The 72089-nt window shown below is 45.1% G+C and overlaps 1 non-coding gene across 1 annotated transcript; it reads left to right on the forward strand.

Moving 5' to 3' along the window:
* Positions 1 to 35775: 35775 nt before the first annotated feature.
* LOC132830000 (U6 spliceosomal RNA) lies at positions 35776 to 35883 on the forward strand. Its single transcript, XR_009646300.1, has one exon. It is a non-coding gene; the product is annotated as a U6 spliceosomal RNA (small nuclear RNA).
* The last annotated feature ends 36206 nt before the right edge of the window (positions 35884 to 72089 follow it).

The following is a 72089-nucleotide window of genomic DNA, read 5'->3' on the forward strand; positions in this document are numbered from 1 at the left end:
CACACAAAAGAAAGAGGAATTCAGAATAACTTAACTATTGGAAAACTTAACTGAATAATAGATACAGCAAGCATTACTAAGTAACTGTTTCAATATAGTAACATCCTAGAAACACACCCCTTGGCAAAAAGGCAAATTCAGACACAGATTCTCACATGCAGTTCTTCAATCCAGGAGGAAAACACGCTAAAAGAAAATTCCGAGAGAATAGCAGCTAAAAGACATTCACTGAAGCTTCCAACTCTTTTGAGACTCCAAAGGCTTCTGACATTACTGAAAAAAAAACAAAACTCAGAAATCAGGATCCGGGAGAATTGCCCACACCCATTTAAGCCATTAAAAGGGCCCCAAGGCCTCACTAGTTGTTTAGGAGAAAGTGAGGACTGCAGATGCTGGAGATCAGAGCTGAAAATGTGTTGCTGGAAAAGCGCAGCAGGTCGGGCAGCATCCAAGGAACAGGAGAGTTGACGTTTCGGGCATGAGCCCTTCTTTTCCTGAAAGGAGTCGACTCTCCTGCTCCTTGGATGCTGCCTGACCTGCTGCGCTTTTCCAGCAACAAATTTTCAGCTCACTAGTTGTTTACACAAGTCAGCTTCAGTGGTCAGTTTGTCATCTCTAGATTAGAGTGGTGCTGGAAAAGCACAGCAGGTCAGGCAGCAACCGAGGAGCAGGACAATCGACATTTCTGGCAAAAGCTCTTCATCAGGAATCTGATGAAGAGCTTTTGCCCGAAACATTGATTGACCTGCTCCTCAGATGCTGCCTGACCTGCTGTGCTTTTCCAGCACCACTCTAATCTAGACACTGATCTCCAGCATCTGCAGTACCCGCTTCTGCCTAGTTTGTCATCTCTGCTTTACGACCTTAAAAAAAAACCCGGGGCAAAATAACCTTTTAAAGTGACACTATCATTACACAGGAGTGTTCTGTTAAGTGACTTGTGCAGTTTTAGCAAAACCTCTCTATTTTTACACTTTGAAAAAAAAGTTAACATTCCACTTGCCTTCTCTGCTGAATGCAGACGCTAGCTTTTTGTGATTCGTACACAAGGACTCCAATCCCTCTGTGCTGCAGACTGCCCACAATTAAATAATGTTCAGATAATAATTAATAATTTGACACTCGAGACACAACCTTGCAGTCAATTCAGCACCTTAGCACATGATTTAACTTGCACATGGGAGTCTTCAAGGCAGGCTAAACACGATCACCAGGAACAGACTTTGTATGGTAGTGCCCATTGAATTTCCTCAGCATCATATTTTTGTGGCTTCTCTTCCCCCTCGAGACATATCAGACTCCCGCACAGAAGAGATTTCCTTCAGGAGCAGCTCTTGTTATTGAGTGAGTGATCCCCAGCGACCTTTAATCATAATGAATCTCACTGATACACAGCAGCTCATTTCTCCTGTAAGTCAGGGTGAATTCACTCAGAAAGAGATGGAGCTTGATTCATGGGGCTGAAAGACATCTCCAAGAAAACCCGTTAAGACAGGCTGACCGATAACAGAATTGCAGCGAGCTTTGATTTTTAAAATCTGTTAGCTGCAGAATTAACCCCTTCACAGCAAAACCATTTGCGACGTTTCCCCAATGCGTCTTTCAGATTTGAGACGGTGAATCACAGCAGCAGAAAAGAATAAAAATGTGTGTTGTGCTCCAGAAAATTGTTTACAAAATATACAAAGGATGCCTCAACAAAGTACAATGTTCAAAATGGAAGGCAAACAATCCTGAAGTGTGAAGAAAACCTGTCCAGATCTATCTTTTTCTGTGAAATACATATTTTCCACTCTTTTCCATTCAATATTAAATTCAGATCACCACTCCCTCTTCCTCAGACAGCAGGACCTTCAAAGTCTCTAGTCAATAGACATGAAGCTGGAAAGCACACAGGTTAGACAGCATCTGAGGAACAGGAAGGTCAATGTTTCAGGCCTGAAACGTTGACTTTCCTGCCCCTGGGATGCTGTCTGACCTGCTATGCTTTTCCAGCTTCAAATCTATTGACTCTGGCTTCTAACATCTGCAGTCCTTACCTTCTTTAATGTCTCCCGCTATCTATTTATTGTTCTTTACAATGCATTTCTTTCTTTGATTCTTGTTCCATTTTCCTCTCCATCACAGCTCGTAACACCTAATCACTCATGCTTTCCACCCGATCTCCTCTTTCATCCTTTACCTTCCTCCAGTCTTGTCTAAAGCTGCTACATCTCCAGTCTGACAATAGGCCATCAGCCTGAAAGGGTGAAGAAACCTTAACCAGTCCCAGACCGCTTTCCGTATTGAGGAAAGAGCATAAACCTGGCAGCCTTGACTGCATGTCTGATAAGTCATTTACCTCAGGAAATAAGGCTCCCCAGAATGTGTGCAGAAAAGAAATATAGAAGGATGGGACCTTCTATAGCAGCTATCTTAACTCCAGGACTTGCCAAAACACCCAGAATCACAGAATTGGTGATGATGCAGGAGGAGGGCATCTAGCAGATTGTATCTGTATTAACTCTGTGAATGAGTATTTTGACTTAGCAACTCATTATACTACTGCTATAATCTAGTAAATGCAGCAACCAATTTGTGCACAGGATAGTTCTACAGGAATAATAATGATCAGATTGTTTTTTATTTGGCATTTACCAGTTGCCATGGTAAGGAATTGAAGGTCTGTCCCTGTGCATTAGTCTGAACTTCTGGATAACTAGCCTCATGTCAGGAATATGCATCATACCCCCAGACTACTTATTTACAACATTGAAGTGAACTGATTTGAATTGAATTCATTGTCATGTATGCCGAGGCACAGTGAAAAGCTTTGTCTTGCGAGCAATACAGGCAGATCACCGAGTTAAGTAGCATAGGTAAGTAAATAATAGGTAAACAGCGGCAAAAACAAAAACACAGGTATAGGCAAATGTTAAGAGTTTGTAAGTCCATTCAGTATTCTAACAACAGTAGGTAGAAACGGTTTCGAAACCAGCTGGGCGTATGTTCAGGCTTCTGTACCTTCTCCCCGATGGGAGAATAACATTGCCAGGGTGGGATGGATCTTTGAGAATGCTGGCGGCCTTTCCTTGACAGCGGGCCTGGTAGATGGATTCTACAGATGGGAGGTTAGCCTTTGTGATTGTCTGGGCCGAGTTCACCACTCTCGAGAACCGTCTCCGATCTTGCCTGGTACAGTTGCCACACCAGGTAGTGATACATCCAGACAGAATTCTTTCGATGGCGCACCTATAAGAGTTGGTAAGGTTATTCGTCGTCATGACAAATATCCTCAGCTGCTTGAGGAAGAAGAAATGTTGTTGGGCCTTTGTAACATGACTTAGGAGATGACAGTGGATGTAAGTTGAATGTCTGGAGTGACAGATAATAATATTGTCAAACAGGATTCTCAGGGATGGACTTAAAAGTGTAAAGTGCACAACAAACCAAACTGTAATCACCGGGAAATTATGTCAGCTGATGAACAAGATGGGAGAAAAGACCACAGTCTGAGAGATATGCACGACACATAATAAAAATGAAAAGAACTAGAAATCAGAAACAAAAATGGAAATTGTTGGGATTCTGGCAACATCTGTGGAAAGAAATCAGAGTTAACATTTTGGGTTGAGAGACCCTTCTCTCAGAACTGGGTTGACAGTGTGCATATGGTGATGGATGGCACTGAGTATGGGTGTGGCGAGACCAGCTGTCTATGGAACGTTGAAAAACATGGAGATAGCTGTGATCCTGGGCAGATTCAAAACGCGAAGGATGAAACTTGAGTTGGAATCCACGTGGGGTGATTCTGAGCCAGAGGCAGTCACTGAGGAATGTGATGTGGCTGTGGAAACGAGTTTAGCAAATACTTTGTCAAACCCCAGGAAGGGGACGTGATGCATATTCCTGACACTAGGCTAGTTATCCAGACGCTCAGGTGAATGCATGGGGACAAAATTTCGATTGCTCACCGAAGCAGCTGATAAATGCCAAATAAAAACCAATCAGGCCATTGCGTTCTGGACTTGAAACGTTTAGATTACCCACAGTGTGGAAACAGGCCCTTCGGCCCAACAAGTCCACACCGACCCGCTGAAGCGCAACCCACCCAGACCCATTCCCCTACATTTACCCCTTCACCTATCACTACGGGCAATTTAGCATGGCCAATTCACCTAACCTGCACATTTTTGGACTGTGGGAGGAAACCGGAGCACCTGGAGGAAACCCACGCAGACACGGGGAGAATGTGCAAGCTCCGCATAGACAGTCACCCAAGGCTGGAATCGAACCTGGGACCGTGCCACCATTTACTCTAGTTTCTCTTCACAGATGTTGCCAGACCTGCTGAGCTTTTCCAGCAATATCTGTTTTTATATGCGAGATAAAGTTTGGTGTTAGATTTAATTCACTTGGGGATGTGGGCTTCACTCCCTGGGTCAGCATATACTGCCTGTGCTTAGTTGCCCTTGAGGAGGTGGTTGTGAGCTGCCTTCTTGAACTGCTGTACAATGATACCTGTATCATTTGATACAGGTATACGAATAGCGCTGTTAAAAAGGGAGCTCCAGAATTTTGACCCAGCGACAGTGAAGGAAAGACAATATATTTCCAATACAAATTACTAAAAGGCTTGGAAAGGCCATTGCAATTGCTGTTCCTATGAATCTTCTGCCCTTGTCCCTTGAGATGGAAATGGTCTTGGGTTCAGAAGACACTGTCTAAGAAGCCGATGAATTCCACAGTGCAGTATGTAAATGGTAAAAACAATGACTGCAGATGCTGGAAACCAGATTCTGGATGAGAGGTGCTGGAAAAGCACAGCAGTTCAGGCAGCATCCGAGGAGCAGTAAAATCGACGTTTCAGGCAAAAGCCCTTCATCAGGAATAAAGGCAGAGAACCTGAAGGGTGGAGAGATAAATGAGAGGAGGGTGGGGGTGGGGAGAAAGTAGCATAGAGTACAACAGGTGAGTTGGGAGCGGATGAAGGTGATAGGTCAGGGAGGAAGGTGAAGTGGATAGATGGAAAAGAAGATAGGCAGGTAAGACAAGTCATGGGGACAGTGCTGAGCTGGAAGTTTGGAACTAGGGTGAGGTGGGGGAATGGGAAATAAGGAAACTGTTGAAGACCACATTAATGCCCTGGGGTTGAAGTGTTCCGAGGCGGAAGATGAGGCATTCTTCCTCCAGGCGTTGGGTGGTGAGGGAGCTGCGGTGAAGGAGGCCCAGGACCTCCATGTCCTTGGCAGAGTGGGAGGTGGGTCCATTTGGAGGTGGTGGAAATGTTGGCGGATGGTTAGGTTTATGTGAGTTTGAGGGCAGAGGTGCGGGATGTGGACAAGATGTGATAGAGGGCATCTTTAACCACATGGGGAAGGGAAATTCCCAATTCCTCCGCCTCCGCCATATGTGCTCCCAGGAGGACTAGTTCCACCACAGAACACACCAGATGGCCTCCTTCTTTAGAGACCGCAATTTCCCTTCCCAAATGCTTAAAGGTGCCCTCCAACGCATCTCGTCCACATCCCGCAACTCTGCCCTCAGACCCCACCCCTCCAACCATAACAAGGACAGGACCGCCCTGGTGCTCACCTTCCACCCTACCAACCTTCGCATAAACCAAATCATCTGCCGACATTTCCGCTACCTCTACCACCAGGGATATATTTCCCTCCCCATCCCTTTCCACCTTCTGCAAAGACCGTTCCCTCCATGACTATCTGGTCAGGTCCACACCCTCTTACAACCCACCCTCCCATCCTGGCACTTTCCCCTGCCACCGCAGGAATTGCAAATTCTGAGTCCACACCTCCTCCCTCACCTCCATTCAAGGCCCCAAAGGAGCCTTTCATATCCATCAAAGTTTTACCTGCATATTCACCAATATCATTTATTGTATCCATTGCTCCCGATGCGGTCTCCTCTACACTGGGGAGACTGGATGCCTCCTAGCAGAGCGCTTTAGGGAACATCTCCGGGACACCCGCACCAATCAACCATACCGCCCCGTGGCCCAACATTTCATCTCCCCCTTCCACTCTGCTGAGGACATGGAGGTCCTGGGCCTCCTTTACCGCCGCTCCCTCACACCCGACGCCTGGAGGAAGAATGCCTCATCTTCCACCTCAGAACACTACAACCCCAGGGCATCAGAGTGCACTACAACAGTTTCCTCATTTCCCCTTCCCCCACCTCACCCTAGTTCCAAACTTCCAGCTCAGCACTGTCCCCATGACTTGTCCGACCTGCCTATCTTCTTTTCCACCAAACCACTCCACCCTCTTCCCTGACCTATCACCTTCGTCCCCTCCCCCACTCACCTATTGTACTCTATGCTACTTTCTCCCCCCCCCCCCCATCCCACGCTCCTCTTATTTATCTCTCCACCCTTCAGGTTCTCTGCCTGTATTCCTCATGAAGGGCTTTTGCCCGAAATGTCGATTTTACTGCTCCTCGGATGCTGTCTGAACTGCTGTTCTTTTCCAGCATCACTAATCTAGAGTATGTAAATGGTGCACGCTGCTGTAACTGTGGTGGAGGGTGTGGATGCTTGTGGATGTGATGCCAATCAAGTGGGCTGCTTTGCACAGGATGGTGTTAAGCTTCTTGAGTGCTGTGGGAGCCACACCCTTCCAGGCAAGTGAGGAGTATTCCATAACATCCCGTACTTGTGCCAGCTAGATGGTTTACAGGCTTTGGGGACTCAGGATGTGAGTTACCTACTGCAGGATTCCTAGCCTGTGACCTGATACATTATCTAAGAACCCAGAGTCACCTTCTAGGTAAAGCAATGATTTACCTGCACTTCACACAGTCTGGTCTACTGTATTCGCTGCATGTAATATGGTCTGCTCTACACTGATGAGACAAAATGCAGAGTGGGGTGACCACTTTAGGAACACCTGCCTTCTGCCATAACTAAAACCTGAGCTTCCAGTTGCCTGCAACTTCAATGGAATGCCATGTTCCCTGGCCAACAGCTCTGTCTTGGGCTTGCTGCAGTGTTCCGGTGAAGTTCAGTGCAAGCTGAAATAACAGCATCTCATTTTCTGCTTGGGGGTCCTGTAGTCTTCAGGGCCCAGTATTGAGTCCAATAATGTTAGGGCCTGAGCAACTTTGCCTATGTCCTTACCCCAAGCACCCCCTTTGTCATCACATGGGCTGCGACCAAAAACAACCGATTATCAGTTACTAATAGCAACTATTGATTCCCCCAAGATGACCTTAACCCATTTGTTTAACCGCACAACTTTCTCTGGGATTCACTTCTACCTATTGTTTACCCTTGCCCTCCTCCATCCATCCCACCTTCACCATACATACAAACGTTTTCCTAGCTGTGATCAGTTCTGAAGATGGGTGATTAGACTCAAAATGTCGATTCTGCTTTCCCTCCATAGATGCTGCTGGGCCTGCTGAGTTTCTCCAGCAATTTCAGTGTTTATTTCAGTTCTGCACTGGTCATTCAAAGGGAATTATATACTCAAATCTTCAAAGTGAGACCTGAAATCAAAGCATTCTGATTTTGATTAGTGTTTTTCACACTGAGTCATGGTTGACTTCCTGTCACTACTGCATCAGCAGGTGAATTTATTCCTTGTTTTCAGACCCTGTTCTGAGCTCAGTTCCCTAGCTACATCCCTCTCTCTGACAGCAGTGTAAAATTGAGATAGGTGTGAGATGGATATATTGCTGAGGTTGAGACAGCTCTGAGATGGAGGAAGGCCTGAGATTGAGATAAGTCTGAGATTCAGACAGGGATGAGATTGAGACAGGGCTGAGACTGAGAAAGCACTGAGATGGAGATAGGTCTGAGATTGAGACAGAGCTGAGATTGAGTCACGTCTGAGATTGAGAGACACCTGAGAATGAGATAGGTCTGAGACTGAGGCAGGTCAGAGATTGACATAGCTCTGAGACTGAAATACTCTGCAAATTCAGTGTCATATTTGACCCAGAGATGAGCTACCAACCTCACCTAGATTTTCCACCTGTGTCAACATTGAACTTTTCCGTTATCTTTAGATCTTGAAAACGTAGTGAAAGAGAGAACGGTTCAAATGCTTGAAAACAACGTCAGAGAAGTATTGGCACTGGAAGGTACCTCATAGAGTTGTCTTTTACTATGATACAGAGCAGACGTTGATTTGTAAATGCTGGCAAGTCTATCTACTTGTAGTAAATAGTCTTGGCCTGATGGTAGGTTAGCTTGGCCAAGTGGAGTTTGTATTGTGAAATACGTGTTAAGGCATGGACACATCATGTGCTCCAAATGAACGCATTTGCAGGACATGTCACTGATTGTACAAGCCTAAAATCTTGCTTTTAGAATTTCAGTGGTGGCTGAAATCACTGTAGTGCTTCCATCAGAGAAAGCACTATGTGGGTAGCATGTTTAGTGTGGTGGTCTTATCACAGGTTAGAAATATAGAAATAGTCAGTGAGGGAATGAGTGACTATTGGGCAGGCAAGCAATGTGGGAACTCATTCCTCTCCCTGATCATTATTCCATTTTGGATACTGTTGAATCATAGAATAGAATCTCTACAGCATAGCAGCAGGCCATTCAACCCATCAAGTCCACACTGACCCTCCAGAGAGCAGCCTACCCAGAATCCCATAATCAATCCACCTAGCCTACACGCTAGGGGCAGTTTAGCATGGCCAATCCACCTAACTTGTGCATATTTTGGAATGTGGGAGGGAACCAGAGTACCCAAAAGAAACCCACGCAGACACAGGGAGAACGTACAAACATTCACACAGATAGTTGCCCGAGTGTGGAATTAAACCGGAATCCCTGGTGCTGTAAGGCAGCGGTGCTAACCACTGGGCCACCGTGCTACTCATTGAGGGTGAGCCTGCTTCTCCATTCAATAAGAAAATGCCTCATCTGACTATAACTTCAGATTCAGGTGACCATTCCCCCCACAACACCCACCACAACTTCATTTCTTACCATAACTCTCTCCACCTCTTCAGAAAGAGAGTTGCAAAAACAGATGACACTGACAGAAACAAAAAAAGAATCTCTAATGTCTGACTTAATTGGACCCATGATTTTTTTTAAACAATGTCCCCCGCATCCTAGATTCTCCCGTGAAAGGAACCATCATCTCGACACTCACCCTGCCGAGACCCCTGGGTTTCTTACAGCGGGTGCCTCTATGTCCCTAATCCTCAGGACTGCAGCAGTTCAAAAAGGCATCTCACCACCACCACCACCTTCTCAAGGGCAACGAAGTATGGGCAATAAACACTGGTCCAGCCAGTGACACTTGCCAGGCAAGGAAAGAAGCAAAGTAGTCGCAAATCAACCGTGTAAAATAAATTCTCCTCATTTCACTGATGACCTTAATGTCACCTCTTTACTGCTGTGGGACCTTGCTGTGCACAAATTAGTTGTTGTGCTTATCATATTGCTCCAGTGAGAAATGGAAATCGTGAAGGTTTTATTAGTGCACTGTTGCTGAAGGGCACTGTGAAGATGAATTTTGAAGCAATGGATTTCATTTTAAGTAATTTTAGCCATGAAAGCAATTAATATGCAGTCATTTGTAAGTGCAAATAAAGTATTTCAGGACTTGGAAGTCACTGTATTTTTCTGTAGAAATTGGAACATAATTTCTGAGGGGCACTGGGGTTTGCGATTTACAGTAATTCTCCCATGGGTAAGATTGTGTTAACAAAATGGGAATTGAGCTCTTAAGATTAGATTAAACTGGAAAGAAAGCCCAATGTCATTTCAAACAACATGGATTGTGTTTTAAATGAAAGTATTCATATCCCAGTTCAAATCATAAATTAAGCTACACTTTCCAACAAAGAACTAATTTAGGTTAAATGAGTCCTACATGTACAGTTGGGACTCATCAGTTAAAAACGCACACACTTGCAGTTGCTTCAGTTTAGTTGAGAATCACAGCTATAGAGTCATACCAGAGCAGCTCTACACAAACTTAACGTTAGCTAAGTAGTGAAGATTAGGCTACATATTACTACAAAGTACTACATATTAATTGCTTCTCCCATTGTGGGACCATCGAGTTGTTAGAACTGGAAGTGAGGATTAGGAGCAAGCTGTTTGGATATTTCATCAAGGTCAAGAGAGATAAAATACTGTAGATACTAGAAATCTGAAGCAAGAACAGAGAATGCTGGAAAAACTCAGCTGGAGAGAAAGAGAATGAACATTTTTGAGTCCAGTATGACTCTTCCTCAGAACATAGTTTGGACTCGAATCATTAACTCTTTCTCTCTCCACAGATCTTGCCAGACCTGCTGAGTTTCTCCAGAATTTTCAAAGTTAAGAGAGAGTTGTAGAGTCATACAGCACATAGACAGACCCTTTGGTCCACTTAGTCCACACCAACCAGATTTCCCAAATTAAACTAGTCCCACTCGCCTGTGTTTGGCCCATATTTACCTAAACCTTTCCTATTCGTGTATCTATCCAATTGTCTTTTTAATGTTGTACCTGTACTTGCATTTATAGTCACTGTATTATTTCACAAACAAACTACCCTCTGTGTAAAAAGATTGCCCCTGAGGTCCATCTTAAATCTTTTTCCTCTCATCTTAAAAATATGCCCCCTAGTTTTAAATTCCCTCACCCTTGGGAAAAGACCTTTGCTATTCACCTTATCTAAGCCCCTCATGATTATATAAACCTCTATAAGGTCGCCCCTCAACCTCCTACACTTTCTCCGTATAACTCAAACCCTCCCATCTCAGCAACGTCATTGAAAATCCTTTCTGTACCCATTGCAGTTTCATACCATCCTTCCTTCCGCAAGGCCACAGAACTGCAGGCAGTACTCCAGACGTTGTGAAAAGAGTGTAGGAAAGTGAGGAGAGGAGTGTCAACATGTGAAAGGAGATTTACAGAGAGATTTGAGAATAAGAAAGAAGGATTAGAATCATGTTATTTGGCTTGGGTGCAATTTAGGACAACTTTGGGTGAAAAAATGGGAAACTATCATCGGTACAAGTCCCATAGTTAATGTGACAGGCATTGGACCTTTTGTGCAGCCTTTCAAGGGTGTAGTGGTTAGAATGAGGGCCAGGTGGATCATATTGACTACGAGTTCCCTGATCGGGGTTGTTAACCTGGGCCAGTCAAGGAGCCCTGGCTGACAGATATAAACATGAGATTAAAATAAGCACTATCGCAGGGCCCGTGGAGGGGGTCGTTAGGGCCGACTGCCTGCCTCTCTTCCGCAGTTACATTAGAGCCCGGGTGTCCTTGGAGGAGGAGCACGCGGTGTCCATCAACACCCTGGAGTTGTTCAGGGAGAGGTGGGTGCCGCAGGGAGTGGAGTGCATCATTTCCCCCTCCAATTCCATTTTGACTTAATCCCTGCCCTCCCCTTCACTGTTTGATCACACAGCATTGCCCTTTGATGTGAAGGGCACTGCTTGTCACTGGCCACTCGGGTGTTTCCTTTCTTCCTGGTGGTGGAAACTGAATAAGGACTTGTTCACCTTGTGTCTTTCACTGTGTCTCACACCTGCACACACACAACATGGGTGCAGGGGAAAAATAAGCAAAAAAAAGGGAAAAAAGAAGAAAAAAAATTAAACATGAGATTGGGCCTGGCCAAACTGGCCATAAACAGGTCCAGGCAGCGGGCCGTGGAGGGGGTCGAGAGGGCCGACTGCCTGCCCCTCTTCCGTGGTTACGTTGGAGCCCGTTGTCTCTGGAGATGGAGCACACAGTGTCCACCAACACCCTGGAGTTGTTCAGGGAGAGGTGGGCACCACAAGGAGTGGAGTAAATTATTTCCCGGTCCAACACTATTTTAATTTAATCCCTGCCCTTCCCTTCACTGTATGAATGGCAATGGCTTTTGATGTGAGGGGTACTGCTTGTCACTGGCCTCTTGGATGTTTCCTTTCTTCCTGGTGGTGGAAAACGAATAAAGATTTGTACACATGTTGTTCTTTACTGTGTCTCACACGTGCACAAACACAACGTGGTTTCTGGGAAAAAATAGCTCTACCGCAGTTAGGCGGTAGTGTGGGGTTAAGGAAAACAAAAATATAAGTGTGAGATTCAGAAGTTCTCCTCAGTCTAGGCTGAACTGGCTGGTTAGAGCCCATAAATTGTGTCCTTGTAATTAAAGGGTGACTAAGTGATGGGGTACCGGCCTCTGTGCAGTTATTCCAAAGGGTGATAATCTTTGAATTGCATAAACAGTTGTTAATAAACTAGACTCCCGGACGTAAAGAGAATTCATCCAATAAAGTTCAAAATCACACAACACCAGGTTATAGTCCAACAGATTTAATTGGAAGCACTAGCTTTCGAAGTGCTGCTCCACCTGATGAAGCTAGTGCTTCCAATTAAACCTGTTGGATATAACCTGGTGTTGTATGATTTTTAACTTTATACATCCCAGTCCAACACCGGCACCTCCAAATCATCCAATAAAAGAAGCTTGTGCAGTAAGAGATGGAGAGGGACAGAATTGTGGAAGATCATGAATCTTCTGTGGAAGTAATGCCACTTTTGTGTAGACTGGGTGAGATAACAGTTATCACTGAGTAAGACGGATATTGGGAGACCAGGATAACCAGTCATGGAGAGAATCTAAGTCTTCATAATACTCTCCTGCAGCCTGCTGATTATGTTGCTTCATGTCCTGTAACCCGGAATACTGTGAGCAGATCTGAACAATGTTAAGTTATGAAGAGAAGTTATACAAATTAGGCCTGTTTTGTCTATAATTTAGAAGGTTAAGGGGTGATCAGATTGAAATCTTCAACATATTAACAGGAAAAGTCAGAGAAAGATGAAGTATGTTAGAGATTCAAGAACAATGTGGTGTAATCTGAAACTTAGGGCCAGCCTGTTCAGGAGAGATGTTAGAAAGCACTTCCACGTACAAAGGGTGGCAGGTGTTTTGAACTCGCTTCCATAAATGGAGATTAATGCTGGATCCATTGTTCATTTTAAATCTGAGAGAGGTAAATCTTTGTTAAGCAAATGTATTCAGGGATATGAGCCAAAGGCAGGTGTATGGAGTTAGGCCACAGATCATCCATCATCTCATTGAATGAGGCAACAGGCTTGAGGGTCTGAGTGGCCTGCTCCTGTTTCTATGTAACTAATGCCACAGACTGCCCTCTGAACTCAGGCACACGAGGAACACAGCAAGGCAGGCATCTAAAAAGGGTTACACATGCACCATTGACTTCCCCACCTCCTGATGCTGCCTGGCTTGCTGTGTTCTTCCAACCTCCTGCTTGTCTTCCTTGGATTCCACCATCTGCAGTTTTATTTTTGTATCTGAACTCAGGCAAGCTGTATATACTTGGACATATTCCATTAGCCCCAAAGCAACATCAAGATGAAACGGTGTTCTACATGAGCAAGAACTTTATTTATAGGATGTTATACAATGCTTTAAAATGATTGCCCCATGCTTCAATTCTTTGTAGCTTCCGCGTGCCTGTTTACTTGTCTCCAGCTCCAAGCTTAACCAATCAAGTTCAGTAAGAATAGATCAGTGACCATGCTCACATAATCAAACGTGGAACAATTAAACACTGATGCAGCAATGCATGGGGCCTGGGGAGGAAGGGGGTGCTCTTGCCGCCCAACAGTAGTGGCTCTACCTCTGAACCAGGAGGTTTAAGTCCAACATGCTTCAAATCCAGAGGTTGAATAGGAAACTATCTTCAAGGGCCTGGGAATGGGTGTAAGGGCACTTGGGCTGTAAAAATATCATTGTAGATATTCTGTGAACATATTTAAAGCAACACTGGGCAGCCAGTTGCAATCTTGCCAGTGCTCTGTGTTGGTGAGGGTAAGAATCTGACCCGTTCATTTCTGCACATAAACAGAACAATGAGAAGTTTCTGGAGCAAAGAACTGGCAGCACATGAAGGCCGCTTGGTCTTGTGTTGTCCCCAAGCTGCTCTATTCCGATACAAATGTTGGCATTAATTCCACAGTGAATCCATAACTTTACAACTTTCTGTGAATCTCTTTCTCCACTGGTCTCTTTTGCTGGACTGATTCTCTTTGGATCCCGTCTCCGCAAATCCTCTTTCCAAATTGAAAGATTATCGCCTTTGGAAGGCTGCTCAGAAAGTAGATAGGTCGCACATGGGTCTTAGGAGAGGAGGAGGCCATTCAGCCCTTCTTGCCTGTTCCAATATTCAATACAATCATGGTTGATCGGGTTGTGATCTCAGTTGTACTTTCTCGTCTCTCCCACTACACCAAAGTTTTTGATTCCCGTGATTGACCTGAATGAGGGACAGGACTCAAAAGGCTGAAAAAAACCTCATCACATTCCTACTCTGGGGGGAATAGTCCACTCCCCAGTCGCACGAATGAAAGCATCCAACAGTTTGAAAGGAAAATCACAGCCGTCAGAAGCTTAGCAGTAGAATTCAGGGTAATGTCGCAACTGAAGGTGTCAAAAGCAGAAATTTACTTTTGATTAAGAAACATTCCATGCATTTATAAGGAGCACACTGCAGGCGATCTGAAAATGACTATTTTTGGAGAGTTGGCTGCTGTACCATGTGAGTAGCTTTTGGACAGCTGATGGCTATTTAGCTGTCCTTTGTTCCATTGGTTGTTTAATCATACTGAAAGTGCCAACTTGGTAACAGATGTCTAACTGCCAGCAGTATCTGTTGTGTTTGGAACCTGCAATTTACATTGGAGGGAGAGAAAGAGAGGGAGAGAGAAAAGGGATAAAAAAAAGGCTTCCAAGATAGATTTCACAGACCATTAACCAATATAACTTGGCCCTGTTACTGATGGCTACTAAAAGCAAAGCACACACACAGGTCTTTGTAAATAATAGGATATGCACAGCTGGAAACGGCAGAAGAGAACTGAGGATCCATTAATCACTAAAGCTCTGAGTAATTTATATTTGATTCAATCTTGGGAATGGACAAATTGAACATAGATGTGAAGCATGTAAATAGGGTGGGGGTAATAATTTTCATTTATGTAAGACTGTAGGACCAGAAGAAATAGGGAAAGGAGGAGGGCATTTGGCCCCTTGAGATTGCTATGCCATTCAAGAGCATCATGGCTGACCAGACAACACGTCCACTTTGCTGACATTTCCCTGTAACCTTTGATCCCGCTCCTGATCAAGAATCTATCTCTCTCAGCCTTAAATGTACACTGAAATATACTGTGCGCCCCTCCCAGCTCTCTCTGGCAAGGAGTTCCAAAGACTCTCAACCCTCTGAGAGAAGAAGTCCCTCCTCATCTCAGCCTTAAGTTGGTGACCCTTTATTCTGAGCTTATGCCCGCAGGTCTGAGACTCTCCCATGAGGAGAAATCCCAGCATTTCCCCAGCCAAGTCTCTCAAGAATGCTTTGCTGACCCTAGATTATCGAACTGCATACATTGTTGACTTATAGCAACAGTAGCGTAGGAAATATGCTGGACAATCAGACTTCAGTAAATTCCTGCAGGTGGCTGAGAGCAGGTATTTCAGTTTTTAATTATGTTGAATTGAGAGGTAAATACTTGCTGCAGAGCTCCTCTCCTTCCTGAAATTCTGCAAGTTAATCTTTTACCTCCATTCGGGCCAGCAGAGAGAGAGATGTTGTACTGCAGCTTGTCTACATAACAATCATTCTAATAGTGCAGTACTTTCCGAGGGTGTCGCTTTACTTTCCTGTGCTCTGGAGTAGGCCTAGGACTCAGGATTACTCAAGATATAGACCACAGAAATCAACCATGTGGTTTTCACCAGTTTCCTCATTTCCCCTTCCCCACCTCACCCTTGCTCCAATCTTCCAGTTTAGCACTGCCCTCATGACCTGTCCTACCTGCCTATCTTCCTTTCCACCTATCCACTCCACCCTCCTCCCTGACCTATCACCTTCATCTCCACCCCCATTCACCCATTGCATTCTTTGCTACCATCCCCCAGCCTCTTCCCTGACCTATCACTTCCATCCCCATCCCCATTCACCTATTGTACTCTATACTACTTTCTCCCCACCCCCCTCTCATTTATCTCTCCACTCTGCAGGCACCCTGCCTCTATCCCTGATGAAGGGCTTTTGCCCGAAACGTCGATTTTCCTCCTCCTTGGATGCTGCCTGACCTGCTGTGCTTTTCCAGCACCACTCTAATCTAGACTCTGGTTTCTAGCATTTGCAGCCCTTGTTTTTACCCATTTGGACCAACCAGACCAGGCCCAGGCCAGCCTCACTGTGCTGTGTGAGTCTCCTCTGACCACGCTTTTCTAAATTTATTGTCATGGAGTGATACAGCAGGAAACAGACCCTTCGGCCCCACCAGTCCATGCCGACCAGATACTGTAACCCTTAACATCGAAACACTGAAAATAACAAGAGGCGGAGTCCAGTCTGCAATGTGCAGTGAATGAAAGACCAACAAATTCGACCATGTCACAACACTTGTTATATTATGGAACTCTATGCTGCTTCTATACCAATAAATTTCGATGCCGTCCCAAGCCAGCTAGCCTCCTGAGTATTCCTCCACCTTTAGAAATAATTGGGAAGAGTCAGTTCCCATGCTGTGATCCTGTAATGAGCAGATAACCCCAGGACACAGTGTGTAAATAACTGCTATAAGCCTCTTCTTAGGCAGTGATAGTGTTTTCACTCCTTAGCCCGGAGGTCTGGGTTCAAGTCCCAGCTGCTTCAGATGTTTGCAACAAAATGTCTGATGAACAATATTTGCCAAATAGCTCTGTGTTGCAGATCTTTGGTGTTGCTGAACAAATGCCCACGTTATTGGAGCTTTTCATTTTGCAGTCACGTTGACAATAGATCCTTAGCCCTTTCTGATTGCATCCTTTTCTGTGCAGTGTAAATTTCCCTTTGAAAGCTGGCATCTTGCAGCACATTTAATTGTTTCTGTAAAACATTAAGAGGCATTTTGTGTTGCGGACGTCCTCGATATAAATGCAAGCTGTTGTTGTTCTGTACCACAGACAACAATTGCAAAATCTCAACTAATTACCTATGAGAGCTCGTGAACGTCCCTGCCACCATGTGACAAAGTGATTGGCGTGTTGCGAGTCCCTGACATTCCACTCCATTACTCAGGGCGTCCTGTGGTTTTGTAGGTGTTGTTTTTACAGATGGTGTGTTAACCAAAGGCCTCTGTCTGCCTACTCAGGTGGCCATCAAAGATCTCGCAGCATTCAGTGTAAAAAGAAGGGAGTTCTTGGCTAACACCTAACCCTCAGCCACTACTGAACAGAACCATCTGGTCTTCTGTTGCCTTGTTGCTCGCAGCGTCTTATTGTGTTCTGTCATACTGACAAGAATGTCAAGGTGTGAGGGTTGATTATTAAGTGCAGGATGTCAGAAGTGGGATGGAAATATAAATTGGTTCTTTCAAATATCTGCCTTTTGTTTGAAAATGCATGCTCACAAGAAATTTTGTGACACATTATGAATTTGGTTGATGACAGGATATGGGGATAAGTGCCTGTCTAATTGGTCAAGTTGTTTGAGTGGGATAAAGATGAAAGAATTTAGGAACATGATTAGGGACAATACATTAAACAGAAAAGGTTGTAAAGATCAACCAGGCAATCACAGACCGGTCAGTTTACCTTCAGCAGTGGGGACACCTGTAGGAACGGTTATTTGGAATAATAAGGACATGGAAAAATGTGGATTAATTTGGAAGCATTTATTTGATAATGGAATATTGTGTGTTACTAATTTGCTGGATTTTTTTTGAAGAGGTAACAGAAAGTTACCTCCAAAAATGTGCAGGTTAAGTGGATTGGCCATGCTAAAATTACCCATAGTGTTAGGTGAAGGGGTACATGTAGGGGAATGGGTCTAGGTGGGTTGCTCTTTGGAGGGTCAGTGTGGACTTGTTGGGCTGAAAGGCCTGTTTCCACACTGTAACTAATCTAATCTAATCTAAAAGTTGATGAGAGCAGAACCGTTGAACGTGGTGCATGTAGACTTATACTAGATGTCTAACACAATGCCAAAAGAAAATTCTGCCTATCAAAAAAATGAGCAATGTGGTATATGAATTTCAGTGCTGGCATGATGGCCAGTATATGGACTCTATGTCCCAAAGTCTGGAGGATCACATCAAACAGTGAGTCCCTTTGGCTGTTCACAACAATCCTGATTGTACCCAATCAGGCCACATTTGTGAAATGTACACCATAGTGGTCTCAATGACAGAAACCTTTTCATAGAGGGTTGTATGGTGGCTCAGTAGTTAGCACTGCTGCCTCACAGCGCCAGGGACTAGGGTTCAATTCCACCCTCAGTGAGGATTAGATTAGATTAGATTACTTATAGTGTGGAAACAGGCCCTTCGGCCCAACAAGTCCACACCGACCCGCCGAAGCGCAACCCACCATTACCCCTTACCTAACACTACGGGCAATTTAGCATGGCCAATTCACCTGACCCGCACATCTTTGGACTGTGGGAGGAAACCGGAGCACCCGGAGGAAACCCACGCAGACACAGGGAGAACGTGCAAGCTCCACATAGTCTGTCGCCTGAGTCGGGAATTGAACCCGGGTCTCAGGCGCTGTGAGGCAGCAGTGCTAACCATTGTGCCACCGTGCCGCCCATTCTCGTGTGTCTGTGTAGATTTCCTCTGGGTGCTCTGGTTTCCTCCCACCTTCTGAAGATGTGCAGATTAGGTGGATTGGCTGTGCTAAATTTCCCATAATATTCAGGGATATATAATCTGGTTGGATTAGCCATGAGAGATATGGGGTCATGAGGATGCAGTAGTGTATGGAATGCCCTTTGAGAGTTGATGAGGGCTGAATGGTCACTTTCTACACTGGGAATTCTAAGGTTATTAAATAAGAATTACAAGTTTAAGGGAGGCAACAGAAGCACTTACACATCATAAGAAGAGAGCATTGACTTGCAGATACTGCGTGGCAGGGCATTGCTATGGAAAAAGAACCCATTAATGTTGTTTAATGAATAACTGTCTGGCTTTCTTTAAATTGTAAACCAGGCAGATTGGTTGCTGCGATCATTGCCTTGAGAAAGAAAGTAGTTGAGGTGAAACAGATGCAGTGTATGTACATATCTGCCTGTCTGCAAAGAACAGACCTTGGTGTAGCAACACCACACAGCTTCCGCAACATGCAAACGCACCACACTGAACCTGACTGACAATCCCAAATAATTATCAGCAGAATTCCTCGCCCATTTAGTATAATCCAGCAAATGTTGTCCAATTGTAATTTTAGATATTATGTTGTAGTTTTGCAAATATGAGCTGGTTCATTAAGGTTGGGACCTTGCCTATTGTGAACAACCAAAAGGACTCAGTGTTTAATGTGATTTGCCAGTTTTTAAGATGTTTGGTCCACATACTAAGCATCACATAGGCACTAGAATTCATATATTACAACACTCATTTGTATGATAGGCAGAGTGTCTTTTCTGGCTTGATCACTGGCCCTATATAGAATGTCTATTTGCAAGTCCATGTACATCACACCCACAGCCTTGTTCTCAGGAACCCTCTTTTTCACCTCTTCAAAAAACTCCAGCAGGTTATTTAGGCCCAATTTTCCCTGAACAAATCGATGCTGATTGTTCCAAATCATTCCAAATTCTTCGAAGCAACTATTAATTCTATCAGGAATAATTGTTTCTTGAAGTTTCCCCAGTTAAACTGATTGATCTGCATTACCAGGCTGAGTTTTACCACCATTATTTGAACAAGGGCACAAAGATTTCCGTTCTCCAATCCCCACTGGCACCCCCACCGAACCAAGGGAAGACTGAAAGAAAGTTGTGTTGAGTAATGACCAACTGACCCTTCCATGATGTGATGGCTGATCTGTAGTTCAGCTCCATTTGCTTTCTTTCATCCTTGCTGGCAGCTGGGAACAAGGAGCCTCATGAGTTATCTTGGTCTCTTTGGACTTGTTTGACTGTCCCTGACATGGACTGAAAAGGAAAGTCCTGCAGTTATACATGATTGTTTTTGTTTAATTCATTCAGTTGATGTGGGTGTCTCTAGCTGGGCTAGCGTTTACTGCCCATCTCTCACTGCCCCAAGGACAGATAAGAGTCTGCCAGATTACTGGAGTCACATGTGGGCCAGGCAGGGATAGTAGCTTCCTTCCCTAAAGGACATTAGTGAACCAGATGGTCTTTTCCCCTCTGACATTCGTCAATGGTTTCAGATTCTTAACTCCAGATTTTTATTGAATTAAATTCCACCATCTGCCATGGTGGGATTTGAACCCAGGTCCCCAAGACATTACCTGGGTCTCTGGATTAATGAACAGTGATAATATGGCCCTGCATCACAACCACCTGATGAAGGAGCAGTGCTCTGAAAACTAGTGCTTCCAAATAAACCTGTTGGACTATAACCTGGTGTTATGTGATTTTTAACTGTGTCCACCCAGTCCAACACTGGCATCTCCAAATCAGTACCAATATGCCATCAGCTCCCTCCAATATTCCTGTCAATGCATTTGTTTCTATTTTGAGGAGAAATGATAAGAAGGTCCGTCCGTATTGCATTGAGCTCCATTATAATCAAAATGGGTTGGTTGGAGATCCCTGTGACCATTTTCCATGATTGTCTTCCTACAGTTGCATTTCCTGAAGTTCAGTAAAATGAACATTGATGGACTGAATGGCTTATGGTGAGCTCATCGCTTTTCCTCTGCATTTGCAGTTCATAGTCAGCTCAGGTTAAGAAAACAGATGACTTGTTTCTCCTTTTAAACTGAGAGTTATATTATCTGCTTGCGGTAGATAAAGAACTCAATTGGTGTGTTTTTGTACTGACAGCCCCACTCGTTCTTCAGTTGTACATATCCATCAGGCAAGTGTCTCTGTGAGAAACTCCACGGCCCACCATCTGAATCTAGACTTGTGTGGAAGATCAGATTTTTGCTGTCTGCTTCTCACTTCAACCTGCCAACTGGAGGCATCTTTTACAAAGAATGTGTGATGAAAAGAGTACCGTAATTTGATATCTTCTATCAAATAGAAGATATCAACAACAAGCTATATAATGTCTTTCTCAGCATGATAGCCTAGCAAGTGGGCTACATGATGGCTCAGTGATTATCACTGCTGCCTCACAGCACCAGGGTCCCAGGTTTGATTCCTGCCTTGGCCAACTGTCTGTGAGGCATTTGCACATTCTCCCTGTGGCTGCATGGCTTTATTCCGGGTGCTTCGGTTTCGTCCCACATTCCAAAGATATGCAGGTCAGGTAAATTGTCCATAGTGTTAGACGTGCTAGTCAGAGAGAAATGGGTCTGGGTGGGTTATTCTTCGGAGGGTCAGTGTGGATTTGTTGGGCCAAAGGGCCTGTCTCCACACTGTAGGGAATATAAATCTAAGTGCACTTGTCAGAGCTTTCATTTTAAGCTCCTTGTTAGCTTTCCCTGTCTGGTTGCTGTGCTGGGTAACCGTTCTAAAACTTGGACAAATGACACACCATAACTCTGATGATTAATGAAGCCAAGCAACAATATCATCTGCTGCTTGCTTTGGTCTTGCAAACCTTCTCCACTGCTGTAACGCTTGAAAGCAGGAATGACCTAGTTTGCCAATCTAACAGTAATTTATCATACTGCCCTTCATTGATACTCTCGGAGTCCAGGTTTCAGTAAGAGAAAAAGATTTACTATCAACTATGGTCACTATTGGATTTCCATAGAGGCCCAACTGTAGTTCTCACTGCATTCAGGTCAAGTGACTTTCCCTTAATGCAGGCCACTATATACAGATAGTCTCAAGATCACAGGACTACAGAATCACAGTGCAGAAAGAGGCCATTCAGCCTACTCTCCAAAGAGCATCCCAGCCTCCCCCACTCCAGAATCCCACATTTCCAGTGGCTAATCCACCTAGCCTGCATATCCCTGACCACAATGGGCAATTTAGCATGGCCAATCCACCCAAACCTGGACTATGTGAGGACACCCACGCAGACATGGGCAGAATGTGCAAACTCTACGAAGACAGTGACCCGAAGCTTGAATCAAACCCAGAGTCTCTAGTGCTGTGAGGCAGCAGTGCTAACCACTGAGTCACTGTGCTGCCACTTGGAGGGGTATGGATTTCCTATGTTTTTCTTATTACCACCAATGATTGTGTATGATTGATAATGTAGTACACAGAGATAATGGGCAGAAATCTAGAGGCATCTGAGCAATGAGAACTGTGCTGAGATTTGTGGCAGAATCTGGTGAGATGTTGGTTGCGATATTGGTAGAACCCTGCTGCATTTTTTTGGGCACTTGTTGAGTGGTGAACTAGGTTTCTTGCCAGGGAGGATGCCTGCTAAGGAAGACTATAGTTATTAGTCACCTTGTTATTGCTGCAACTTGCTTCATTGACATCATAGCATGTGCACTGCAAAGCCAGCCATCGAGAATTTTCCTTATGGACGTCTGGGCAGCTACTTGGCTACTGCAGCCTCCCTGTTGCTCAGCAACAAACAGAATGTCAAGGGACAGTCTGCAGCCACACACATCTCCTTGTCTGTGGCCATTGGGAGCTGACATTTGTCTAGCTCTCACGACCATCAGGGCAAATCTCCTATAGTCTGTTAGGCAGCACAGAGCCACGTTGTGGGGTGATGAACATTGTTGGCTGCTTGTTGGTGGGAATCTGTCCAGGGACAAATTTCTGCTGTACAGCACATCGACACTATAAATGTAACACTGACAGTATGTGCCAGGCACCTTCCTGCTTGGGAAAACATGAGGACTGCAGATGCTGGAGATCAGATTCTAAAGGTGTGGCGCTGGAAAAGCACAGCCGGTCAGCAGCATCCGAGGAGCAGGAGAGTTGACATTTCAGGCATTCCTGATGAAGAGTTTATGCTCAAAACATTGACTCTCCTGCTCCTCGGATGCTGCCTATCCAGCTGTGCTTTTCCAGTGCCATACTTTTTGACCGTCCTGTTTGTTCAATCAACTGGCCATGTTTCAAATGCACTGGGGCTAGTTCTCAGTCTGTGTGGGGGTGGCTCTATAGTCGGTGAAAGGACGCTCTCTCAGTGCTGTCAATCAGGGGGCAGGGTTCACAAGTTGTCCAAAGCCCTAGATGTGCTTATGGTCAGGATCATCTTTCTGAGCGCAGTCCTGGGAGCGGGTGGTGATCAGTCCTGGAGAGCCAGCAGCAGCGGTCAGTGGGTATCCAACACCATCAGAGGGGCAGCTACAAATACAGTGCCCATGGGTCCGGTCAATCATGCCTAGGAGCTGTCTGTCGATGTTGGTCAGCAGTTGGGGCAAGTCCAACTCTGGGTTCCGTCTGTTGACCATTGGGAGGGTATAAACAAGGGCCCTGTAGGGGTAGTGGATGATCACTTCCAAAAGGGGTGGGGGTGTCAAGGCTGGAATGGGAAGAAAAGGTATTGAGACAGGTGGGGACCAGGACAGGGGTATGCAAGGTGTACAGTGTGGCATGAGGAGCAGATGATGGGAGATGAATATTATTGTCACTAGGGGGGGTGGGGGGGATGGGGAGTACATAGTCAGGATGAGCATCATCTGAGTGTAATGTTGAGGTTCAGGGATATGGAGAACAGTTGGAGGCAAAGTTCAATGTAATGGCATTGGAAGGTGGGTGGGTGGAAATGGGCTGTCAGGGCAGAACAAGGTGTAAGTAACATGATGGCATATGGGAATGTACCTGGTGAGTAGGTGAGTCTGGTGTTGATGATACCCATGGGTAATATGGCCAGATATGCACAATCATTTCTGAAACTGCCAAAAGGTGCTGTGGGATGAGGTGAATATTTTTGCATCATCTGTCGTGTACATATCTGAAAGACTGCTCTGAAGTAAATGCCACCTTTTCTGGTTGATGTGGCTCTGGGATGATGGGAAGGGGGTCAGAGGGCAGCAGGCACTCCCTTTGTCAATGTCATGTGGTGGTTACTCAGTCAGTGCAGTACCTTCACCAAGTTGGTGCATGTGGTGTGTCCAATGCCATGATGGAGCCGGCGATGGATCTTCTGAAGATGTGGTTCTGCTGCTATGACTGGTCTATATCCTTCAGTACAGTTTGGGCAGAGCATGCCACATCATCCTGGAGTGCTGTGTCCTGTATAATTAGAGCAGGCAACGAGGGGATGTGATTGATGCTGAGGAGCCGGGAATGGGGAAACATGCAGTCTCCCGAGGAAGAGGACACAGAGTGGGGGAAGCTGACCTTGTACATGACAGAACTCAGCAGCATGGAGCATTACAAACCAGACAGGGTCTGACTGACACCCAGTCCCAGTCACTGAGAGCTGGATGCAGAAGGTGATGATACAATATTAAATCCTTGCTGGACAGCATTTAGTTTGCACAGTGGGACAAATTTTAGCTTTGATTGGTTTTGGTTGTGTTTGCTTTTACTGACTGTCAATAAAAGCTCACGTTTGGAATTGGTTGATTGCCTATGATGTTCCTTTACTGGACATTGTCAAGTGTGAGTCTCCAGTGAGCATTGGGGATAGAGTCTCAGTGACTTAGTGAGTTTACTTAGAAAGGATGTTGCCAAGGTCTGGAAAACTGTATGGCCTGGCGGATAAACAGTGCCTGGAGGGAGGGAACGGGTTGTAAATGCAATTGAATATCATTCACGAACCCTGGGCAGTGTGTCTCCATGGCTTCTATACTCAGCTCTCTAGTTTACTTTTATCTTGACTCTAACCTCCAGCATCTGCCGTCCTCAATTTCGCCCACTGTCGGTGAAGGGCTGCGACAAGATACAAGATAAAAGCGAACGCACAGACCTGCAGATGTTGAAAATCCGAAACAACATCAGGAACTGCAGAAGAAGTTCGAAAGAAAAGGGTCACTGGACCCAAAACGTTAACTCTGTTTCTGGATGTAAGTTTGCTCGCTGAGCTGGAAGGTCCGTTTTCAGATGTTTCGTCACCCAACTCGGTAACATCATCCGTGAGCCTCCAGGGAAGCGTTGGTGTTATTTCCCGCTTTCTATTTATATGTTTAGGTTTTTTTAGACGTTTGTTCAGTAAGTGCAGCTGTTCTCTCCTTAAAAGCTGCCAGATCCATTGAATTCCTTCAGCACTTTCTGTTTCTATCTCAGATTGTCTGGGGCCACAAGGGACTCTTTTAAAAATAATATTGACACAAAGAATGCCTGTCTTTCAGCAATGTCCAGTTATTTTGGGAATTATTCTGGGAACAGCGTCTGGTAAATGAGATTAGATTTGTACGTGAGAGTTGGCATGGTAGGTAGTTAATGGCATAAGATTCAACCCAATGACCCGAATCCTCAGACAGCTTCCAACACAATCTATTCATTGATCCCCCAAAGAAGCGTCAGAAGATTCTAACATACATACATAAAAAAAGCTTACCTTTTCTACTACCTTTCATGACTTCCCATTTTCCCAAAGTGCTCTGTTGTAAGCCATGTACCTTTTGAAGCATATCCAATATTGTAACACAGAAAATACAACTGCCAATTGGTACATGAAGGTCGACAAACAGCAATGTAATAATGAGCAGATAGTCTATTATAAGGATGTTGGTTATGAAGGAATATTAGAAGCTAGAATCTAGAACAGCTCAGCACAGGTACTGACCCTTCTGCCCACAATGTTAAGCTGAGCATGACGCCAAATTAAACCAATCCCATCTGCCTGCCCTTGGTCCATATCCTTCTATTGCTTCCTTATTCAAGTGCTAATCTAAAAGCCCGTTAAACACCCCTACTGAACTTGGGGTGCAGATTCATAGTTCCTTAAATGTAGGGTCACAAGCTGACTCAGCTAGTAATGCCCACATCCCACTCAAGAATAAATTTAAAATAACATTGATATTATTGGTCGGCTGTTGAATTACATAGAAAATTCCCCAAGCATTGCTTACATTGATTGCCAAAGAATCTCAGAAAATTGAAGAAAGCTGTAACTTTCCATTATTGCATGCAGCTGTTGAATTATGTGCCTTTTTATTTTTAAGTCAATCTGTTTAAAAATGTTATAAGACACCTCTGGAGGAGGTAGTACTTGAACCTATGCTGCCTGACTTAGAACTAGGAGACGTTAACACAATAGCTCATAGAAATAAAGCTGAACCAAATTTAATGGATCTGAATCTTTAGTCCCTTTAATCAGACTGGGTTAAGTGGTTGGGGTCCAGCTGGTTTGTTAGTGGCAGTGTGACAGAGTGATAACAGCGAACTGCAATAATAGAATCAGAATTACAATCTGAGTTTTGCTTCCTTCAGTTTCTTTGGATATTTCATAGGGCTGGTGGCAATTTTTCAGTCTTTAGAGAAGTGTTGCTGAACAAAGAACACTCAGGGTGCAGGTTCATAGCTCCTTGAAGATGGAGTCCCAGATAGACAGATTAGTGAAGAAGGCATTTGGTACACTTACCTTTATTAGTCAGTGCATTGAATATGGAGTACAGGTCATTGGTTAGGCCACTTTTGGAATACTGCATTCAATTCTGGCCTCCTTGCTACAGGAAGAATGTTGTGAAACTTGAAAGGGTTTAGAAAAGATTTACAAGGATGTTGCCAGGGTTGGAGGATTTGAGCTACAGGGAGACACTGAACAGACTGGGGCTATTATTTTCTCTGGAGCATCAGAGGCTGAGGGGTGACCTTATAGAGGTTTATAAAATCATGAGGGGCATGGATAGGATAAATAGACAAGGTCTTTTCCCCAGGGTTGGAGAGTCCAGAAGTAGAGGGCATAGTTTTAAGGTGAGAAGGGAAAGATTTAAAAGGGACTAAAGGGGCAACTTTTTCACACAAAGGGCGGTACGTGTATGGAATGAGCTGCCTGAGGAAGTGATGGAGGCTGGTACAATTACAACATTTAAGAGGCATCTGGATGGGTACATGAATAGGACGGATTTAGAGGGATATGGCCAAATGCTGGTAAATGGGATTAGATTAATTTCAGATAGCTGGTCAGCATGGACGAGTTGGACCAATGGGTCTGTTTCCATGCTGTTCATCCCAGTGCCTCTAAGATGGGCAACTAAACCTCAAAAATGCCCACACACACTGCGAGATGATATACAATTATGATGCCAAGGATTTAAAATCTGTTGGCATCCAAGTATAGGTGCTCAGTGGGTGCAGGGGACCAGCTTGCCCTATGAATGGTTAAGCAGAAGTAGCTCCTCATTCAGGAACCCACCCAATTGCTGAGCTGCTAACAGATCCTCAGCTGGTTGAGAGAGGTCAAAGATTGAGCTACATTACTGGCTGTGACCGGCAAGCAGGCAATGGATGGTTATCTAGACAGAAGCAAAGCACAGGGTTACAGGGAAAAGGCAAGAGACTGTCACAAAGTTAAAATGCTCAGAGAGCTGGTGCAGTCATGACGGGCTGAATGGCCTCTTTCCACTCTGTAGCAATTCTCTCTGAGTCTGTCAAGTAAATGGCGAGAGGGTTTTTAAGGATTGCCGATTGCTAAAAGCAGAAAAATGCACTAGCTTTTCATTTGGAGCTACTGATAAGAGCAGCAATATGGAAAGAAGGGACCTTGTGCAAATGTGACCAAACCAGAAGCCAGTCAAGTTGCAGCCTACTTAAAAGGTTACTGCAGGCCACCGTCAAAGCTTATTAACACAAGATGCCCTCCTGATGGCTTCTTTATTCATGAGATGTGGATGTTGTTGGATAATTATTGCTGCCTCATTCCCAGAGGGAAATTAAGAGTCAAACACATCACAGTGGGTCTGGAGTCACTGCAGACCAGACCAGATAAGGATGGAATCATACTGTACCTCTACAAGGCCCTTCAGCTCATTCAGCCTGGACCACCAAAAAAGTCTTACAACCCAACATAGCCCCATTTTCAACACTTGGCCGATACTCTTGAATGTTAGACATTTCAAGAGCTCATCCAAGTACTTTTAAAAGATTGTGAGGTTTCCTGCATCAACTACCCTCCCAGGCAGTGCATTCCAGAAGCCTACCACCATCTGGGTGAAAATGGTTTTCCTCAAATTCCCCTGCCTTTACTTTAAACTCAATCTCCTTCTCTAAAGAGCATCAATGAACCAGACAAGGTTTTATAACAACTAGGAGAAAGTGAGGACTGCAGATGCTGGAGATCAGAGCTGAAAAATGTGTTGTTGGAAGAGTGCAGCAGGTCAGGCAACATCGAAGGAGCAGGAGAATCGACATTTCAGGCATAAGCCCTTCTTCAGGAATGAGGAGGGTGTGCCAAGCAGGCTAAGATAAAAGGTAGGGAGGAGGGACTTGGGAGAGGGACGTTGGGAATGCGATAGGTGGAAGGAGGTTAAGGTGAGGGTGATAGGCCAGAGAGGGGGTAAGGGTGGAGAGGTCGTGAAGAAGATTGCAGGTCAAGAAGGCGCTGCTGAGTCCGAGGGTTGGAACTGAGATAAGGAGAGGAAATGAGGAAGCTGGGGAAATCTGCATTCATCCCTTGTTGTTGGAGGGTTCCTAGGCAGAAGATGAGGCGCTCTTCCTCCAGGCGTTGTGTTGCCATGGTCTGGTGACGGAGGAGGCTAAGGATCTGCATGTCCTTGGTGGAGTGGGAGGGACAGTTAAAGTATTGAGCCACGGGGCGGTTGGGTTGGTTGGTGCGGGTGTCCCAGAGGTGTTCTCTGAAACGTTTCGCAAGTAGGCGGCCTGTCTCCCCAATGTAGAGGAGGCCACATCGGGTGCAGCGGATGCAGTAAATGATGTGTGTGGAGGTGAAGGTGAATTTGTGACAGATATGAAAGGATCCCTTGGGGCCTTGGAGGGAAGTAAAGGGGGAGGTGTGGGCACAAGTTTTGCACTTCTTGCGGTTGCAGGGGAAGGTGCCAGGATTGGAGGTTGGGTTGGTGGGGGGTGTGGACCTGATGAGGGCGTCGCGGAGGGAGTGGTCTTTCTGGAACGCTGATAGGGGAGGGGAGGGAAATATATCCTTGGTGGTGGGGTCTGTTTGGAGGTGGCAGAAATGACATGAATCGGAAGGCTTTAGAGGGGTGATGATTAAATAGATTAGATTAGATTCCCTACAGTGTGGCAACAGGCCCTTTGGCCCAACCAGTCCACACCAACCCTCCAAAGAGTAACCCACCCAGACCCATTTCCTTCTGACTAATACACCTAACACTATGAGTAATTTAGCATGACCAATTCACCTGACCTGCACATCTTTGGATATGGGCCAAATGCTAGAAAATGGGATTAGATTAATTTAGGATATCTGATTGGCATGGACACATTGGACTGAAGGATGCCTTTCTGTACTGTACAGCTCTGTGACTCTACGTCCATGGAGTGGAAACCTGAAACCACTGCTTTTTGAGATGGAAATAAAAGTAACTCAAGATATGGAACATTAATAACTAGAAAGACACAAAAAAAAGTAGATCCTATCAAATGTCAAGTGGTTATCATTTATTGTGTTCAGTTCTGGGCACCTTATTTTAGGAAAGATGCTAAAGTCCTGGAGAGAGTTCAAAGAAGATTTATTAGAATGATATGGAACAAAGGATTTTAGATACAAGATAAGATTAGAGAGATTGGATTTGTTCTCCTTAGAGCAGAGAAGATTAAGAGGTGATGTTATTGAGGGGATCAAAATGATGAACCATTTCAAGAGGGTAAGAAGTATATTCTGTTTCCACCAGTTGGTATGTCAGTAACTGGGGGTCACACATAGCAGGATTGTCAGCAAGAGAGCGAGGAATAAGATAAGGAGAAATTATTTTAATGGAAGAGTTGTTCGTATTGGGGAGGTGATGTCCTAGTGGTATTATCAATGGACTTTTAATCCTGAGACACAGGTAATGTTCTGGGTACCTGCCTTTGAACCTCACCACGGCAGATGGTGGAATTTGAATTGAATAAAAATTTGGAATTAAGAGTCTAATGATGACTGTTGATTGTTAGAAGTGGAAGGAAACTGCCATCCTTACCCAGTCCGGCAGACATGGGACTCCAGACTCATAGCAATGTGGTTGACACTCAATTGCCCTCTGGGTAATTAGGGATGGACAATAAATGCTGGCCTAGCTAGCGGTACACACATTCTATCAATGAATTTTCAAAAAAGGATTTGGAATGCACTTCCTGTGAGAGTAATGGATTCTATAAGAAGGTGCAAGAGAAAGCTGGAGGTACACATTTGAAAGCGATGAAGTAGAAGGTTATGGGTAGAAGGTTGGAGAGTGGGTTGAGCTGGGTAGCTCTTTCTGGAGCTCGTACAGGCATGATGGGTCAAATGGCCTCCTGTACTGTAAAATTCCACGATGCTATGATTGTCGTGGCAAGGCTGTGTTGGATTGTAGTGAGTTAGATAAGTTTGAGTCTTGTTTTCTATGTGCCTATAATCAATATCAGAGCTACTTGTGATCAAAATGTCTGCCTTGCTAAACACATATCAATGTATTCCACAAAAGGAAGTAACTTTGATTTATCCACTTGTGCTTAATAACTAATTCAAGGCGACGACGGATTGAAAGCCTTGCGGACCGACCCTTACTTCACTAAAAGATATGAATATTTTAAAGCAGATTGATATGACCTTTGTGAGGTCAAGATCAATAGACATAACAGTGTAACTAGTCAAGTGCTTGGAGTATTTCTTGAGGATAGGATGTCTCAGGAAACCAATGATGTGGAGGTGCTGTTGTTGGACTGGGTTAGACAAGGTCAAAAATCACACAACGCCAGGTTATAGGCTAACAGTTTTATTTGAAAACACAAGCTTTCGGAGCCGAGTTTCTTCTTTAGATGCTAGTGCCATCTGTACCTTTCTTAGGCTGAGTAATTTAATCTCCATTCAATGACTCTTACTGTTGACCTTTATGTGTGGATTGGAGAGAGGTCAGAGGTAATGAATTTCCATGGAAATTTCTCTCATTGCCTTTTGCAACTTTGGATATTCTGCAGAAGTCACTCATTGACCTCAGTGTGCAATCCAATATTGTTCTGTGATGCAGGACTGAAGGAGTGCTGCATTGTCAGGGGTGCTACCTCTCACATGAGATGTTATGTTGAATCTCCACTATCATCTCTGGTGGTAATCAAAAGTCACTGGACTTCTGTCAAAAGGAAGAAATGGAGCATGGCTTTATCCAACCATCCAATCACCCAGCCTTTAATCTCACTGTTATGATGGGGACGTTGTCAGTAGATATTTGCGATTTTCAGAATGATCATTGACAGTGTCAGTCATACCACTTTTGGTTTGATGGACTGCAGTTGCAGTTTCAGAATTTTTATTCCTTGAATGGCTCTCACTCATTCTTCTAATTTTACCAAAGTTTTAGTCTTCTCATGGGGTCCAGTATATATTGACTTTCAGAATATATCCAGTACCTTAAAAATATCTTTCCTTTCTCTTTTTTGGAAGCCTGGATTGCTGTCACTTGTTGCATCAGTGATTGTTTCGTTTCCTCTATTTTCTGTTGGAATTCACTCACAACAGCATCATTTCTCATGTTTACTTCTGGAGGAGTGGCTTATTAGCTCCTTATCGTGCAGGCTGTGCATCTCCATTTATTTTTGTATGTCGGTCATTTTCTCTAGCATAGCTTTGAGTTTAAGCCAGTGTTTCCATAGCTGTCCCTGCTGAGCCTGATCTATTTTAAATGCAAGTTGCTCCAGATATTCCTGTAAGTCTCAGGCTACTTCAGAGTACAGCAGAATCTTGATCAGATGGGCCAATGGACCAAGGAGTGGCAGATGCAGTTTAATTTAGGTAAATGTGAGGTGCTGCATTTTGGAAAGGCAAATTGGGGCAGGACTTATACACTTAAAGGCTAAAGTCCTGGAGAGTGTTGCTGAGCAAAGAGACCTTGGAGTGACCCAAAGGGTCACAATTCCTTGCGAGTGGAGACACAGTAGATAGGATAGTGAAGAATATGCTTGCATTTGATATTCTTGCCGTTACCCTGGTCAAGAAAGGTAGTAGGGATATTCCAGGTAACTACAGACCAGTGAGCTTGACGTCAGTGTTGGGAAAGTTGCTGGAGAAGGTATTGAGGGATAAAATCTATTTATATTTGGAAGAGAATGGGCTTATTGGTGATAGGCAACATGGTTTTGTGTAGCCTTACCAAATTAACAGAGTTCTTTGAGGAAGTGACTGAGTTGATAGATGAAGGAAGGGCTGTAGACATCATATACACGGACTTTAGTAAGGCATTTGATAATGTTCCCCAAAGTAAACTAATGGAGAAAGTGAAGTCAGATGGTGTGCAGGGTGTTCTAGCTAGGTGGATAAAGAACTGGTTGAGCAACAGAAGATAGAGAGTAGTAGTTGAAGGGAGTTTCTCAAAATGGAGAAAGTGACTAGTGGTGTCCCACAGGGATCAGTGCTGGGGCCATTGTTGTTGGTGATATACATAAATGATCTGGAAGAAGGCATTGATGGTCTAATCGGTAAGTTTACAGATGACATTAAGATTGGTGGAGTAGCAGAAAGGATAGGGCACTGTCAAAAAATACAGGAAATTATAGATAGACTGGAGGGTTGGGTGGAGAAGTGGCAGATGGATTTCAATCAGGGCAAATGTGAGGTGATGCACTTTAGACGGTCTAATTCTAGAGCAAGCTATAAATGGAAGAGCCTTGGGAAAAGTTGATGAGCGGAGAGACCTGGGAGTTCAGGTCCATTGTGCCCTGAAGGTTGCTGCACAGGTGGATAGAGGGGTCAAGAAGGCATATGGTATACTTACTTCATCGGATGGGGATTGAGTATAAGAGCTGCCAGGTTATGTTAAAATTGTACAAGACTTTGGTTCAGCCACATTTAGAATACTGTGTACAGTTCTGGTTGCCACATTACCAAAAGGATGTGGGTGCAAAGAAGGTTATCGAAGATGTTGCCGGTATGGAAGGTGCTATCTATGAAGTGAGATTGAGTAGGTTAGGATTGTTTTCATTAGAAAAAAGGAGATTGAAGGGGGTCCTGATTGGGGTTTACAAAATCATGAGGGGTATAGACAAGGTGGATAGAGATAAGCTTTTTCCCAGGGTGAGGGATTCAATAACGAGAGGTCTCGTGCTCAAGGTGAGAGGTGAAAGGTTTAAGGGGGTTACACGCGGAAAGTACTTTGCACAGAGGATGGTAGGTGTCTGGAACACGTTGCCAGCAGAGGTGGTAGAAGCAGGTATGGGTAGATTCATTTAAAGTGCATGAGTAGGTGGGGAGCAGAGAGCTACAGATCCTTAGGAACTGGGCAAGAGATTTAGACAGCGGATTTGGATCGACACAGGCTTAAAGGGCCAAAGGGCCTGTTCCTGGGCTGTAAATTTTCTTTGTTCTTCTTTGTTCAGTAACAGTGGAGGGGATTTTTCATGTGACTGAGCATGATCAGCAGAGAGTGAGTAACGCAGGTCAGACACAGAACATGTTACTGGTCAGTGCATTGAGTATAGGAGTTGCGAAGTCATGCTGCAACTCTACAGGACATTGGTTTGGCTGCTGTTGGAGTACTGTGTGTAATTTTGGTCTCCCTCCTGTTGGAAAGATGGTGTGAAAATTTAAAGGGTATAGAAAAGATTTACAAGGATATTGCCAAGTTTGGAGGGTTTGAGTGATCGGGAGAGGCTGAATAGGCTGTGGCTATTTTCTCTGGAGTGTCAGAGGCTGAGGGGTGACCTTATAGAGGTTTATAAAATCATGAGGGGCATGGATAAATAGACAAGATCTTTTCCCTGGGTGGGGAGTTAAAAGGCATCTGGATGGGTATATGAATAGGAAGGCTTGAGAGGGATATGGGCCAAATGCTGGCAAATGGAACTAGATTAATTTAGGATACCTAGTCAGCATGGATGAGTTGGACCGAAGGGTCTGTTTCTGTGCTGTACATCTCTATGACTCTAAACCAGCAACCTTTTCATTGAATTAATGACACAGAGTTTGCAGTTTAGCCTTCTTCCTAGTTTTTTTTACTGATGATAAGCTGGCATAGCCAGCAACTTTCACAGGGTAAAAACAATGACTGCAGATGCTGGAAACCAGATTCTGGATTAGTGGTGCTGGAAGAGCACAGCAGTTCAGGCAGCATCCAAGGAGCAGCGAAATCGACGTTTCGGGCAAAAGCCCGTCATCAGGAATAAAGGCAGTGAGCCTGAAGCGTGGAGAGATAAGCGAGAGGAGGGTGGGGGTGGGGAGGAAGTAGCATAGAGTACAATAGGTGAGTGGGGGAGGGGATGAAGGTGATAGGTCAGGGAGGAGAGGGTGGAGTGGATAGGTGGAAAAGGACATAGGCAGGTAGGACAAGTCCGGACAAGTCATGGGGACAGTGCTGAGCTGCAAGTTTGGAACTGGGATGAGGTGGGGTAAGGGGAAATGAGGAAACTGTTGAAGTCCACATTGATACCCTGGGGTTGAAGTGTTCTGAGGCGGAAGATGAGGCGTTCTTCCTCCAGGCGTCTGGTGGTGAGGGAGCGGCGGTGAAGGAGGCCAAGGACCTCCATGTCCTCGGCAGAGTGGGAGGGGGAGTTGAAATGTTGAGCCACGGGGCGGTGTGGTTGATTGGTGCGGGTGTCCCGGAGATGTTCCCTAAAGCACTCTGCTAAGAGGCGCCCAGTCTCCCCAATGTAGAGTAGACCGCATCGGGAGCAACGGATACAATAAATGATATTAGTGGATGTGCAGGTAAAACTTTGATGGATGTGGAAGGCTCCTTTAGGGTCTTGGATAGAGGTGAGGGAGGAGGTGTGGGCATAGGTTTTATAGTTCCTGCGGTGGCAGGGGAAAGTGCCAGGATGGGAGGGTGGGTTGTAGGGTGGCGTGAACCTGACCAGGTAGTCTCGGAGGGAACGGTCTTTGCGGAAGGCGGAAAGGAGTGGGGAGGGAAATATATCCCTGGTGGTGGGTCTTTTTGGAGGTGGCGGAAATGTCAGCGAATGATTTGGTTTACGCGAAGGTTTGTAGGGTGGAAGGTGAGCACTAGGGGCGTTCTGTCCTTGTTATGGTTGGAGGGGTGGGGTCTGAGGGCGGAGGTGCGGGATGTGGATGAGATGCATTGGAGGGCATCTTTAACCACGTGGGAAGGGAAATTGCAGTCTCTAAAGAAGGAGGCCATCTGGTGTGTTCTGTGGTGGAACTGGTCCTCCTGGGAGCAGATACAGCGGAGGCGGAGGAATTGGGAATACGGGATGGCATTTTTGCAAGAGGTAAGGTGGGAAGAGGTGTAATCCAGTGTAGCTGTGGGAGTTGGTGGGTTTGTAAAAAATGTCAGTGTCAAGACGGTCGTCATTAATGGAGATGGAGAGGTCCAGGAAGGGGAGGGAGGTGTCAGAGATGGTCCAGGTAAATTTAAGGTCAGGGTGGAATGTGTTGGTGAATGTATCTGTGAGAGTCGGTGGGTTTGTAAAAAATGTCAGTGTCAAGTCGGTCATCATTAGCTTATCTCTCCACGCTTCAGACTCACTGCCTTTATTCCTGATGAAGAGCTTTTGCCCGAAACGTTGATTTTGCTGCTGCTTGGATGCTGCCTGAACTGCTGTGCTCTTCCAGCACCACTTATCCATTAACTTATACATCCCATTGTAAAGTGATGGGTGGGCATTTGACTAACCTTGGCCAGTATGCAATAACTCTTTTTAACTCATGCGCATTGCATGGTGAGATAGCCAAAAGGGACAAGAGTCAGGGAAAAGTTCAAAACAACCTTATTGAGCACTCAACCAAGGAAGAATGGTATATAGCAGACTCTGCCATTGTATTTTAATTAAACTGTATCAAACATCATCAATCTCTTCGCATGATTCGCAAGGGTCTCAAATCTCAAAGTGAACAGTCTGAAATCTACACCAGCTATGTGGTTCTGACACACACGTCCAAGGATTCTCTACAGCCTTTCTACAGGTTCCCTACTGCTCGCTTCAGCAGCACATTTACTAAAATTGGAACAATACGGAGAAGATTAGTGTGATCCCTGTACAAAGATGCCTCTGCAAATTCGTGAAGCGTTTCACATTGTCTTGCGGAGTTATGGCTCAGTGGTTAGCCCTGCTGCTCATAGTGCCAGAGATCCAGGTTTGATTCCATCCTTGTGCAACTGTCTGGGTGGTGTTTGCACATTCTCCCTGTATCTGCGTGGCTTTTCTCTGGATGCTCCTGTTTCCTCCCACAGTCCAAAGCTGTGCAGTTTGGGTGGATTAGCCATGCTAAATTACCCCATAGTGTCCAGGGATGTTTTGGCTTAGTGGATTGGCCATGGGATGTACAAGGGTAGGGTAGCTGGGTGGGACGAACTTTGTAGGGTCAGTGCGGACTTAACAGGCTGAATGGCCTCCTTCCACATTGCAGTGAATCTATGATTCTATTTGAACTGTTTGTCTGAAAGGACTGGTAATACCAATCAGGCTGGACAGACTACTCCTTGGCTTTTGAGCATTGGCTGACATTTTAGGATGTGCAGTCATCAATTTGGGTTTCTCCTCTTGTCTAGGGATGGTTCTAGTCTTGAGGTTGTCTTCAAGTAGGCTGAAGGTACTGAGCTGCTCGGCTGCCAGTTGAAGGTGCTTTCTCTGGGGACACCATTAAAGAAGGTGCCAAAAGCAGAGTGAGCTGGCTCTTTTATTGCCCTCTTTTCACCCTTCTTAAAGATTCTGCGGCCTGTGTTCGATATTAACGTCAGGCAGGGGCAGGAAGATCCAATCAGGTGACAACTTTCTATATTTGGAGGTTGTAGAACATAGTTTTTGAATTCAACAGTGAAGTGCTGCCCTTGTCGCAATATGCCTATGGCCTCCTACTGAATTGAATTAAATTTATTGTCCCGTGTAATGAGGTACAGTGAAAAGCTTTGTCTTGTGAGCAATACACACAGATCACAGAGTTAAGTAGCATAGATAAGTAAATAATAGGTAAACAGCGGCAAAAACAAAAACACGGGGTACTGGCGAATGTTCAGAGTTTGAGGGTCCATTCAGTATTCTAGCAGTAAGGTAGAAACTGTTACGAAACCGGCTGGTGTGTGTTCAGGCTTTTGTACCTTCTCCCTGATGGTAGAGGTTGTAGAAAAACATTGCCAGGGTGGGATGACTCTGAGAATGCTGTCGGCCTTTGTAGTAGGTTCTGTTCGCCGAGCTGGAAGTTTTTGTTGCAAACGTTTCGTCCCCTGGCTAGGAGACATCATCAGTGCTCTGGAGCCTCCTGCGAAGTGCTTCTTTGATGTTTCTTCCGGTATTTATAGTGGTCTGCCCTTGCCACTTCCGGGTGTCAGTTTCAGCTGTCCGCTGTAGCGGTTGGTATATTGGGTCCAGGTCCTTGACAGCGGGCCTGGTAGATGGATTCTATAGATGGGAGGTTGGCCTTTGTGATTGTCTGGACTGAGTTCATCACTCTCTGTAACCGTCTCCGATCTTGAATGATACAGTTACCAAACAGGTAGTGATACACCCAGACAGAATGCTCTCGATGGCACACCAATAAAAGTTAGTAAGGGTATTCACCATCATGCCAAGTTTCCTCAGCTGCCTGAAGATGAAGAGACGTTGTTGGGCTTTTGTAATCAGTGCATCCACATGAAGAGTCCAAGAAAGCTTGTTGTGGATGACCACTCCCTGGAGCTTGACACTCTCCAGTCGTTCCACCTCTGTGCTGTTAATGTGTAGGGGGGCATGAGTAACATCCTGCCGAAAGTCAATGACAAGTTCTTTGGTTTTGTCAGCATTGAGAGCTAGGTTGTTCTTAGTGTACCATTTTTCCAGGTCTTCCACCGTCATCTGAGATTCAACCAACCATGGTGGTGCCATCAGTGAACTTGTAAATGGCATTAGTCTGGTATTTGGTGACACAGTCATGGGTATACAGTGAGTACAGTAGGGGGTGGAGTACTCACCTTTGGAGGTTCCAGTCTTGAGTGTTAGTGAGGATGAAATATTGTCCCCAATCTTCACTGATTGTGGCCTGTGGGATCCGGTTGCAGACAGTGGGGCTTAGTCCCGGATCGCTAAGTTTAGTAATCAGTCGAGGGGATAACAGTGTTGAAAGTTGAATTGTAGTCAATGAGTAGGATTCATACGTAGCTGTTCTTGGTGTCAAGATGTTCTAGGGAGGAGTGAAGGGCAAGTGATATGGCATTTAACGTGGATCTGTATATTCATATACCTATCCAAATGCCTCTTAAATATTGCAATTGTACCAGCCTCCAGCACTTCCTCTGGCAGCTCATTCCATACACGTACCCTCTGTGTGAAAAAGCTGCCCCTTAGGTCTCCTTTATAGCTTTCCCATCTCACCCTAAACCTATGCCCTCTAGTTCTGGACTCCCCCACCCCAGGGAAAAGACTTTGTCTATTTATCCCATCCATGCCCCTCATAATTTTGTAAACTTCTATAAGGTCACCCCTCAGCCTCTGACGCTCCAGGGAAAACAGCCCCAGCCTGTTCCGCCTCCCTCTATAGCTCAAATTCTCCAACCATGGCAACAGCCTTATAAATCTTTGCTGAACCCTTTCCAGTTTCACAACATCTTTACAATCAGAAGGAGACCAGAATTGCATGCAATATTCCAACAGTGGCCTATCCAATGTCCTGTACAGCTGCAACATGACCTTCCAACTCCTGTACTCAATACAATGACCAATAAAGGAAAGCATACCAAACGCCGTCTTTACTATCCTACCTACCTGTGACTCCACTTTCAAGGAACGATGAATCTGCACTCCAAGGTCTCTTTGTTCAGCAACACTCCCTAGGACCTTGCCATTAAGTGCATAAGTCCTGCTAAGATTTGCTTTCCCAAAATGCAGCACCTCGCATTTATCTGAAATAAAATCCATCTGCTACTTCTCAGCCCATTGGTCCATCTGGTCCAGATCCTGTTGTAATCTGAGGTAATCCTCTTTGCTGTCCATTCCACCTCCAATTTTGATGTCATGTGCAAACTTACTAACTGTAACTCTTATGCTCGCATCCAAATCATTTATATAAATGACAAAAAGTAGAGGACCCAGCACTGATCCTTGTGGCACTCCACTGGTCACAGGCTCCAGTCTGAAAAACAACCCCCCCCAACAATCTTTGTCTTCTACCTTTGAGCCAGTTCTGTATCCAAATGGCTAGTTCTCCCTGAGATTCCATGAGATCTAACCTTGCTAATTAGTCTCCCATGGGGAACCTTGTCAAACGCCTTACTGAAGTCCATATAGATCACATCTACTGCACTGCCCTCATCAATCTTCTTTGTTACTTCTTCAAAACACTCAATCAAGTTTGTGAGACATGATTTCTCATGCACAAAGCCATGTTGACTATCCCTAATCAGACCTTGCCTTTCCAAATACATGTACATCCTGTCCCTTAGGATTTCCTCTAACAACTTGCACACCATTGACGTCAGGCTCACCGGTCTATAGTTCCCTAGCTTGTCTTTATTGCCCTTCTTAAACTGCAGCACCATGTTTGCCAACCTCCAGTCTTCCAGCCCCTCACCTGTGACTATTGATGATGCAAATATCTCAGCAAGAGGCCCAGCAATCACTTCTCTAGCTTCCCATAGAGTTCTCAGGTACGCCTGATCAGGTCCTGGGGATTTAACCGTTTCAAGACATCCAGCACTTCCTCCTCTGTCAATTGGACATTTTGCAAGATGTCACCATCTATTTCCCTACAGTCTATATCTTCCATATCCTTTTCCACAGTAAATATTGATGCAAAATATTCATTTAGTATCTCCCCCATTTTCTGTGGCTCCACACAAAGGTCGCATTGCTGATCTTTGAAGGGCCCTATTCTCTCCCTAGTTACTCTTTTGTCCTTAATATATTTGTAAAAACCTTTTGGATTCTCCTTAATTCTATTTGCCAAAGCTATCTCATGTCCCTGTTTTGCCCTCCTGATTTCCCTCTTAAGTATACTCCTACTTCCTATATACTTTTCTAAGGATTCACTTGATCTATCCTGTCTATACATGACATATGCTTCCTTCTTTTTCTTACCCAAACCCTCAATTTCTTTAGTCATCCAGCATTCCCTATACCTACCACCCTTCCCTTTCACCCTGACAGGAATATTCTCATTTCTGAAGGCTTCCCATTTTCCAGCCGTCCCTTTACCTGCGAATATCTGCGTCCAATCAGTTTTCAAAAGTTCTTGCCTAATACCGTCAAAATTGGGCTTTCTCCAATTTAGAACTTCAACTTTTAGATCTGGTCTATCCTTTTCCATCACGATTTTAAAACGAATAGAATTATGGTCGCTGACCCCAAAGTGCTCCCCCACTGACACCTCAGTCACTTGCCCTGCCTTATTTCCCAAGAGTTGGTCAAGTTTTGCACCTTCTCTAGTAGGTACGTCCACATACTGAATCAGAAAATTGTCTTGTATGCACTTAAGAAATTCCTCTCCATCTAAACCTTTTGGAACAATGGAAGGGGAATGGAGGTAGCGCTGTCTGGATGACAGAGGGACGAAAAGCACATTGTTCTGGGATGCTTGGGAGTGGAATGGATCCTCGTTTGAGCAGATGTGGCAGAAGCGGAGGAATTGGGAGAATGGAATGGGATTCTTGCAGGATACTGGGCGGGTGGAGGTGTAGTCCAGGTAGTCATGTGAGTCTGTGGGTTTGTAGTAAACGTCCATCTGGAAACTGTTGCTGGCAATAGAAATGGAGAAGTCAACAAGGGTGGGGGGGTGGGGGAAATGGGGAGATGTCCGAGATGGACCAAATGAATTTGAGGGCAGGTTGGAAGTTGTGGCTAAAGTTGATGAACTGCTCCAGTTCAGGCCAGGTGCAGAGCACTGCGCTGATGCAGAAGAATTGGGGCTCAGTGCCTATACCCACCTCCAGTCCTGAAGAAGGGTTACACCTGAAGCATTGGCCTCTCCACCTCCTGATGCTGCCTGGCTTGCTGTGCCCTTCCAGCTTCCTGCTTGTCTCCTCTAGCCTCCTACTGAGCTGGGTTCCACTAAGTCTGCATGATGTTGTTCTCACAAAGGTGCTTCATGGGAAGAGTTAACAAAGGCTCATTCTGAAACAATGTGCCCATTATCCCCTGGCCGGACAGACGCATGCCTGGGTCTGGTTTCGATGGGAAGTTGGTTGTCCAAGGCCTTGCTGCATGAAAACTGTCTGCAGTGTGGAAATCACAGAGTGCGGCTAGGTTTAAACTTGGCTTCCACATTTCAAACTTCCATCCATGCTCATGAGAAAATATCAATCTTTCTGTAACAATCCTGGTGGCATTTCAATAAAAATATTGATAACAGTGGGAGATTGTGTGAATTAAATGAGAAAATGCCACTCATTGCCCCCTCCCCTCAAAATATACCTTAGGATTTCCAAAGGATTCTGCAAACTGAAGAAAAAGACCTAATATTTTTAAATGCAACTACTAAAACATGTGACTTTTTAAAAATTGGCAGCAAAACCGGGATTGAACAGGAGAACAGGATTGAATGGAATTCCTGCACATAGACTCAATGGGCTGAATGGCCTCCTTATGCACCAGAATGACTCTGAGTTTAACTGGTATAGAAGGAGATTGGCATTTATTACAAACTCAACACCCATAGCATGACACAGTGGCTCAGTGGTTAGCGCTGCTACCTCACAACACCAGGGACGTGGGTTTGATTCCACCTTTGGGTGACTGTGTGGAGTTTGTACATTCTTTTCCCCATGTCTGTGTGCCCCTCTAGGGGCTCCACAGTCCAAAGATGTGCAGACAAGGTGAATTGGCCATGGGAAATGCAGGGTTACAGGGATGGGGGAGTTGGATGGGATGCTGTTTGGAGAGTTGATGGCGAGTCAATGGATCAAATGGCTTGATTCCACACTGTAGGAATTCTATAATGCTGGTGAACAGTGCAACCAATGTTATGATGGAGCTACACGTGTGAGGTTTGGCTTGAGGAGATTTGCTTCAGATTATACTTAACCAAGAGAGAATTAGCTTGAATACTTATTCATTCTGAAACTGATGAGAGTCAGTATAGTACCTGAGACTTTTCTGATGTGTGGAGCATCTGAGTTGATTTGAGACAATGGTAAAAACAGCACAGTATTCATAAACCAAATGTGTTTTTTTATGAATGGAACATTATCTTGTTAAATCAAACATGCCGAAAATTTACCCTTGCTGCGTTGGAATGTTGCACATGCAGTAATAATGTACTTGGGATAAAGTCACAAACTCATTGAACTGTAGAGGGAACTCTTGAGCTAATTTGTTTTGCTCCTGAAGTTGTGTGAAGTCATTTATTTTCAGACATTTCGCCCAGGTTGATAAAGCTGAACACTTGTATTTAGTGAAGTCTGTTTGACACCTTCACACTTCTGCCTGCTGTCAATCGGTGATTTGGTGGCAACTTGTTTCGGGAAAGATTTTAGATTAAGTTTGATTCCTGAAGCTTAGCTGTGCAACAGGGCTGGAAAACTGAGCACTGCATTTTGCTTTCTCGAGTTTACCTCAAAATGTATTTGCTGCTTGTTTTAATGCATCAAGGGGGAATGGAAAGGGAGAAGTGAATCATGATAAAGAACATTGAGCCTCTAATTAAACTATAAGTGCAACACAGTACCATAGGTCATGGTTGGAACAACAGTAAAGAGAAATATTTGGATTTATGTGGCACCTTTTATGACCAAAGGACGTCCGAATGCACTTTACAGCAATTTTTTTTCTTCTTTCGTTGATGTGGGTATGACTATTTAGGAATCTATTTCTTATTGTCCTTTAACTGAAACATACAAGATCCTGAGAGGATTTGACTGGGTGGATGCTTCCTGTAATGGGAGAATGTAGGACTAAGGATCATAGTTTAACACGTGAGGTGTCTCTGAATCCTAGACAGAAATGAAGAAACAATTTGTGTCTCAGAGGTCTGTGAGTCTCTGGAATTCCCTCTGTCAAAAAGCAGTGGATGCAGAATCTTCAAATATTTTTAAAAGAATAGGTAGATAGATTCTTGATGACCAACAAGATTATCGGGGATATGTAGGAATGGAGATTCAGCTTAACCACGATCTTATTGAATGTTGGAGAAAGGTCAAAGGGCTCAGTGACCTGATCTTCTTCTTTGTAGGCATAATCATATAAATGGTGTGGCTTAGGACATTTCAGAGGGCAGCGAAAAATTAAACACATTACTGTGTGTCTGGAGTGTAGGCCAGACAGGGTTATGGTGGCGGATTTACCTTCCCAAAAGGCTATTAGCAGTAATTTGTCAAATGTGGTGCCTTTTGAAGTGTCACCACCTTGTGTAACGCAGGAGCCAATTTATGCTCAACCAGCTCCAACAAACAACTGAACTATTGACCGGGCAATGACACAGGTCTTCCAATCAGTGTTGGAATGACAGTACTCCACACCAATCCATTAGATAACTGTGCACTTACCTCTGAACATCTGAAAGGATGCAGGTGTTGGTGCATTAAGAGACATGACCCTTCTACAGCACTGGTTGCCCAATGGCAAATTTGTATGTTCAGTGTGAATGTTACTGATTGGGCAAGTGAAGCAATGAGTGAATGAATATTACCTAATGGGTGAGTGGATGAAAGGTAGTGAGTGTGAGTGAGTGAGTGTGAGTGAGTGAGAGTGCAAGTGAGTGAGAGTGAGCAATTGTGTGAGTATTAGTGATTGAGTGAATGATAGTGACTGGGGGAGTGTTAGTGAGTGGGTGAGTGGGTGAATGTTAGTGAGTGCGTGCGTGAGTGTTAGTGTGTGGGTGAATGTTAGTGAGATGGTGATTGAATGATTGTGTGGGTATTAGTGATTGAGCGAGTGGGTGAGTGGGTGAGTGTTAGTGAGTGGGTGAATGTTAGTGAGTGGTGAGTGGGTTTGTGTTAGTGATTGGGTGAGTGGATGATTAAGTGAGTGTTAGTGAGTGGGTGAGTGTTAGGAATGGGTGAGTGGGCGAGTGTTTGTGAGTGGGCGAGTGTTAGTGAGTGTCAGTGAGTGGGTGAGTGTCAGTGAGTGGGTGAGTGTCAGTGAATGGGTGAGTGGGTGAGTGTTAGTGAGTGGATGAGGTGTATATTAGTGAGTGGGCGAGTGTTAATGAGTGGGTGAGTGTCAGTGAGTGGATGAGTGTCAGTGAGTGGGTGAGTGTGAGTGTTAGTGAGTGGGTGAGTGGGTGTATGTTAGTGAGTGGGCGAGTGGATGATTAGGTGAGCATTAGTGAGTGCATGAGTGTGAGTTGGTGAGTGAGTGATTGTGTGAGTATTAGTGATTGAGCGAGTGGTGAGTGGGTGAGCATTAGTGAACAGGTAGGGTGGGCAAAGGGGTGGGCAAGTGGGTGAAACGAGTGAGGTAGTAAGTGTGATTGGCAAATAGGGTTGTGAGTAGGTGAGATGGATAGAGTTTTAGGTTGGTGGGAAGTGCAGTCAAATCAGGTTAGGGGAGATAATCCAATAGACAGGGTTTGTGTGCTCAGGAAGGGCAATCAGATCACATTGGTGGGGAAGTGCAAGTTAGTCATCAGGATTTAATTGCTGTTGTCAGGGTGTCATTGGGTGATCAGTTATGAACCGGGCTTTCAGTATGAGTGATCAGGGCATCGGTCATGTGGTTATCTAGGCATTAGGCTTTAGACTGGGATTTTTCTGTCCAACATTTCCAAGGAACTATCCAGGTAAGTAATCATGATCAAGTGACTGGATAATTTAGGACAATCTGTTTTTGGGATGTGGGTTGAGGCTGAAATATTGACCAGGGGACTGTGAATTACTCTACTGATCTGTTTCCAGACAGTGCCATTAGATCTTTTAAATCAGTCTGTGAGAAAACATAGGGCCACCCTTTAATGTCTCATCTGAAAGATGGCACATGCAACATTGTGGCACCTCCCTGGTATTGCATAAACAGCTTTTGTTTCATTCTGGGAGTGGGCTTTAGTTTCAGGAGTTTCGAAGAATGAGGAATAATTGAATTGCAACTTATAAAATACTTTGAGGATCTAAAGGGGTAACTGTTGAGACGCTGTTTACAAAGCCTAGAGAATCTAAAGTAGGGAACATAAATGGCTCAGAAAGCTTGAATTGAATCAGAAATGTTATTTCCACTCTTGATCAGATGAAAACAATACACAGATATATTGACATGACTTTTATTCTGGAATTCCTGGCCAACAGAGTTCCTGTTACAAAACAAAGGAGAACTGTCCAGGAATCATAGAAACACAGAAAATGGGAGCAGGAATAGGCCATTCGGCCCTTTGTGTCTGCTCCGCCATTCAATGTAATCATGGCCGACCATCGAATTCAGTCTCCTGTTCACTCATTCTCTTCATACATTTTCATCTCTTTAAAATCTAAGATCTGGATCTTACTCCTTCTTGAAAATATTCAATGTTTTGTCCTCAACCACTTTCTGTGGCAGAGAATTCCACATGCTCCCTACTCCCTGGGTGAAGAACTGTCTCCCCATCTCAGTCTGAAATGGGCCTACCCTGTATCCTTAAACTCTGACCCTATGTTCTGGACTCCCCTGTCAGCTCAGTCCTGAACACTATTGGGGCAGGAGATTATTGTTGAAAACACCAACATTTCAGTGCAGTAATCTGTGATTTAAATGTTTGGTGACACAGCCAGTCACCTTGGCAGTTCTTGTGGAACAGTGCGTTGGGCTAATCGGTGGTGACTTGAAGATTCCGTTGAGCAGTCACCCAGGAATTTCAGTCGATATTTAATCCTCTAACCTTTCCCGAGTGAGTCATAACCCTTTGAATGCTCTGATTCTCGCTTTCTCGGACACAGACAAACCTTCCATCGGAACTTTCGATCTTCCTTGGAAGTAGGAATTCCGCATGTTCTCAACACCCAACTCTTGTGACAAAGCCTCTCTGGCTGTTAGAATATCTGTGCCATAGTATCAGCATATTGAATATTGAGATCGGAAGAAATTTATTGAATAAGGGGGGGTTTGTGGATCTTTGGAAATATGACACCAAAGCCTCTGTCCTAATGTCTATTTAAGAGATTAAATTAGATTACTTACAGTGTGGAAACAGGCCCTTCGGCCCAACAAGTCCACACCAACCCGCCGCCCACCCATACCCCTTATCTAACACTATGGGCAATTTAGCATGGCCAATTCACCTAACCCACACACCTTTGGCTGTTGGGAGGAAACCAGAGAAAACCCATGCAGACATAGGGAGAACATGCAAACTCCACACAGTCAGTCGCCTGAGGTGGGAATTGAACCCGGGTCTCTGGCGCTGTGAGGCAGCAGTGCTAACCACCGTGCCACCGTGCTGCCCAGATTGATAGATTAAAATGGAACAACCTCCTTAACAGGCAGGTGGTTGCCAATCATTACTTTCTTTGGTAATATTGTTTGAACTAAGAGCATCCAGTTGAACACAGATGATCTATAGGGCTTCCTGTTGCGTAACCTCTCTTGAATTAAATGTCACTGAAAGACTGTTATCAGGACTCATGGTTGAGGTAAGATTGCTCCAACTGGAGCTGTATTCACAAAGGTTTTGAAAAAAAAATGGGATCTGGTTGAAACATATAAAATTCCAACAGGGCTGGACAGACTATGGAGGATGTTTCCCTCTGGGTGAAGAGTCCAGGATTAGGGGACTAAGGATTTAAAGTAGGCATTTCGGACTGAGATGAGGAAAATTGTCTTCACCTGAAGGATAATGAACCTGTGGAATTCTGTACTACAGAAGGCTATGGCAACCAAATTACTTACTATATTCGTGATTTAGGTAGATGTATCTTTTGATTTTAAGGGCGTAAAGAGTATGGGAGAGAAAATGGGAGGAGAGCATTGAGATGGAGGATCAGCCCTATTCATATTGGATGGCTGGGTAGGCTGAAAGGGCCCAGTGACCTATTCACTCTCCTAGTTTCTGGAGCGTTGAGGATTAATGAGCAGACAGGTTCTACAAAGCTCTGATGGTGAGCAACAAACTTGGCAAAATGCAGCAGCACATTTTTCAGGAACATTGAGCTCTTGCTAATTAGCTTTGAATAATAAGAATGCTGCATTGCATTGACAAGGAATATATTTCTGATAATGTTTCTATTTATGCTGTGCCTGGTGTGTACCTGCTGTACTCGGAGAGGAAGCACAGTGATTCTGTATCTAAACTAGTGCTCCGGAGGTCTGGACTAACAAGTTCAAATCCCACCATGGCAACTGGGGCATTTAAGTTCAGTTTGGTGATTAAAAACGCAGTGCCAGCTGGCTCCTTGTGTAAGGATTCATCTGATTCACAAACCCCTTTCAGGAAGGAAATCTGTCATCTGTAATTCATAGGACTTGAGTATCACAAGATAGACCAGCAATTATTGCCCAGAGGGCAGTAGAAAGTCAACCACATTGCTGTGGGTCTGAGACACATGTCGGCCAGACCAGGTAAGGATGGCAGATTTCCTTCCCTAAAGGATGTGAAAAAACCAGACTGATTTTTATGACAATCAACAATTGTTACATGATTCCCATTTGACTAACTGTTTTTAACTCTGATATTTATTGTTTGTTAATAGCCCATACGTGCATTTCCCAGTTTTTTAAAATGATTGAATTAAAATTTTAGCCATCTGCCATTATGAGATTCAAACTAATGTCCCTCAAACATTAAGCTGGTGATTTGGATAACAAGCCAAATCCCATTACCATTACACCACTATCACCCCTGTTTCTGGTCAATGGTAAACTCCAGGATGCTGATAGTAGGGTAATTTTCTTGCTGGAGATGATAGTGCCTGGCATTTATGTAACACGGCTGTTACTTGTCACTGGATTTTGTCCAGGTCTCGTTGCATTTGAACATAGCCTACTTCTGAGGAGTCATGAATGACGTTGAACATTGGGCAATCATTGACGGACATCCTCATTTCAGAACTTACGATGGAAAGAAGGTCATTGATGAAGCAGCTGAAGGTGGTTGGGCCTAGGGCACTACCCTGAGGAACTCCTGCAGCGATGTCATGGAACTGAGATGACTGACCTCCGACAACCATAACCATCTGCTGATGTGCTGGGTATAGCTCCAACCAGTGGATCTCGATGCTGATAAATGAACTAGGAATAGGAACCTCTTAAACCTGCTTTGCCATTCAGAAACAATAGCTGATCTGATTGTAACCTCAAAGCTACATTCTTGCTTATCCCTGATAAACTTTCATCTCTTTTATCGACAAAAATACATCCATTCCTGTCTTAAAATTATTCAAGAACAATGCTTCCATCACCATGTCAGGAAGACTCACAGCCCCCTGAGAGAAAATAATTCACCTCACTGTGAGCCATCCCTGACTTTTAACCTTTGACCTCTAGTTCTAGATTCTCCCACAAATAAAATCTTCTCCATATTTATCCAGTCGGGATGCCTCAGGATTTCATATGCTTATCCACACTGAGTTCAATTTTCTAATTAGCTGCCCATTCTGAATGGTTATTGATGTCTTCCTGTAATCTAAAAAAATGTATTCAAAGCATGAGGTGCCCATCCCTAATGGCCAGAAGGCAGTTAAGAGTCAACCATATTGCTGTGGGTCTGGAGTCACATGTAGGCCAGATAAGGATGGCAGATTTCCTTCCTGAAAGACCATTAGTAAACCAGATGGGTTTTTCCTGACAAAGGTTTTATGGTCATCGTTAGACTCTTAATTCCAGATTTTTACTGAATTCAAATTCTAACCATCTGTTATGATGGGATTTGAACCCAGCTCCTTGGAACATCACCTCCATCAACAGTCCAGCAATAATACCACATAATACCTTCTTTATAGCAGCCCCTTCCTAGTATTGTCCAAACCATCACCTCCCCACATCCACCAAATCTGTAACATCTGCAAATTCAGAAAATGGGTTTTGATTTGGTCACTGAGTAACTAACCTTTAATTCCTGCTAGCAAGTTTTGAGAAGAGTTGTAGATTAGATTACTTACAGTGTGGAAACAGGCCCTTCGGCCCAACAAGTCCACACCGACCCACCGAAGCGCAACCCACCCATACCCCTACATTAACCCCTTACCTAACACTACGGGCAATTTAGCATGGCCAATTCACCTGACCCGCACAGCTTTGGACTGTGGGAGGAAACCGGAGCACCCGGAGGAAACCCACGCAGACATGGGGAGAACGTGCAAACGCCACACAGTCAGTCGCCTGAGTCGGGAATTGAATCCAGGTCTCAGGTGCTGTGAGGCAGCAGTGCTAATCACTGTGCCACCGTGCCGCCCATGATGGGGTGAGGTTCTGGATGTTGGTATGTTTGCTGAGCTGGAAGGTTCAGGTTCAGACATTTCATCATCATACTAGGTAACATCTTCAGTGGCCTTCCAGGCAAAGTATTGCTAATGATCTCAGCTTTCTATTTATATGTTTGGGTTTCTTTGGATTGGTGATATCATTTCCTGTGGTGATGCCATTTCCTGTTCTTTTTCTCAGGGGTTGGCTCTCAGGGGACAACACATCCATCCTAGGACAAACAAAACAGAGATATGTATGAGAATTCCTAGAAGCATGGCATTCCAACTGGAACTCTATCAGCAAACACATTGACTTGGAGCTGATTTATCATCCCCTGAGAAAAAGAACAGGAAATGAAATCACCACAGGAAATGACATCACCAACCCAAAGAAACCCAAACAGATAAATAGCAGGAATCATCAGCAATGCTTCGCCTGGAGGCTCACTGAAGATGTTACTTAGTATGGTGATGAAACATTTAATTCCTGCTTTCTACATACAAATATAGTGAACAGCCTTTCAGGATTAGGAGAAAGTGAGGAGCACAAATGCTGGAGATCAGAATCAAAAAGTGTGTCACTGGAAAAGCACAGCAGGTCAGGCAGCATCTGAGGAACATTCCTGATGAAGGGCTAATGCCCGAAACGTCAACTCTCCTGCTCTTCGGATATTGCCTGATCTGCTGTGCTTTTCCAGTGCCATACCTTTTGATTTAGCTTTCCAGGATTATCAATGACCTTTTCAGGTCATGCACATTAGACATTGCTAATACATTTATAGCCTGGAGGTTATGACCATGACTTAGGCAGTATCAGGTCAATGCCTGGTCAATAGAATGGATGGAGTCAGCTGTGGATTAGTTGTTAATGTTTACAGCATACTCTGAGTTCCAAACCCACTCCAGAGATGTGAGTTCACGCTGAAGCTGACACTGTCAGTGCCAGGCGAGAGGGACCACTGTATCGCAGGTAGAGTTGTTGAAAAACAAAACTGATTACCCTCATTGCCGTATGTGGGAGCTGACCATGTGAAAATGGTCTTTACAGTGACTAAACTTTAAATACTTCACAGACTGCAAAGTGTTTTTGGCTGCTCCGTGCAAAGAACTTTAAAAATGCAATGTTTTTCTATCAATGGCTTTGAGTGGTTAGATTCTGTTCCTGTGCTTTATGACAGTCTGCCCAATAAAATATTGTCCCTGGGTGAACCATACCAGTAATAATAAATGGGTCACTCTCAACAACTCTCTCTCTCAATCTGCTGACAATTTCAGTCCCGCCCTTCCTTTTTAATTGGCTCAAAGTGTTACACCAAGTCATCGATGATTCCCTAGTGTGGTTAACTGGTATGACTTATCTGTGCAGCCTTGTGTTCTAGACAATGATCCATATGGTGCAGTTGAGTTATGGTGAGGAACGCATGGTGGGAATGTCACTCGACTTAACAGATTCCTGATGAAGGGCTTTTGCCCGAAATGTCGATTTTCCTGCTCCTCGGATGCTACCTGACCTGCTGTGCTTTTCCAGCACCACTCTAATCTTGACTCAACTTAACAGGCCAGAGGGTTAGTTTAATGATCTTGGGTCATGGGTGTGTATGTTACTTTGACAGCTGGTAGAATTTAATTTCAATTATGGGAACATAGGAAGATGAGTAGGCCATTCAATAAGGCCATGGCTCATCTCTGGCTTAACTCCATATACCTGTACCTGTCTTTGGCCCATGTTCTGTAATATCTTTGCTTAACAAAAAAATCTATCTCAGTTATATAATTAACAAGTGATCAAGCATCCATCGTCATTTATAGGAGAGAGTTCCAAACAGTTACTAACTTTTGTGTGCACAAATGTTTCCTACAATCTCTCCTGAATGATCTGACCCTAATTTCAGACTGTACTCCATAATTCTAGAATCTCCAGCCAATGGAAATAGTTTATCTTTATCTACCCTGTCTTTTCCTGTTAATATCTTGAAGACTTCTGCTAGACCATCCCTCAACTTTCTAAATTCTAGAGAAAACAGGCCTAACTTGTATTATCTCTCCTCAAATCTCGGCTTAATCCCTGAAGTCCAGCTATCATTCTTGTACAGCCATGTGTACTCCCTCCAAGGCAAATGTATCCTTCCCAAGATGTGGTGCCCAGATCTGCTCACAATACACCAAAGGGGAGCTAACCAGGGTTTTGTTCAGCTGCAGCAATGAACAAATCTTGAATATCAGTCAAGCTTCATAATGACAGTCATGACAATAATCATTGATTCTCAAAAGACTCATTCCATTCACTCAAATCCTTGAGGGAAAGGACATCTTTCATCCTTACCTGGTCTGGCCTATACATGACTCCAGACCAACAGCAATGTGGTTTGCATGTAGTTACCCTGAGAAATAGCCTTACAAGTCACTTAGTTCAAAAGCAATTCAGGATGGGGCAACCAATCTTACCAGTAACAGTGACAACGCCCGCAAATTATGAAAGAATACAAGTTAATTAAACAGAGTCAATTCGTGTTACAATTAACAGAAGTGCAGGACAATGCCTCTTTTCATTTCACATCTAAACCTGACACAGCCATTTTCCTTTTGTTCTATCCCTCAGGTTAAATTCACCTCCAGGAATCTCTTTCTACTTTTTAACTACCTACAGCACTTGCACGTGGTTTCATTGGTTACAATGAGTTAATTAGGCGAAAGTGGGGACTGAAGCTGCTGGAGTCGAGATTAGAGTGGTACTGGAAAAGCAGAGCAGGTCAGGCAGCATCTGAGAAGCAGGAAAATCAACATTTTGAGCAGGAGCCTGGTGAAGGGCTCCTACCTGAAACGTCGATTCTCCTGGTCCTTGGATGCTGCCTGACCTGCTGTGCTTTTCCAGCACCACTCTAATCTTGACTACAATGAGTCAATTGTCTATCTTCATCCAGTTCTGATGAAAGAAAATCAAACTCAGTCACCAAACACAGATGTCGCCTTAACTGATGTGTGTTTGAAGCATTTTTCTCTCTCGATAGGTACTTAGTACTTGGTTCATATCCAGACAATGATTGGTCTGGTAGAAATCAGTATCACATTGTCTGCATCAATGCATAATTATCTTGAGGGCAACTGGGTTAGTTCCCACTATATAAATAGGAGGAAGTGTTACCTGAAAACTGTGTGGTGCTTAAATCAATCTGATGTAGCTTGACATTAATTGGTGTTTGAGGTGCTGAAAGTTTGTCATGTACATTGAATTGCGTTTGGTATTTTATAGGGAGCAAAACTTGCACTATGACATCATGAACCCATGACAGTTCAAAATACTTTACAGTTGAGGTGTAGTTAATGTAGGCTAGTTGGAAGCCAGTTTGCACACAGCCAGCTCCTGAAGACAACAGTGAGTTAATGGCCACATGACAAAATCAGAACGTGCCGGAGAAACTCAGCAGATTGTGAGGTATCTTTGGAGAAAGAGACAGTATTAATGTTTCAGTTGTGAGATAGCTTCCCAAACTCAAAAACAGGACAGGTAGATCCTTTTAAAAGGAAGGTGGGCTTACAAGGTCGGGAAAACTTCCGACTCCCCCGGACGAGAATCCGACTCTCTCAGCTAGTCTTAATGCATTAGCACAATCCATGAGACCACCAGCACCTGAGTGTTCCCCTCCTAGCCACACACAGTCCTGACCTGGAATTATATCCCCATTCTTTCATTGTCACTGGGTTAAAATACTGGAACTCCCTGACACTGTGGATGCCCTTATACCTGAATGAAGGAGCTGTCAGAACCAGAGCTAGGAAGCTGTTGCTTTCTTTAAATCTGAAGAATTGTTGCAGCTCACCAACTTACTAAAAGGTGTCGTTTTTATGAAATGGTAATTTCTGCAACCTCCTGAGGAGATGAAATTGGTGTCATTGCTGGCCTGAACAATGGAATAAAAACAAACAAGGACCTTGCAACAATCCTCCTCAGATCTGACTTGGCTGTGGCATCATCATTCTGATGCCTGTTAGCTAGATGCCTTGCTCTTTGAATGCTACAATACTCCTGAAAGATCTGATACCCACTTTAAAACTGGTAGCGCAGCTAAAAACTTTACCACTGAAAGATGAATCAAATACTTTAGGCATCATCCAGTTGAGTTTAGACAGACATTTATTTAGAGTTTTTTCAAATGAGATTGTGACCTCGAACACCAATTAGTGTCAAGCTAAATCAGACTGATTTAAGCGCCACATAATTTTCAGGTAACACTTTCTGCCATTTATAGAGTGCAGACAAACTCAGACCCCTCCCGACATAATAACACTTCATCAAATGTTACTATCTCGTCCACGAGATTTAATACCTGAATGAATTAGTTCTCTTGTGAGCATGCAATGAAAATTTGCTTGGAGTGTAACCACAAAGTACATAGAAACATAGAACCAAAAAGATAGGAGCAGGAGTAGGCCATTCAACCCCTCTAACCTGCTCCACAATTCAATATAATTATTCTGATCACCGAGCTCAATGTCCTAATCCCATTTTCCCCCTTATCTTGATCCCTTTATACACAAGAAAACATAGAAAGCTTTAACCTCAACCATTTTCTGTGGCAGTAAATTCCACAGGCTCTCTGGGTGAACACATTTCTCCTCATCGCAGTTCTAAAAGGTTTACACCTCATCTTTAAACTATAAACCCTAGTTCTTGAGTTCCTCACCACCGGGAACATCCTTCCTGCAACTAACCTGTCTCGTTCTGTTGGAATTTTATAGGTTTCTATGAGATTGTTCCTCGTTCTTTGAAACTCCAATCACAACCAAATCATTTTCTCCTCATACATCAGTCCTACCATCCCAGGAATCAACTTAGTGAACTTTTGCTGCACTGCTTCCACCAGACCATCCTTCCTCAGATAAAGAAACCAAAACAATACACAATATTCCACATGTGGTCTGCCTGATACAATGCCCTGTATAATTGCAGTAAAACACCCTTATTCCTGTATTCGAATTCTCCCACTAATGAAGGCTAGGGTACAGTTTGCCCTTTTTACTGCCTGCTGAACCTGCACTCTTACTTTCAGGAACTGGTGAATGAGAACACCCAGATTTTGTTGAATATGCCCCTACCCAAATATACAGCTATTCAAATAATAATCTGCCTTCCTAGTTTTGCCACCAAAACAGATAACCTCACATTGATCCACATTATACTACAGCTGCCATGCGTTTGCCCCTCTCTCAGCCTGTCCACAACACACTGCCACATCTCCACATCCTCCTCACAGCTCCGTCTCCCATCCAGCTTTGTGTCATCTGCAAATCTTGAGATATTGCAATTAGCTTCCTCATCTACACCATAAGGAGAAAATGGAGGCTGCAGATGCTGAGATCAGAGACGAAAAGTGTGGTTAGGCAGCATCTGAGGAGTGGCAGAGCCAACCTATCGAGCATGAGCTCTTCATGATGAGCTTACAGAGTCATAGGGTCATAGAGATGTACAGCATGGAAACAGACCCTTTGGTCCAACCTGTCCACGCCGACCAGATATCCCAACCCAATCTAGTCCCACATACCAGCACCCGGCTCATATCCCTCCAAACCCTTCCTGTTCATATACCCACCCAAATACCTCTTAAATATTGCAATTGTGCCAACCTCCACCACTTCCTCTGGCAGCTCATACCATACACGTATCACCCTCTGCATGAAAAAGTTGCCCCTTAGGTCTCTTTTATATCTTTCCCCTCTCACCCTAAACCTATGCCCACTAGTTCTGGACTCCCCGACCCCAGGGAAAAGACTTTGTCTATTTATCATATCCATGCCCTTCATGATTTTGTAAACCTCTATAAGGTCACCCTTCAGCCTCCGACGTTCCAGGGAAAATAGCCCCAGCCTATTCAACCTCTCCCTATAGCTCAAATCCTCCAACCCTGGCAACATCCTTATAAATCTTTTCTGAACCCTTTCCAGTTTCACAACATCTTTACAATCGGAAGGAGACCAGATTTGCATGCAATATTCCAACAGTGGCCTAACTAATGTCCTGTACAGCCGCAACATGACCTCCCAACTCCTGTATTCAATACTCTGACCAATAAAGGAAAGCATATCAAATGCCTTCTTCACTATCCTATCTACTTGTTACACCACTTTTAAGGAGCTATGAACCTGAACTCCAAGGTGTCTTTGTTCAGCAACATTCCCTCAGACCTTACCATTAAGTGTATAAGTCCTGCTAAGATTTGCTTTCCCAAATGCAGTACCTCACATTTATCTAAATTAAACTCCATGTGCCACTTCTCAGCCCATTGGTCCATCTGATCAAGATCCCATTGTAATCTGAGATAACCTTCTCCATTGTCCACTACACCTCCAATTTTGGTGTCATCTGCAAAGTTACTATCTGTACCTGTTATGCTCACATCCAAATCATTCATATAAATGATGAAAAGTAGAGGACCCAGCACTGATCCTTGTCGCACTCCACTGGTCACAGGCCTCCAGTCTGATAAACAACCCTCCACCACCACCATCTGTCTTCTACCTTTGAGACAGTGCAGTGTCCAAATGGCTAGTTCTCCCTGTATTCCATGAGATCTAATCTTGCTAATCAGTCTCCCATGGGGAACATTGTCAGCTACCTTGCTGAAGTCCATTTGGATCACATCCACTGTTCTGCCTTCATCAATCCTCTTTGTTATTTCTTCAAAAACTCAATCAAGTTTGTGAGACATGATTTCCCACTCACAAAGCCATGTTGACTAATCAGTCCTTGCCTTTTCAAATGCATGTACATCCTGTCCCTCAGGATTCCCTCCAGCAACTTGCCCACCACTGATGTCAGACTCACTGGTCTATAGTTCCCTGGCTTGTCCTGACCACCTTTCTTAAACAGTGGCACCACATTACCCAATCTCCAGTCCTCCGGCACCTCACCTGTGACTATCAATGACACAAGTATCACAGTAAGAGGCCTAGCAATCAATTCCCTAGCTTCACACAGAGTTCTAGGGTACATCTCATCAGGTCCTGGGGATTTATCCACCTTTATGCATTTCAAGACATCCAGCACTTCCTCCTCTGTAATATGGACATTTTGCAAGATGTCACCATTTATTTCTCTACATTCTATATCTTCCATGTCCTTTTCCACAGTAAGTAATGATGCAAAATACTCATTTAGTATCTCCCCCACCTCCTGCGGCTTCACATAAAGGTCGCCTTGCTGATCTTTGAACGGCCCTATTCTCTCCCTAGTCACTCTTTTGTCCTTCATATATTTGTAAAAACCCTTCGGATTCTCCTTAACTCCATTTGCCAAAGCTATCTCATGTCCCGTTTTTGCCCTCTTGATTTCCCTCTTAAGTATACTCCTACTGCCTTTATACTCTTCTAAGGCTTCACTCGATCTATCCTGTCTATACCTGCCATATGCTTCCTTCTTTTTCTTAACCAAACCCTCAATTTCTTTAGTCATCCAGCATTCCCTATACCTACCAGCCTTCCCTTTCACCTCGACAGGAATATACTTTCCCTGGATTCTTGTCACCTCATTTCTGAAGGCTTCCCATTTTCCAGCCGTTCCCTTACCTGCAAATATCTGCTTCCAATCAGCTTTCAAAAGTTCTTGCCTAATACTGTCAAAATTGACCTTTTTCCAATTTAGAACTTCAACTTTTAGATCTGGTCTATCCTTTTCCATCACTATTTTAAAACAAATAGAATTAGTTATCCCCAAAGTGGCTCCCCCACTGACACCTCTGTCACCTGCCCTGCCTTATTTCCCAAGAGTAGGTCAAGTTTTGCACCTTCTCTCGTAGGTACATCCACACACTGAATCAGAAAAATTTCTTGTACACACTTAACAACTTCCTCTCCATCTAAACCCTTAACATTATGGCAGTCCCAGTCTATGTTTGGAAAGTTAAAATCCTCTATCATAACCACCCTATTATTCTTATAGATAACTGAGATCTCCTTACAAATTTGTTTCTCAATTTCCCTCTGACTATTCGGGGGTCCATAATACAATCCCAATAAAGTGATCATCCCTTTTTTATTTCTCAGTTCCACCCAAATAACTTCCCAGAATGTATTTACAGGAATATCCTCCCTCAGCACAGCTGTAATGATATCCCTTATCAAAAATGCCACTCCCCCTTCTCTCTTGCCTCCCTTTCTATCCTTCCTGTAGCATTTGTATCCTGGAACATTAAGCTGCCAGTCCTGCCCATTCCTGAGCTATGTTTCTGTAATTGCTATGATATCCCAGTCCCATATTCCTAACCATGCCCTGAATTCATCTGTCTTCCCTGTTTGGTCCCTTGTATTGAAATAAATGCAGTTTAATTTATCAGTCCTACCTTTCTTCTGTTTTGTTCCTGCCTGCCCTGACTGTTTGAAATGCCTTTGTTCCCAACTATACAAGTCTCAGATTAAAATCTTTCCTCACTATTTCCCTGGGTCCCAACCATCTCCCCCACTCCCGCCCCCCAACCCCAACCCCGCACAACTTAGTAGTTTAAATCCCCCTGAGCAGCTCTAGCAAATCTCCCTGCCAGTATTAGTCCCCTTCCAATTTAGGTGCAATCCGTCCTTCTTGTACAAGTCACCTCTACCCCAAAACAGCTTCCAATGATCCGAAAATGTGAATCCTTCTCCAATACACCAGCTCCTCAGCCACGTATGAGGAGCTCGGAATGTCGACTTTACTGCTCCTCGGATGCTACCTGACCGGCTGTGCTGTTCTAGCACCACACTTTTCAATTCATCTAAATCATTCACTTGTATTGTGAATAGTGGGGTGTCTCATACCGATCTCTGCTATTTACTCTCTGGCATTTCGAAAAAACCCATTTAGTGATTCTCATAGTCTCTTGCCTGCTGACCACTTTTCTATCCATCCCAGGCATAGACAACTGGGATCAAGTGAATCCCATGAGGATTCTAGTGAATAGAATTAAAGGGAGAAGCAGAAGGGAGTAAAGGGGGATGTGAGGTAGCTGTGGCAGGTAATGTTACGGAGAATCCAAAGAGATTCTGTAAGTACATTAAGGACATGAGAGTAGCTAGGAAGAGAATAGGGCTCCTTAGAGATCATTGAAGTTATCTATGTGAGGAACCACAGGAGATGGGTGAGATCCGAAATAAATATTTTGCATCAGGATTTCCTGTGGAGAAAAAATGGAAGCAAGGGAACTCAGGGAAATAAATAGTGATACCTTGAAAAGAAATCACATTACAGAAGAAGAGGTGCTTGAGGTCTTAAAACACATAAAGGTAGATAAATCTCCAGCATCTGATCAAGTTTATCTCAGGAAAGACTTTACAGGGCTGCTAGTTTAGATATTTGCATCAACAACAACCATGGGTGAGGTGCTGAAAGACTGGACAATGGCTAATATTTCACCATTATTTAAGAAAGGCTGCAAGGAAAATCCAGGGAACTGCAGACTATGGAGCCTGCCATTAATGGTGGGTAAGCTGTTGGTGGGGATTCTGAAAGACAGAAGCTACATGTACTTGGAAAGGCAAGGACTAATTAGGGATAGCCGCCATGGCTTTATGCATGGTAAATCATCTCTCACAAATATAATTGAGTTTTTAGAAGAGGTGACCAAGAAGATAAATGAAGGCAGGGCAGTAGATCTTGTCTGCATGGACTTCAGCAAGGCCTCTGACAAGTTTTCACATGGTAGACTCATTAGTAAAGTTAGATCACATGGGATCCAGGGAGAGCTAACAAATTGGATACAAAGTTGGTTTGACGGCAGGAGATAGAAGGTAGTGATAGAGGGTTGTTGTCCAGACTGAAGGCCTGAGACCAGCGGTGTTCCCTCAGGATCAGTGCTGGGTCTGTTGAAGTTCATCATTTGTAGAAACAATTTGGATATGGATATTGGAGGCATGGTTAATAAAGTTCTGGGAGACACCATAATTGGTGGCATAGTGGATAGTGAAGAAGGGCATCTAAGCGTACAACAGGACCTTGATCAACTGGCCAGTGGGCCAAAGAGTGGCCGATGGAGTTTAATTAAGATGAATGCGAGGTTTGCATTTTGGTATGATAAACCAGGGCAGGACTAACACAGTTAATGGTAAGTCCCTTGGGAGTTTTGTCAAACAGAGGGGTGCAGGTACACAGTTCCCTGAAAGTGGTGTCACCAGTAGACAGGGTGATGATGAAGGCGTTTGGCATGTTTACCTCCATCGGTCAGAGCATTTTATGGATCCTACTGATCCATGATGTTTGGGGTTTACTGCACTGCTGCCAAAATAAGTTGCTCTGTCAAATGCCCCCTCTTCAGTAGGCTGTCCCACAATGATGTAGATCTCGGAGGAGCATTCAATGGCTGAGGATGTGACTTTCATTCCCATTATGGCAGTATGTCCTTTCTCAGAACCTTGGCAGGTTGCTGTCTGACCTCAGCAGTGCCATTGGGCAAGGTGGACACTGTTGGCATTGCATCCACTTCGCAAAAAAAAAGGAGCCAGCAACAAGCCAATCAATATTGGGGGCAGTGTTGGGGTCTTCCACTGAGACCAGGTAATGGGCGCCAGAGAGAGAGGGTAGTGAGGAGGGTGAGGGCTGTGGAGCCATGGATGAAAAGGTACCCCAGGATATGGAGGGGAATGTCAGGCTTTGGGGTGAGGGAAGATTAGGAGGTAACCCTTTAAAGAGCATTAAGATAGGTACATCCACAGGGCTTGATGGGATCTATCCCAGGGTACTGAGGGAGGAGATTGCTGGGGCCATGACAAAGATCTTTGCATCCTCTTTAGCCACACAGATGGGATAACAGCTAATGTTGTTCCTTTATTTAAGAAGGGCAACAAGGAAGAATCAAGCAAGTTATAAGCCTGTGGTTGGGAAAGTATTGGAGAAGACTCTTCGTGTCAGGATTTACTTGCAATTGGAAAGGAAGGAACTTATTAGGGACAATCAGCACAACTTTGTGCAGGAGAGGTTTTGTCTAACAAATTTGATTGAGTTTTTAAGAGAAGGCATGAAGGTGACTGATGAGGGTGGGGCAGTGGCTGGTATCTCCATTGAGTTTACTAAAGCATTTGACAAGGTTGCTCACTGTAGTCTGGTTCAGAAGATCAAGTCAAATGGGATCCATGGAGAGTTATTAGGTTGGATACAAAATTGTCCTGGTCAAAGAAGACAGAGCACAGTTACGGAGGGGTGTTTTTCTGACTGTAGGTCTGTGGCTAGTGGCGCTGCGCAAGGTGCTGAAATCTTTCCAAGCCACTCACCATCCTAAGTTGGAACAATATTGCCATCTTTTGCTGTGATTGGGTCAAAAAACTGGCTCATAAATGCGGGCATCCCTCCAGCTGATGAACTGTAGTGATCAAGAAGGTAGCTCACCATATCTGCCTCAAGAATAAGGAGGGATGGACAATAGATGTTGGCCCAGATGGAGAAACTCACATCCCATGAATGAACAATTTAAAGAAAAGTGCCCTCAATTCCATTGTTGATTTATGCTGCTTCACAGAGCTTACTTCTTCATTCATAGTTCTTAGGGCTAAAGGGGTCAAAGGGATCACAGAGAAAGCAGAAACAGGGACTGTTTTGGGTGATCAGCCATGATCATATTGAATGATGGAGCAGGCTCTAAGGGCTGATTGGCCTACATCAGCTGCCATTTTCTAGGTTTGAGTTTTTCATCAAAAGTGAAGTCTCAGGCCAAAATTGGAATACATTTTGTCAGCTATTGGATCAGGGCTGAAGATTGAAGGTCAATGCTCTGGGCTGTGTGATGACTGTGTGGGACTGAGGAGAGTGGCACTGTCACAGAGCCAGCCTTCAGATGAGACATTAAACATCTTCCCTTGAGAGAGAATGGGGCAATGACCATCCCATCATTTGAAGGTGAGCAGAGGGATCCGCTTTGCCATCAAGTAGAAAAGTAAAGATTGGAAATACTCAGTACATCCGACAGAATCTCCCGAGAGAGAAAAAAAGCTAAGATTTTGGTCACCTTGCTATAGGAAGGAAGTTATTAAGCTGGGAAGAGTGCAGAAGAAATTTACAAGGATGTGGCCTGGACTCAAGGGTCTGAGTTATAAGGAAAGGCTGGAAGTTTTTCCTTCGAATATAGGAGACTGAGGGGGAATCTTATAGAAATGTGTAAGTTCACGAGTGGCATGGACAGGGTGAATGCACTCAGTCTTTTTCCCAGGGTCGAGGAATTGAGGACTAGAGGGCATCAGTTTAAGGTTAGAGGGGAAAGAATAACTGGGAACCTGAGGGGCAATATTTTTACGCAGAGGGTGGTAGGCACATGGAATGAGCTGCCAGCACAAGTGGTTGAGGCGGGTACATTAACGACATTTAAAAGGCATTTGGACAAATACATGGATAGGAAAGGATTAGAAGGATCTGGACCAAATGCTGAGAAATGGGATTACCGTGGATGGACAGTTTGTCGGCATGCTGAATCTGTGCTGTAGGGCTCCATGACTATTTCAGGTCTATGAGCCAGTATTTGTCCCTGCATGAATATTAAAATCAATAGATTCTTCTCTATGAACACATTTGCTGATTACTTCCTGTGGGTGCAAATTGCCACTTTCCATTTTAAAAAATTCATGGTCCATGGGAATTGTTGGCAAAGTCTGCCCATCCATACATACCCTACATACCCAGGGAGTAGTTAAGGGTCAATCGCATTGCTGTAGCACTGAGAGTCATGTGTAGGCTCGGCCAGGTAGAGGGTCAGGTCACTCACTTGACTGAGTGGCCAACCTACACTGCGGAGTGATGCCAACAGTATGAGTTCAATTGCCATAGCCTGTCTTCCCAACCTCACCTGTAGCATGGTGAGGAACCAGTCAGCTTTCTTTAATGAGAGAGTGCTCCGATGGTGACTGTATTTTAGACCAGGTAATGTTGAAAGCTTTCCTTCCCTTTTGGACATCAGTGAACCAGATGGGTTCTAATTAACAGTAGTTACATAGTCATCATGTGGTCAGATATTAAGTCCAGAATATTCTTGGATTCACATTTCAACATTGGCTGTGTTGGGGTTCGAACCCATGTCCTCAGGAGATCAGCTTGAGAGTCTGAATTACTAGTTCAATGGTACAACATCACTGTCTCTCCATCACTCTGTCAGTTGTTGTAGTTCAAAAAGCAATTCAATGGCTGAAAAGGTGGTCCTGATGTTGTGAAAAGTATATCAATGATTTCTTCTCGAAATGCTGGTAATGGTTCGATCTAATGGGCGGCACGGTGGCACAGTGGTTAGCACTGCTGCCTCACAGCGCCTGAGACCCGGGTTCAATTCCCGACTCAGGCGACAGACTGTGTGGAGTTTGCACGTTCTCCCCGTGTCTGCGTGGGTTTCCTCCGGGTGCTCCGGTTTCCTCCCACAGTCCAAAGATGTGCGGGTCAGGTGAATTGGCCATGCTAAATTGCCCGTCGTGTTAGGTAAGGGGTAAATGTAGGGGTATGGGTGGGTTGCGCTTCAGTGGGTCGGTGTGGACTTGTTGGGCCGAAGGGCCTGTTTCCACACTGTAAATCTAATCTAAACCTATAGCCTCCACCTTTCAGAAGGTCAAGGGCAGCAAGAATACCAGCACCCGCTCATCCCCCTCCAAGCCACTCACAATCCTGACTTGGGGATAAAATGTCATTTCCTTGGATGTTATTGGATCAGAATCCAGGAACTCCCTCCCTGTTTAAAAAGGCAGCCCACAACTTCCCAAGGGCAACTAGGGACAGGCAATGAGTGTTGGCCCAGCCAGCGGTGCACGCTTCCGGCAAACAAATGAAATAAAGTGTTAAAACAAACACACAGGATTCTGCAGAAATTCAGCAGGTCTGGCAGCACGTGTAGAGAGAAAAGCAGAGTTAACATTTCAAGTCTGATCTGATTTCACCGGAACTTAGAAAATAAAATGTTGGTTTGTTCACTTAAAAATCAGTGGACCGAGTGACTGCTTTGTATTACACCCACATTCTGTCCACAAAAAAAGGTCCTAAGCATCCAGTTACCTGCAACTTCAACATACTACCTTGTTGAAAAATGTGTTGCTGGAAAAGCGCAGCAGGTCAGGCAGCATCCAAGGAGCAGGAGAATCGATGTTTCAAGCATAAGTCCTTCATCAGGAATGAGGAGAGTGTGCCAAGCAGGCTAAGGTAAAAGGTAGGGAGAAGGAACTTAGGGGAGGGGCGTTGGGAATGCGATAGGTGGAAGGAGGTTAAGGTGAGGGTGATAGGCCGGAGTGAGGGTGGGGGCGGAGAGGTCGGGAAGAAGATTGCAGATCAAGAAGGTGGTGTTGAGTCCGAGGGTTAGGACTGAGATAAGGTGGGGGAGGGGAAATGAGGAAGCTGGAGAAATCTATATTCCTCCCTTGTGGTTGGAGGGTTCCTAGGCGGAAGATGAGGCACTCTTCCTCCAGCCGTCGTGTTGCCATGGTCTGGCGTTGGAGGAGGCCAAGGACCTGCATGTCCTTGGTGGAGTGGGGGGGGAGTTAAAGTGTTCAGCCACGGGGAGGTTGGGTTTGTTGGTGCGTGTGTCCCAGAGGTGTTCTCTGAAACGTTCCGCAAGTAGGCGGCCTGTCTCCCCAATGTAGAGGAGGCCACATTGGGTGCAGCGATGCAGTAAATGATGTGTGTGGAGGTGCAGGTGAATTTGTGGCGGATATGGAAGGATCCCTTGGGGCCTTGGAAGGAAGTGAGGGGGGAGGTGTGGGCGCAAGTTTTGCATTTCATGCGGTTGCAGGGGGAGGTGCCAGGAGTGGAGGTTGGGTTGGTGGGGGTGTGTGGACCTGACGAGGGAGTCACGGAGGCAGTGGTCTTTCTGGAACGCTGATAGGGGAGGGGAGGGAAATATATTCTTGGTGGTGGGGTCTGTTTGGAGGTGGCGGAAATGACGAAGGATGATGCGATTTATCTGGAAGTTGGTGGAGTGGTAGGTGAGGACAAGTGGGGTTCTGTCCGTGGCGGTTGGAGGGGCGGGGTTCAAGGGCGGAGGAGTGGGAAGTGGAGGAGATGCGGTGGAGAGGATCGTCGACCACGTCTGGGGGGAAATTGCGGTCTTTGAAGAAGGAGGTCATCTGGGTTGTTCAGTATTGGAATTGGTCCTCCTGGGAGCAGATGCGGCGGAGATGAAGGAATTGGGAATATGGGGTGGCGTTTTTACAGGGGGCAGGGTGGGAGGAGGTGTAATCTAGGTAACTTGTTGCCTGGTCAACTTCTCACTCTCTCATGTATGCTCCAGGGCTCCAATGAAGAGCAGCACAAGCTGGAACAACAGCACCTTGTGTTCTGCTTGGCAACTCTACAGCCTTCTGGACTCAGTATCGAGCTCAACAACTTTAGAGCTTGTAGCACCTTCTACCATGTCCCTTTCCCAAGCCCCACACTCTAGGCCTCATTATCACTCTTCTGCTATTACTCATTTGTTCACAACTATAGTCCCATTAACATTAGGCTGATCATTATCCACGCCATTGTCTATCCAACTGTACTTCTCTCTCTTTGGGGTCTATCTCCACCTAGCATTTACCCCTTACCCCCACCCTCCACCCTATCTTCTACACAAAAGGAACTATTTCCTAGCTACCATCAGCTTTGGGGAAGGCTCACTTAACTCCAAGCATTAACTCTGCTTTCTCACCACAGATGCTGCCAGACCTGCTGAGTTTTTCCAGCAATTTCTGTTTTTGTTTCCAGCATCTGCAGGTTCTTTTGGTTATTAAAAGTCAGTCACATGGGTCTCTGCCAGAAATCTTGACCTTCTGTGAATGATATGAATGCATCACATTTGAGTTTTGACAATTATCAACAGATTCACAGTCACTTTTACTGACACCAGCTTGTATTTTATATAACCAAATTCAAATAAATTCGCAAGGAGAGGATTAGGTATCCTACTCTCCGGATTACTACAATCACAGCATTTAACTGGCACCTTTGATGCACTAAAAGCATCCCTTGCTGCTTATGTCTTACTCAACCAGTTAGATAAGTATTGCATCAATTACTTTTTACTTCAGGCTTTCAGCAATTGCAGGCCCACTCTTATCTATTTCTATCAATCCCCTGCTGACCCTGATCTAAGGCTTTGTGCAGACTGTGCCAGCTTGTTCTTAAAGGCTTTCCTGATGTCACAGGGATGCAAGAATAGGCTGGGATAAACAGGTGCTTGATGACAGCAGGCGTGTTGACAAGCACTGATTAAGGGAGACATTCGAGCAGAACCACAATGAATAAGGATTAATCTGTATTCCAGGCTGTCAGTATTATTTGTGTTAACTCCACGTGTAGAAACTTTCAGCTCTAGCATCATGCGAGATTTCTGCACTCCCCCAACTCCTTGCTCCTGCACACCCCTCACACTCCAAAACTGTGCCTTCAAATAGTTTGGCTTTCAGCTCAGAAAAATTAATATGTACACCTCTTTGTCTCTTTTCTGTAAAGTCTCCCTCTTTGATAAAGCTCTTTGCCATCTGTCCTAACAACTCTTTATGTGCATTGATGTTAATTTTTACATGACGCAGCACCTTCAGATGTTTAGCCCCTCAGGCTATAAGACATAGGGGCAGAAGTGGGTCATTCAGCCCATCAAGTCGACTCTGCTATTCAGTGAGATCACGGCTGATTGGATAATCTTCAATAGAATAGAATATCCTTAATTGTCACATGTACTTCAGTACAGTACAGTGACAAGTTTGTACAATAGCTGACTTTAATGGCGCCATCTTAGGTACAAGTATCTAGATACAAATTTTGCAGAGTTATAAAAAAGAGCTTTACAAAGTAAAATAATTTAGATAAGCAGAAATAGTGAAAAAGGCCAGAATGATAATAAATAAACTTATGTTCCAGTCCCAATCCGGGCCTGCAAGCAACAGCACATGAGGCCACACTGTATCCAAGTAACGGCCCCATCCAGGACTCACTCCGCTGCCAATCTGGGAATTGCCCGTTTGCTCTGCTCCACCACGGGACTGGGCCTATGCTCGCTCCACTCCGTCATGGGACTGGGCACACGCTCGCTCTGCTCTGCCATGGGACTTGGCCTGTGCTCGCTCTGCTCTGCCATAGGACTGGGCCTGTGCTCGCTCTGCTTTGCCATGGGACTGGGCACACGCTCGCTCTGCTCTGCCATGGGAATGGGCCTGTGCTCGCTCTGCTCTGCCATGGGACTGGGCCTGTGCTCGCTCGGCTCTGCCATGGGACTGGGCCTATGCTCGCTCTGCTTTGCCATGGGACTGGGTCTGTGCTCACTCTGCTTTGCCATGGGACTGGGTCCGTGCTCACTCTGCTTTGCCATGGGACTGGGTCCAAGCTCTCTCTACTTTGCCATGGGACTGGGCCTTTGCTCACTCTATTCTGCCGTGGGAATGGGCCCATGCTTTTTCTGCTCCACTGTAGGAGTGGGCCTGTGCTCGCTCTGCTCCGCTATTGGACTGGGCCTGTTCGCGATCTACTCAGCTGTGGGACTAGGCCTGTGCTTGCACCGCCGTGGGACTGAGCCTGGGCTTGTTCTGCTCCACCATGGGACTGGGTCTGTGCTTGATCTACTCTGCTATGGGACTAGACCTGTGCTCGCACCGCCTTGGGATGGAGCCTGTGTTCACTCTGCCATGGGACAGGGCCCATGATCACTCTGCTCCACCGTGGGACTGGGCCTGTGCTCATTCTGCTCCACCATGGGACTGGGCCTGTGTTTGCTCCAGTTCACCACAGGACTTAGCCTGTGCTTGCTCTGCTCTGCCTTGGGACTGGGCCTGTGTTTGCTCTGTTCCACCCTAGGACTGGGCCTGTGCTCGCTCTACTCCACCATGGGGCTGGGCCTGTGCTCGCTCTGCTCCACCGTGGGGCTGGGCCTGTGCTCGCTCTGCTCCACCCTAGGACTGCGCCAGTGCTCGCTCTGTTCCACCACAGGACTGGGCCTGTGCTCGCTCTGCTCCACTACGGGACTGGGCCTGTATTCGCTCTGCTCCATCCTAGGACTGCGCCTGTGCTTACGCTGCTCCACTACGGGACTGGGCCTGTGCTTGCTCTGCTCCACCCTAGGATTGCGCCAGTGCTCGCTCTGTTCCACCACAGGACTGGGCCTGTGCTCGCTCTGCTCCACTACGGGACTGGGCCTGTATTTGCTCTGCTCCATCCTAGGACTGCGCCTGTGCTTACGCTGCTCCACTACAGGACTGGGCCTGTGCTTGCTCTGCTCCACCCTAGGATTGCGCCAGTGCTCGCTCTGTTCCACCACAGGACTGGGCCTGTGCTCGCTCTGCTCCGACATGGGACTGGGCCTATGCTTGCGCTGCTCCACCATGGGATTGGGCCTGTGCTCGCTCTACTCCACCCTAGGACTGCGCCTATGCTCGCGCTGCTCCACCATCGGACTGGGCCTGTACTCACTCTGCTCTGCCGTGGGACTGGGCCTGTGCTCGCTATGCTCCACCCGAGGACTGTGCCTGTGCTCGCTCTGCTCCACCCTAGGACTGCGCTTGTGCTCGCGCTGCTCCACTACGGGATTGGGCCTGTACTCGCTCTGCTCTGCCATTGGCCTGGGCCTGTGCTCGCTCTGCTCCGCCATTGGCCTGGGCCTGTTATCGCTCTGCTCCCCCATTGGCCTGGGCCTGTGCTTGCTCTGCTCCGATGTGGGACCCAGCCCGTGGTTGCACCATCCCTCCTGGGCCTGCGCTCTCTGCTCCTCTCCAGGTAGTGCAGTGGAGAGTGGTAGAAGAAAAGATCAGAGGAGAAAGGGGCTGGTGAGCAGAGGACCTCAGACTGGAGAATCCTAATCTGCCGCCATCTTGGTTCTCAACTCCATTTTGCTGCCTTTTCCACATGACCCTCGATTCCCTTGCTGATCCCAAATCTGTCTGTCTCAGCCTTGAATATTCTTAATGACTCAGCATCTAGAGAGGGTTAGGATCTTTAAAGTAGGGTCACTGGACTCGAAGAGTTAACTGTATTCCTGATGAAGAGCTTTTGCCCAAAACGTTGATTTTCCTGCTCCTCGGATGCTGCCTGACCCGCTGTGTTTTTCCAGCACCACTCTAATCTAAATTCTGGTTTCCAGCATCTGCAGTCATTGTTTTTACCACCTTGAAGAGTTTACTCTTTTTCTCTCTCTACTGATACTGACAGTCCTGCTGAGTTTCTCTTGTTTCAGGACTTCAGCATTCGCAGTTCTTTATTAATTTTGCTGCAGAGATGATGTCAGTTTTACAGTGTGCGCGATAGGCCTGAGGAGCTGAAAGGCCTCATGGTGTTCTCATATGTCCTAATAACACATCTGACATCATCTGCATTGGAGATGTGTGCCTTAATTTTTAATTTAAAATGCCCTGCAGTAAAACCCATGTTACAATGTTTATCTCGATGACTGTGCCACTTTCTCCCACCTTCATCAATTTTCCAATACCTACTGCGATATCTGTGTCACTCAAGCAAAGAGACTGAAAGGAAGAAACTGTACAATTACTAAAGGATTGGTTTTTCCACTCATTATGACCAAATTATTGAAAGTTATCACTTCCTGCCAGAAGCAGATTAGCCCCTAGGAAAAGGATGAATACTAACAAGGGCTGTTTTTTTTAAATGTCTGTTGCTTTACAGGTAGCAGTTTAAAAACAGCATTCAGCAGTGGCACAGATAAATGAAAGGAACTGTAACTGGGAAATGAAGAATATTTCAAAGCCCAGAACTGATAATGCCAGCATTATTCTCCTGTCATTTCTAATGAGTGCAGGAGAGAATTTAAATCTTTCAGTGAGTACAGAGCCACGCCTCACGTTGATGAAGTGTGTGCAATTATTAAAAGTTTATGCTGTGAAAAGACTTGACTTATTTACGTTGTACTTTTTAATTTATAAGCGGGGCATTGTTTGCTGCTGAAGGATAGCCAACATCATCAAAGAGCCCTCCCACCCCAGGAATGCTCTCCTGCAACATCTTCTATCAGACAGAAGATACAGAAGCTTGAACACATGCACCAACAGGTTCAGAACCTGCTTCTTCTCTGCTGTTGTTAGACTGCTGGAGGGACTCCGTAACTTCAAACAATCTTGATCTTGCTAGTGGTGATCTTGCTTTGTGCATCTCCTATGCAGCCATAACCTTGTATGCCTCCCTCTGTCTAAGCACCTTATCATGCGGACATGCTGCTGTTGGGACTGAGGTGGACAAAGTTAAAAATCACTCAACACCAGGTTATAGTCCAACAGGTTTATTTGGAAGCACTAGCTTTCAGAGCGCTGCTCCTTCGTTGGGGGCGGTCGTGACTCCTTCATTAGGTGGCCCACAAATACCTGATGAAGGAGTGTCTCTCCGAAAGCTAGTGCTTCCAAATAAACAGTAACAGTGGCGGACTCTCCCTCTTTATGGGCATTTAAACGGGCATTGGATAGGAATATGGAGGAAAGTGGGCTAGTGTAGGTTAGGTGGGCTTGGATCGGCGCAACATCGAGGGCCGAAGGGCCTGTACTGCGCTGTATTTTTCTATGTTCTATGTTCTAAACCTGTTGGACTATAACCTGGTGTTGTGAGATTTTTAACTTTAAGCACCCTATGATCTTTAGATTTAGTTGTTTTTTGTTGTTGTTTTTTAAGGAAAGCTTACTTTTAGAGGGATGGCAGTGCAGAGAGGGCAATGTTCCTCTTGCAACATGTATGAGGTGAGGGAAGCCATTAGCGTCCCTGCTGAGTACACTTGCAAGAAGTGCACCCATCTCCAGCTCCTCCAAACCCGTGTTAGGGAACTGGAGCTGGAGTTGGATGAACTGCGGATCATTCGGGAGGCAGAGGAGGTCATAGATCGGAGCTTTAGGCAAGTAGTTACTCCGAAAGTTCAAGATAGATGGGTGACAGTGAGGGGGAGTGGGAGGAGGAAGCCAGTGCAGGGACCCCCTGCGGTCATTCCCCTCAAGAACAAGTATACCGTTTTGGATACTTGTGGGGGGGATGACTTACCAGGGGCAAGCAACGAGGTTCAGGCCTCTGGCACGGAGCCTGGCCCCGTTGCTCAGAAGGGTAGGGTGGAGAAAGGTAGAGCAATTGTTCTTGGGGACTCAATAGTGAGGGGTACAGACAGACGGTTTTGTGGGGGCGACAGGGACTCACGTTTGGTATGTTGCCTCCCAGGTGCAAGGGTACGTGATGTCGCTGATCGTGTTTTCCGGGTCCTTAAGGGGGAGGGGGAGCAGCCCCAGATCGTGGTCCACGTTGGCACCAACGATATAGGTAGGAAGAAGGGTGAGGATGTCAGACAGGCTTTCAGGGAGCTAGGTTGGAAGCTCCGAGTTAGAACAAACAGAGTTGTAGTCTCTGGTTTGTTACCCGTGCCACGTGATAGAGAGTCGAGGAATAGGGAGAGACAGCAGTTAAATGCGTGGCTACAGGGATGGTGCAGGAGGGAGGGATTCCGGTTTCTGGACAACTGGGGTCCTTTCTGGGGAAGGTGGGACCTCTATAAAAAGGATGGGCTACACCTGAACCTGAGGGGCACCAGTATCCTTGGGGGGAGGTTTGCTAGTGCTCTTTGGGAGGGTTTAAACTAACTCCGCGGGGGCATGGGAACCAGGACTGTAGCTTTAGGGTACAGGACCTTGAGTGTAGGGAGGTTAGGAATAATGCAGCGATCTCTAAGGAGGGTGCCTGTAACCAGAAAGGTGGATTGAAGTGTGTATACTTCAATGCCAGAAGTATAAGGAATAAGGTAGGTGAACTTGCAGCGTGGGTTGGTACCTGGGACTTCGATGTTGTGGCCATTACAGAGACGTGGGTAGAACAGGGACAAGAATGGCTGTTGCACGTTCCAGGGTTCAAATGTTTTAGTAGGATCAGACATGGGGGTAAAAAAGGGGGAGGCGTGGCATTACTTGTCAAAGACAGTATCACAGCAGTGGAATGGACGATGGAAGAGGACTTGCCATCTGAGGTAGTTTGGGCTGAGGTTAGAAATAGGAAAGGTGAGGTCACCCTGTTAGGTGTTTTCTACAGGCCTCCTAATAGTCCTAGAGAAGTAGAGGATAATATTGCGAGGATGATTCAGGAAAAGAGTGAAGGTAGCAGGGTGGTTGTTATGGGGGACTTTAACTTCCCAGATATTGACTGGGAGAGCTATAGCTTGAGTTCATTAGATGGGTCGGTGTTTGTACAATGTGTGCAGGAGGGTTTCCTGATACAATATGTCGGCAGGCCAACAAGAGGGGAGGCTATATTGGATTTGGTTCTAGGTAATGAACCAGGCCAGGTGTTAGACTTGGAGGTAGGTGAGCACTTCGGGGACAGTGACCACAACTCGGTGACTTTTACTTTAGTGATGGAGAGGGATAATCGTGCGCCGCAGGGCAAGAGCTATAGCTGGGGGCAGGGAAATTATGATGCAGTGAGGCATGACTTAGGATGTGTGGATTGGAAAAACAGGCTTCAAGAGAAGAACACTAATGAGATGTGGGGATTGTTCAAGGAGCAGCTACTGCGTGTCCTCGATAGGTATGTACCAGTCAGGCATGGTGTAAAGGGCCTTGTGAGGCAGCCGTGGTTTAGTAAGGAATTGGAGTCCCTTGTGAAAGGGAAGAAGGCGGCATATGTAAAGATGAGGCGTGAAGGTTCAGTTGGGGCGATTGAGAGTTATAAGGTAGCCAGGAAGGAGCTAAAGAGGGAGCTAAGAGAAGCGAGAAGGGGACATGAAAAGTCTTTAGCTGGTAGGATTAGGGAAAACCCAAAGGCTTTCTATAGGTATGTCAAGAATAAAAGGATGACTAGGGTAGGTATCGGTCCAGTCAAGGATAGTAGTGGGAAGTTGTGTGTGGAGGCGGAGGAGATTGGAGAGACATTAAATCAGTACTTTTCATCAGTATTCACTCAGGAACAGGACACTGTTGCTGATGTGAATATGGAATCACAAATAATTAGAATGGATGCCCTGGAAATATGCAGGGAGGAGGTTTTGGGAATATTGGAAAGGATGAATATAGATAAGTCTCCTGGGCCTGATGGCATTTACCCCAGGATCCTATGGGAAGCTAGGGAGGAGATAGCAGAGCCATTGGCCTGGATTTTTATGTCGTCAT

This window comes from Hemiscyllium ocellatum, chromosome 2, assembly GCF_020745735.1.
Source record: "Hemiscyllium ocellatum isolate sHemOce1 chromosome 2, sHemOce1.pat.X.cur, whole genome shotgun sequence".
Classification (NCBI taxonomy): Eukaryota; Metazoa; Chordata; class Chondrichthyes; order Orectolobiformes; family Hemiscylliidae; genus Hemiscyllium; species Hemiscyllium ocellatum.